The sequence below is a fragment of the Notolepis coatsorum genome (genome assembly GCF_963971535.1).
Source record: "Notolepis coatsorum genome assembly, chromosome: 2".
NCBI lineage: Eukaryota > Metazoa > Chordata > Actinopteri > Aulopiformes > Paralepididae > Notolepis > Notolepis coatsorum.
This window is the reverse complement of record NC_140166.1, coordinates 145,852,958-145,925,046: the sequence shown is the minus strand read 5'-3', so window position 1 is coordinate 145,925,046 and position 72,089 is coordinate 145,852,958.

The window sequence follows — 72,089 nt, the reverse complement described above, 5'->3', positions numbered from 1 at the left end:
AAACATGTCTGTTCAGGCGGGTCTGAACAGTGGTACCGCGGGTCCACCACCAGAACAGGTCTTTTCAGGCGGGTGAGAACAGTGGTACCACGGGTCCACCACCAGGATGGGTCTGTGCAGGCGTGTCGTGTTGAGCCCTGATCTGTTTTCACAGCTGCCGTGGCCTGAAAGACTAGGGCTAGATCCACAAAGAATGGATTGCACGGAGCAAGTTGCACCCTTACTTACAATTCATGATGAATTGAAAATGGGGGACCCTGATGTAAACAAGACGAAAGTCTTTCTCTGGTCTGCATGGTACTAATACAGTTTTTCACGATTGCTAAAACATCACAAAACTCTAAACACAAAACACTTTTCTCAAGCTATATACACAAAACCTAACATTCGCATTTCAAAACCAAACTATCACACCAAAACAGTTGCCCATATGCTCAAAAGCAAACTTTGACACCAAAATCCCTCTCAAGGCCTGCAAAAATGTAAACAATACTAAGCATCATTACACAAAACAACAAATAATTTAAAACACAATGGGTCTCATTCCCGAAAATTTTTCAAAGATATATTCTGGAAGACTTATCTTGGAACCACTGAGACATAATCAATGACAAGTTCACTCTGAGTCCTGAACGTGCTGGTAATATGTCTTAAGTGGCTGAAAAGGTAGCACAAATTATATGATCTGATATCTGCTTGGAGAATGGCATTCTGTCTTAAACTCGAAAGCGCGTTCCCGTTCAGGTCATTTGCATACAAAACAACGCCTCCAGAGCTCCTTATAAGGCAACTAGTGACGCAGCTGTGTGCAAATGGAATGGCGAAAGTGCTTTGCGAGTCTTGCGAGCCGCGTGATTACGAAACCTAGCGTCAGTCAGTGCCAATCAGAGAGCGTCTCCGAGAAATGCGGCTAGGTTTCGTAATCACGCTTGCGCGCCATCAAAACTAGATTAGATTAATGTATTGGCATCATATACAGCTCGCAGTACACCTGCCGCAGCGCGCACGCACACACACACACACGCACGCGCGCAGTACTGTATATGAATGAATGAATGAAATATAATATATATAGCCTACGGCGGGCGTAATGAATGAACGCAGTATGGTTTATTATTCCATAATTAAGTCTATAGGCTACTGTTCATTCGTAGGCGCACACAAGACTTGTTATGGAATATTAATGCAGTCTATTTCCACCGATTAGCTTTAGTTCTTATTTATTTATCCACTGTCATTTCAGTGTTGGTGTATATGGCTATATAGTGTATTTCAATATAAGTTTAATTGATTGATGATATATTCGAAGGAATGCAGGTTTATAGCTATATCAACCCCCTCCAATGTACAGTAAATGACCAAGTATGGTTTTGTCAATATTCCAATGTACAGTTTTGCTTGTACAGTGTAAAGGCCTCTGCATGCTACAGAAACTTCAAAGCAACTGCAACACAACATCGACAAAGCAACAGTGTTTTAGACACTCTGCCTTTATGCTTCTGCAACATCGACGCGCAAAGTTAGTTTAACTAAAGTTAGTTTAGGTTCGTGTTAACATTAGATAATGTACAAAATAAACGTATTTCCGGTGATTTTAGACGTCGCTCTTTTATTTTGAAAACCCCCGACCGGAAGTGTTATAGTGTCTGTTGCTAGCAGCTTAACTTTCTGTGCTTTTCGAGCTAACGTTACCGTAACATCATTAGTTTCCAATGGAGAGGACCTCGGCTCACATGCAGCTCAAACTACCTATTGGAATAAATTAATTGATTGATGTTTAACTTGTCCCTGTGTGTGTCCAGTCATTTCGACTAGCAAACGTTGTATTTAACGTTACCTCAGGACGGATACCATTGTATTTACTTGGTTAGCTATGTAGCTAATGTGGATAGCATTTTGAATAGACCCAATGCTAGCTGGCTGGCTACAGCTTTATTTACTAAATTATGGAGGCTTTTTAATCGTCAAGGTAAGAGAGGATTTGTCATGATCAACTGAAGGCGTATGCTATGGAACAATATGTGCTTGGGTTTTCAGAAAAAGGCGAGCTATGTGACGCTAATTATTTAGCGTTTACGCTGGAAACAACAATGGAGGACATTATTCTCTGCAGGACTAATATTATTCTATGACAGCACCGCCCCCATTCGCTAACCAACCAATCACTGCTACGCAATATCAACGCAACGGTTGTTTAGGTTAGATTTGAGGGACATGTACGCAACGTCCAAGCAACACAGTCTACAAGACCCTCTAAAACAACCGCGCTGAAATCGCGCCGATGTTGTGTTGCAGTTGCTCTGAAGTTTCTGTAGCATGCAGAGGCCATAAGTCTATCCCCCACCCACCCCTCCTACCCAACCTCCTCCAACAGTTTCTACGTCAAATGTACTCTCTTTTCTGGACTCTTTTTGTATCACGAACAGTACTGTATTTGCAAATCTGGTATGTCATAAATGTATAGATGTAGCAGTACTGTCTATCTGTGTCGTGTGTGTCATATATGTTATGATGAATTGAAAATGGGGGACCCTGATGTAAACAAGACAAAATTCTTTCTCTGGTCTGCATCCCCTTATGTAATTGAGCTGTACTGTACTGTACCCATTCTGCAATCTGTTAATAAAGTTTTCAATCAATCAATCAATCAATCAATCAATCAATCAATCAATCAATCAAACAAAGGTCTGTCCCATTGTATACCAATCAATGGGATACATTGCATGTTGACCTGCATTCTTTCAAATGTATATAATTAATCATTAAAACAGATGTGTAACAAATAAGAAATACAAATTCCACAGAAGGCATTAAATAATTATTATTTTCAATCATTTCACAATAATTGCATAATTGTGTTTGAATATCTGAGTAATTAAAGTAATTATACATTTGTCCAAAATAGCTGGTTCAGATATGGTTAAGCAGCTGCCCTGTGATCAGATGAATCCATATTATTTATTTTTCCGACATCAAATGCGTAATTTCTTATTGTACAAATATTGTCATATTTATTTTAATTATGATTAAGTAATTAATTCCAAGGAGGCCTGTAGCGTTGACGTGAAGGAATCACTGAGAACACAGTCTGTCAAGTTATAATGAAATTTTAAATTAGTCAATCAATCATGAGATTTGATCGTGGCTGAGAGCAGATTTAAGAGTGCTCCTCAGCACTCTTAAATCTGCTCTCAGCCACGATCAAATCTGATCTCAGGAAAATTTGGGGACTCCCACTCCCAGCCCTAATATGTCTTAAATGGGCCGAAATCTGGCTAAGATGACATTTTTTGTCGTAACTTCGTTCGGGAATGAGACCCACTGTTCAGAGTGTGAGAATGTTCTTTTTACAGTTTCCCAACTGCCAGGACACATTTTCAGAAACCTTCTTATCTGTTCTCAAAATATATGTATTGGGCATTTATAGATTTGTGTGTTTCATAGGAATAGTATGTAAATTAAGAAAATTACAGTTTTTCACGATTGCTAAACCACAACACAATTCCCCAAACCAAATTACCAGTTCCCTAAGCACATTCAATAAAACTAGCCCCCATTTGGCAAAACCATAAACACATTTAACCTGTAGACACAATCACACACAACTCAATCCCCTTTTCTCACAAGTCTAAACACATTTTGTCTTGCTAAAACACATGTTGCAAAAATCTCTGTTCAAATGTGCACATTGAAGCTCATGTGATCCAAAATGATAGCCACAGTCAGCTAAAGTTGAACACAATCAATGAACACACCTGGTGTCATTGATTAAACACAATCAATCAACATGCCAACATGGAGAATCACATGTTACTACAGTAGTGTGCAGGGGCGTAGCTGGGGGGGGGGGGGGTAGCTTAGGATGATTCCAAGGGCCCAGCACTGGGGGGGGCCCCCAATTTTCTTTTTTTTTTTTTTTTTTACTAGACATCACTCAGGTGTATTATTGATGCTCTCATTGATACTATGTTTGTTTCTGAAGTGTGTGTGTGTGTGTGTGTGTGAGATATATAGAGAGAGAGGGGGGGCTTTGGTAGACTATTGCATTGGTCCATTCATTGAAGATGAACGCAATGCGACATCCTTTACTAGGCTCACCCACCAACAGTGCAGGTGCTGAACTGCTGATCCGAATGTATAGGTAAAAACCATATGATGCGTTTTCACCAATAAAAAAATTGCCAAATTCTTTTTCGCTTGCGCGCTTACGCGTGCTCGCATTCACTGGGGGCCTACAAATACATTCTTTCATGGGGCCCAGAATCTGGAGCTACACCCCTGGTAGTGTGCATACCACTGTAAGCTCAGCAAATATCAGACAAACATCCTGTATCCAGTACAGGTTACAATTACAGTGGTTACAATCACAGAAAAGACGAGCGGACATTGCGCTCGTCACTAACGCAAGAGACACCGGTATCGAATCCGGCTGTCAGGGTTGCCTCCGGCTTGGGCCGGTCGTCATTCTGACTCAATTGGCAGCGGGAGGGGAGTCGATGGGTGGTAGTCTGGTCATTGTAAACAGCGACTCCTACAGGTCGGTCAGGGCGCCTGCACAGCAAAGACAGGAGAGGGCGGGGCAGTGTGAGCCTCCCACACGTTACACCTCGCCAATGAGAGTCCGCGCTGGCAGGTGAAAAGAAGTGGCTGGCTGCCTCCACATGTATCGGAGGGGACATGTGATGGGCTTCTATCCTCCCTACGACCGGCCAGTGGGGGGCACATGCGAGCAACGATCAGGACAGGGGAGGGAGAATTGGCACGAGAGGAAAAATTGGGATGGGAGAAAATCACAGAAAAAGGAGGAGAAAAAGTAGGTAAAAAAAATAAAAATTTAATAGAGTACAGAAAATACTAGACATTATCTGTTTGCCTAGCTGGGTCTGGCCAGAGAATTTATGGGAAACTGGGACATGTTTTGTTGTGATTCTCCATGTTGACTGATTTGGGTATATGCAGAGAAATTAGATTTTTTCATCAGTCTGCATCATTGGTCTTGCGTCCAGTGTATTGTATATGTGCGTGCGTGCATGCGTGTGTGTATGTGTATGTGTGTGTGTGTGTGTGTGTGTGTGTGTGTGTGTGTGTGTGTGTCTGTGTGCGTCTGCCAGCCCCCACACTAGTCACCCTGTAAGATACCTATGATATATATGATATATAATCTGAGAACTCAAATAAAGTCGGCTATATTTAAAATGTATTTCAAAAGTACACTACAATACAATACAATACAATACAATACAGTACACTACAATGCAATACAGTACAATACAATACAGTACAATACAATACAGCACAGTACAATACAGTACAGTACAATACAATACAATACAGTACAGTACAGTACAATACAATACAGTACAGTACAATACAATACAATACAATACAGTACAATACAATACAATACAGCACAGTACAATACAATACAATACAATACAGTACAGTACAGTACAATACAATACAATACAATACAGTACCATACAGTACAATACAATACAGTACAATACAATACAATACAATACAATACAATGGTTCTTGTATATTAAACAGATGGATATAGCAAGCTAGCATAAGGACACATAGTATAACTGTAGATTGTATAGTATAACATTGTATAGTAATGTACATAAGACCCAGTGCCTCATCCGTATAGCTAACAGTGTATGCACTATCGCAGGACCTTAGCATGTCTTACCATGCTCTTGTAAACTTTATGTACATTATACCTGTTATGTCTTATTCTTATTACTTGTATTATTGCACAAATGTCTTATTCTCATCCTATTCTTATTACTTGTATTATTGCACAATCGCTGCGGGCATGACCCCCCACATTTCACTGTATGCTTGTATGCCGTGACAAATAAAACTCTTGACTTGACTTACAGTACAATACAGTACAATACAATACAATACAATACAGTACAATGCAATACAGTACAATACAGTACAATACAGTACAATACAGTACAATACAATACAGTACAATACAGTACAATACAATACAGAACAATACAATACAGTACAATACAATACAGTACAATACAGTACAATACAATACAGTACAATACAGTACAACACAATACAATACAGTACAATACAGTACAATACAATACAATACAATACAGTACAATACAATACAGTACAATATAATACAGTCCAATACAATACAATACAATACAATACAGTACAATACAGCACATCAGGGGAGGGGCCTGACTGTGAGTGACAGTTCCTCAGGGAAGAGGGGCCTGACTGTGAGTGACAGTCCTCAGGGAGGAGGGGCCAGCCGGCACTGAGGCTGAAATGCACAAATCAGAGCATCGGTGGGCAAATTGGAGGGTTGGTCTCCGTCTGATGAATGGAGATGTCACTGTCTCCACTGACAGGTCTGTATGGAGACAGAGAGACAGCAGGGCCTCTGGGAGAGAGCGGAGAGCTGCCTGATAAACACAGTCCTCATATCCCTCCTGGTTATATGGTGGGAACCGTATATGTAATAGTTTTCAAGTTTCAATCTTGTGTTAATTAATTGTCATAGTAAAATACAGAATACTTTATCATGAAATGTTTTTTTTCTGTATGAGCCCCTGGGAGTGTGCTAGATAAAAATAGATAAAAAGTATAAAATAGAAAAAGTCAAAAGTATGTCAAATAAAGTGTTCAGTCAATATACATAAATGTTAAATGGCTGCATTTATATAATAATAATAATAACTTTATTTGTATAGCACTTTTCATACAGAGGTTGCAGTTCAAAGTGCTTCACAACAGTAAAAAATACAGGCATAAGCGAGCATAAAAAGATAGACAGGTAGAATCACAGTGTTTCACATTAGGATCTAGCATCCCAATAGGCTCTCCGCTTATAGTTTTCAGTAACACAAATAGTAAAAATAGTTTAAAATGATTCAGTTTAAAAATAGTAAAATAAAAATAAAATAAAATAAAATAAAAATTATAAAATAGAACGGACATAAAAAATACAGGCATGAGCGAGCATAGCAAGATATGGCAAGTGACAACAATGCATAAAGTTTACAGACAATCCATGCTGATTGATCTGCCATAAGCAAGTGAAAGTTTACAGACAATCCATGCTGATTGATCTGCCATAAGCAAGTGAAGATTACAGTCTGTTCTAACAAACCAAACTGCCATGTATTAAAGTTTACAGACAATCCATGCTGATTGATCTGCCATAAGCATAAGATTACAGTCTGTTCTAACAAACCAAACTGCTACAGCCAGGACACAGTTAACCTGGTTCTACTAACAGCCAGGACACAGTTAACCTGGTTCTACTACAGCCAGGACACAGTTAACCTGGTTCTACAACAGCCAGGACACAGTTAACCTGGTTCTACTACAGCCAGGACACAGTTAACCTGGTTCTACAATGCTACAGCCAGGACACAGTTAACCTGGTTCTACAATGCTACAGCCAGGACAGAGTTAACCTGGTTCTACTACTACAGCCAGGACACAGTTAACCTGGTTCTACAACAGCCAGGACACAGTTAACCTGGTTCTACTACAGCCAGGACACAGTTAACCTGGTTCTACAATGCTACAGCCAGGACACAGTTAACCTGGTTCTACTACTACAGCCAGGACACAGTTAACCTGGTTCTACTAACAGCTACTACAGCCAGGACACAGTTAACCTGGTTCAATGCTACAGCCAGGACACAGTTAACCTGGTTGTACAATGCTACTACAGCCAGGACACAGTTAACCTGGTTTAATGCTACAGCCAGGACACAGTTAACCTGGTTGTACAATGCTACTACAGCCAGGACACAGTTAACCTGGTTTAATGCTACAGCCAGGACACAGTTAACCTGGTTGTACAATGCTACTACAGCATAGTGTTTCACATTAGGATCTAGCATCCTAATAGGCTCTCTATTCAGTAATTAAAAAGTGCACTAACCGACGGACATAAAAAAAAAAGAAAAAAAAATACAGGCATGAGCGAGCATAGCGAATAATAAGAATAGTTTAAAATGATTCAGTTTAAAAATAGTCATCAGTAAGAAGTAAAAAGTGCAATAACCGACACATGAATTTGATAGGCAGTGTAAAAGAGTAGGCAGGGTAAGAATAAATACAAGTTGTGTCAGGATATCCCTGATGTTTCCTCTTGCCACTAGGTGGTAGCAGATATCTATCAGTGAAATGCCTGAGCAAAGAGATAGGTTTTAAGCTGTCTTTTAAAGATGTCTAGCGAGTTGGCTTCCCTGATGTTTTGGGGTAGTTTGTTCCATAGTTTTGGGGCATAGTTGATAAAGGCTGCATTACCGATCCTCTTTTGACTGCTTCTGGGAGCCTCTAGTAGTCCAGCAGCTGATGATCGCAGTGTTCTTGCTGGTGTGTAATTTATTAGAGTGTTGGCGATGGTATATAGCAGCTTTTATCCAAAGCGCTTTACAATTTGTTCCTCACATTTGTCCCATTCACTCACCGACGGCGGAGGCGACCATGCAAGGTGCCAACCTGCTCATCGGGAGCAGTTAGGGGTTAAGTGTCTTGCTCAAGGACACATCGACATGCTGCTCGGGAGAAGCGGGAATCAAACCGGGAACCTCCGGGTTACCAGACGGGTGCCCTACCTGCCGAGCTACTGTTGCCCCTATGTATTGTATACATTATACAATATACAATACAGAGTAAAAAGAGTAACAGTGAGGTACAATGCAGAAATGGGATGAGGTACAAACTTAGGGTAAGGTGCAATGAGGTATGAATTGTAGTGCAAATCTCTTTACTAATAAATATAAAGTGTTGTTAAAGTGTCTAAAGTGAGTGGTAAGGTGAGTGTTTGTTTAAAGTGAGTGTGTACGTGTGGATGTGTGTGCAGTGAGTGTAGATGATGGGTTGTTACATAGTGTCATTGTCATTGAGCCATTGATACCAGCCATCCTTCTATATACACTTTTAATTTATTTATTTATCTAAGTCCCCTTCCAGATACCAGTACTGAAGCAGTGTTCCTGTCTGGATCACAGAGATGTAACCTGATAGACCAGTCGGCCAGTAGCTGTATTCAGACTCTCTAGATCTCAGAGTAGAGCTGTATTCAGACTCTCTAGAGCTCAGAGAGAGAGAGCTGTATTCAGGCTCTCTAGAGCTCAGAGTAGAGCTGTATTCAGGCTCTCTGGAGCTCAGAGTAGAGCTGTATTCAGACTCTCTAGAGCTCAGAGAGAGAGAGCTGTATTCAGGCTATCTAGAGCTCAGAGTAGAGCTGTATTCAGGCTCTCTAGAGCTCAGAGAGAGTAGAGCTGTATTCAGGCTATCTAGAGCTCAGAGTAGAGCTGTATTCAGGCTCTCTAGAGCTCAGAGTAGAGCTATATTCAGGCTCTCTAGAGCTCAGAGTAGAGCTGTATTCAGGCTCTCTAGAGCTCAGAGTAGAGCTGTATGCAGGCTCTCTAGAGCTCAGAGTAGAGCTGTATTCAGACTCTCTAGAGCTCAGAATAGAGCTGTATTCAGACTCTAGAGCTCAGAATAGAGCTGTATTCAGGCTCTCTAGTGCTCAGAGTAGAGCTGTATTCAGGCTCTCTAGAGCTCAGAATAGAGCTGTATTCAGACTCTAGAGCTCAGAGTAGAGCTGTATTCAGACTCTAGAGCTCAGAATAGAGCTGTATTCAGACTCTAGAGCTGAGAGTAGAGCTGTATTCAGACTCTCTAGAGCTCAGAGTAGAGCTGTATTCACACTCTCTAGAGCTCAGAGTAGAGCTGTATTCAGGCTCTCTAGAGCTCAGAGTAGAGCTGTATTCAGACTCTCTAGAGCTCAGAGTAGAGCTGTATTCAGACTCTAGAGCTCAGAGTAGAGCTGTATTCAGACTCTCTAGAGCTCAGAGTAGAGCTGTATTCAGGCTCTCTAGAGCTCAGAGTAGAGCTGTATTCAGGCTCTCTAGAGCTCAGAGAGAGTAGAGCTGTATTCAGGCTCTCTAGAGCTCAGAGTAGAGCTGTATTCAGACTCTCTAGAGCTCAGAATAGAGCTGTATTCAGGCTCTCTAGAGCTCAGAGTAGAGCTGTATTCAGGCTCTCTAGAGCTCAGAGAGAGTAGAGCTGTATTCAGGCTCTCTAGAGCTCAGAGTAGAGCTGTATTCAGACTCTCTAGAGCTCAGAGTAGAGCTGTATTCAGACTCTCTAGAGCTCAGAGAGAGTAGAGCTGTATTCAGGCTCTCTAGAGCTCAGAGAGAGTAGAGCTGTATTCAGGCTCTCTAGAGCTCAGAGTAGAGCTGTATTCAGGCTCTCTAGAGCTCAGAGAGAGTAGAGCTGTATTCAGGCTCTCTAGAGCTCAGAGTAGAGCTGTATTCAGACTATCTAGAGCTCAGAGTAGAGCTGTATTCAGGCTCTCTAGAGCTCAGAGAGAGTAGAGCTGTATTCAGGCTCTCTAGAGCTCAGAGTAGAGCTGTATTCAGGCTCTCTAGAGCTCAGAGAGAGTAGAGCTGTATTCAGGCTCTCTAGAGCTCAGAGTAGAGCTGTATTCAGGCTCTCTAGAGCTCAGAGAGAGTAGAGCTGTATTCAGGCTCTCTAGAGCTCAGAGTAGAGCTATATTCAGGCTCTCTAGAGCTCAGAGAGAGTAGAGATGTATTCAGGCTCTCTAGAGCTCAGAGTAGAGCTATATTCAGGCTCTCTAGAGCTCAGAGTAGAGCTGTATTCAGACTCTCTAGAGCTCAGAGAGAGTAGAGCTGTATTCAGACTCTCTAGAGCTCAGAGTAGAGCTGTATTCAGGCTCTCTAGAGCTCAGAGAGAGTAGAGCTGTATTCAGGCTCTCTAGAGCTCAGAGAGAGTAGAGCTGTATTCAGACTCTCTAGAGCTCAGAGAGAGTAGAGCTGTATTCAGGCTCTCTAGAGCTCAGAGTAGAGCTGTATTCAGGCTCTCTAGAGCTCAGAGTAGAGCTGTATTCAGGCTCTCTAGAGCTCAGAGTAGAGCTGTATTCAGGCTCTCTAGAGCTCAGAGTAGAGCTGTATTCAGGCTCTCTAGAGCTCAGAGAGAGTAGAGCTGTATTCAGGCTCTCTAGAGCTCAGAGTAGAGCTGTATTCAGACTCTAGAGCTCAGAGTAGAGCTGTATTCAGGCTCTCTAGAGCTCAGAGTAGAGCTGTATTCAGACTCTCTAGAGCTCAGAGTAGAGCTGTATTCAGGCTCTCTAGAGCTCAGAGTAGAGCTGTATTCAGGCTCTCTAGAGCTCAGAGTAGAGCTGTATTCAGGCTCTCTAGAGCTCAGAGTAGAGCTGTATTCAGGCTCTCTAGAGCTCAGAGTAGAGCTGTATTCAGGCTCTCTAGAGCTCAGAGAGAGTAGAGCTGTATTCAGGCTCTCTAGAGCTCAGAGTAGAGCTGTATTCAGACTCTAGAGCTCAGAGTAGAGCTGTATTCAGACTCTAGAGCTCAGAATAGAGCTGTATTCAGACTCTAGAGCTCAGAGCTGTATTCAGACTCTAGAGCTCAGAGTAGAGCTGTATTCAGACTCTCTAGAGCTCAGAGAGAGTAGAGCTGTATTCAGGCTCTCTAGAGCTCAGAGTAGAGCTGTATTCAGACTCTCTAGAGCTCAGAGTAGAGCTGTATTCAGGCTCTCTAGAGCTCAGAGTAGAGCTGTATTCAGGCTCTCTAGAGCTCAGAGTAGAGCTGTATTCAGGCTCTCTAGAGCTCAGAGTAGAGCTGTATTCAGGCTCTCTAGTGCTCAGAGTAGAGCTGTATTCAGGCTCTCTAGAGCTCAGAGTAGAGCTGTATTCAGGCTCTCTAGAGCTCAGAGTAGAGCTGTATTCAGACTCTCTAGAGCTCAGAGAGAGTAGAGCTGTATTCAGGCTCTCTAGAGCTCAGAGTAGAGCTGTATTCAGGCTCTCTAGAGCTCAGAGTAGAGCTGTATTCAGACTCTCTAGAGCTCAGAGTAGAGCTGTATTCAGGCTCTCTAGAGCTCAGAGTAGAGCTGTATTCAGACTCTCTAGAGCTCAGAGTAGAGCTGTATTCAGACTCTCTAGAGCTCAGAGTAGAGCTGTATTCAGGCTCTCTAGAGCTCAGAGAGAGTAGAGCTGTATTCAGGCTCTCTAGAGCTCAGAGAGAGTAGAGCTGTATTCAGACTCTCTAGAGCTCAGAGTAGAGCTGTATTCAGGCTCTCTAGAGCTCAGAATAGAGCTGTATTCAGACTCTCTAGAGCTCAGAGTAGAGCTGTATTCAGGCTCTCTAGAGCTCAGAGAGAGAGAGAGAGCCTTGGGGAGAGGAGAAATAATTAAAAACAACCCACTACGTCTCTGTTCTCTCCTGCATCCAGCCGCCTGGTTAGTGGGCTGTTTGTTTTTACATGTTTTTCGTCAGTGTTTCGGGCCAGAGGTGTTCAGTTGATACAACGTTCAAACGGCAGTAAACCCCTCCCTGGAGACCAACAGTGATCATATAGGGAGGTGTAGTCTGACGTCACTTTGGACCGCCCACGAGGGCCACCCGTATAGGGATTTAACCACTACACCTCCCTATTGCCTCTCGGGCTGGAGGCAGCTTCTCTGGAGATCCACCCTGGTGATCCACCCTGGAGAGCCGCCCTGGAGATCCGCCCTGGAGATCCGCCCTGGAGATCCACCCTGGAGATCCATCCTGGAGATCCACCCTGGAGATCCGCCCTGGAGATCCACCCTGGAGATCCACCCTGGAGATCCACCCTGTGTCCTACCTGGTCTCTGATAGGTGGAGACTCTGAACGAGTGGCTTCTGTGTGTCGTCTGTGTGAGTAAGTAGTAACTAAATTTTATTTGTATAGCACTTTTCACAGAGAGAACTCACAAAGTGCTTTACATACAACAGAAATAAAATATAAAAATAAAAAAGCAAGAACCATTCAAGTGATAAGAAACAGAACAAAAAACACAATGCATCTCAGAGAAAAAAAACAGCAGACATATTTTATACCTGGAGGAGAAGCTCAAGCATTACCCAAAAGCCTGTTTAAACAGTAATGTTTTTAGCTGATTTTAAAAGATTTCAACAGACGCTGCAGGTACAACTTAGGGTAAGGTGCAATGAGGCATGAGTTGTAGTGCAAATATCTTTACCAATCAATATAAAGTGTGTTTAGGTGTTCTAAAGTGGGTAAAGTGGGTGTTACAGTGAGTTGTTTATTTAAAGTGAGTGTGTGCGTGTGGATGTGTGTGCTGTGAGTGTATTTGATGGTTTGTTACATAGTGTTATTGTCGTTGTGTGGGTGTGTCTGTGTGTCTGTGTGTTTGCATGTGTGTGTCTGTGTGTGTGTATGTGTGTGAGTCTGTGTGTCTATGTGTGTGTCTGTGTATGTGTCTGTGTGCGTCTGTGTCTGAGTCTGTGTGTGTGTCAGTGTGCGCGTCTGTGTGTGTGTCTGTGTGTGTGTCTGTGTGTGTCTGTGTGTGTCTGTGTCTGTGTGCATCTGTGTGTGAGTCTGTGTGTGTCTGTGTGCATGTCTGTGTTGTGTGTGTGTGTCTGTGTGTGTGTCTGTGTGTGTGTGTCTGTGTCTGTGTGTGTCTGTGTCTGTGTGCATCTGTGTGTGAGTCTGTGTGTGTCTGTGTGCATGTCTGTGTTGTGTGTGTGTCTGTGTGTGTCTGTGTGTGTGTGCATCTGTGTGTGAGTCTGTGTGTGTGTCTGTGTGCGCGTCTGTGTGTGTGTGTGTCTGTGTGTGTTTGTGTGTGTGTGTCTGTGTGTGTGTGTGTTTGTGTGTGTCTGTGTATCTGTGTGTGTGTCTGTGTGTGTCTGTGTGTGTGTGTGTCTGTGTGTGTCTGTGTCTGTGTGTGTCTGTGTGTGTGTGTCTCTGTGTCTGTGTGTGTGTGTGTCTGTGTGTGTGTGTGTGTGTGTGTGTGTGTGTGTGTGTGTGTGTGTGTGTGTGTGTGTGTGTCTGTGTGTGTGTGTGTGTGTGTGTATGTCTGTGTTACAACATCTCACTCACAGAGCAGAGATCAGGTACAGTTACACAACAATAACCTTTAAGTCTCTAAGGCCTGAAAACCATTTATATGCTAATAGGTCTGACGGCGGTAATGACTTGCAATAAAAATACATCTGCTGCTTGATCTGATATCACAGCACTATTACCTGATACCTGATACTCTGGTCTCTGGTCTCTGGTCTCTAGTCCTCAGGTCCTCTGGTCTCTGGTCTCTGGTCTCTGGTCCTCTGGTCTCTGGTCCTCTGGTCTCTGGTCTCTGGTCTCTGGTCTCTGGTCCTCTGGTCTCTGGTCTCTGGTCTCTGGTCTCTGGTCCTCTGGTCTCTGGTCCTCTGGTCTCTGGTCTCTGGTCTCTGGTCTCTGGTCCTCTGGTCTCTGGTCTCTGGTCCTCTGGTCCTCTGGTCCTCTGGTCTCTGGTCTCTGGTCCTCTGGTCTCTGGTCCTCTGGTCTCTGGTCCTCTGGTCTCTGGTCTCTGGTCCTCTGGTCTCTGGTCTCTGGTCTCTGGTCTCTGGTCTCTGGTCTCTGGTCTCTGGTCTCTAGTCTCTGGTCTCTGGTCTCTGGTCCTCTGGTCTCTGGTCCTCTGGTCTCTGGTCTCTGGTCTCTGGTCTCTGGTCTCTGGTCTCTGGTCTCTGGTCTCTGGTCTCTGGTCTCTGGTCTCTGGTCCTCTGGTCTCTGGTCCTCTGGTCCTCTAGTCCTCTAGTCCTCTGGTCTCTGGTCTCTGGTCTCTGGTCCTCTGGTCTCTGGTTCTCTGGTCTCTGGTCTCTAGTCTCTGGTCTCTAGTCTCTGGTCTCTGGTCCTCTGGTCTCTGGTCCTCTGGTCTCTGGTTCTCTGGTCTCTGGTCTCTGGTCTCTAGTCTCTGGTCTCTAGTCTCTGGTCTCTGGTCCTCTGGTCCTCTAGTCCTCTGGTCTCTGGTCTCTGGTCTCTGGTCCTCTGGTCTCTGGTTCTCTGGTCTCTAGTCCTCTGGTCTCTGGTCTCTAGTCTCTGGTCTCTGGTCTCTGGTCTCTGGTCTCTAGTCCTCTGGTCTCTAGTCTCTGGTCTCTGGTCCTCTGGTCTCTAGTCCTCTGGTCTCTAGTCTTTGGTCTTTGGTCTCTGGTCCTCTAGTCCTCTAGTCCTCTGGTATCTGGTCCTCTGGTCTCTAGTCTCTAGTCTCTAGTCTTTGGTCTTTGGTCCTCTAGTCCTCTGGTCCTCTGGTATCTGGTCCTCTAGTCCTCTGGTCTCTGGTCCTCTAGTCCTCTGGTCTCTAGTCTCTGGTCTCTAGTCTCTGGTCTCTGGTCTCTGGTCTCTGGTCTCTGGTCTCTAGTCTCTAGTCTCTGGTCCCTGGTCTCTGGTCTCTAGTCTCTAGTCTCTGGTCTCTGGTCTCTAGTCTCTGGTCTCTGGTCTCTGGTCTCTGGTCTCTAGTCTCTAGTCTCTGGTCTCTAGTCTCTGGTCTCTGGTCTCTGGTCTCTGGTCTCTGGTCTCTGGTCTCTGGTCTCTAGTCTCTAGTCTCTGGTCTCTGGTCTCTAGTCTCTGGTCTCTGGTCTCTGGTCTCTGGTCTCTGGTCCTCTGGTCCTCTGGTCCTCTGGTCTCTGGTCCTCTGGTCCTCTGGGCTCTGGTCTCTAGTCTCTAGTCTCTGGTCCCTGGTCTCTGGTCTCTAGTCTCTGGTCTCTGGTCTCTGGTCTCTGGTCTCTGGTCTCTGGTCTCTGGTCTCTTGTTTCATTGCAGAAATATACCACAGACGCCTTGCTAGAAGAGAGGAGTAAGCAATACAGTTCAATTGTGCTTTTGGTAGATACGACTACTCAGAGAGAACACCAAAAAGTCCCAGGAAATGACATGGTTCAAGTCCTCAACCTGCAAGCTCTGAGTAGAGCTCAAATATGGAGGACCAGAAAGCTGCCAGGCTAGGACATGACCAACATGTGTGATACATGTGCTTGTTTGCATCTGTTACAAGTAGCACTAACCTCAGGGAAAATTCTAGACAGCTTGAGTTTGGACATAATAATAGCCGATGTACAATCTTGAATTTAATAAGCCTGTGTCTCGCACAGATTGATGAGGAGTGAAGTATTCTGAGAGAGGTGCAAAACATAGTAAAAGTAACAAAAAATGCATTATTGTTTACTACAGTGACATTTTGTGTTAACAAATAACACCCCACGTTATAAAACATAGAACACGAGTCCGACACTGACATGGGAAGAATATAAAAAAGTAGGCACATTATTCTCTGGCCTGTATAATATTCAAGTCCAACAATGAGAGTGTGGGTCCATCTGCTGGACGCTTGAACGTGGTACAAGTAAACAGCAGGAGCCCCGGGCGCCCGAGTGGCGCACCGCATACTGCCTCGCAGACCTACACGCGACCTGGGTTCGCCTCCCGCTCCCGGACGGATTTGCCGCATGTCCTCCCCCACATCTTCTCCCGTTCTCCCTCTCCTCTGTTGGTCATGTCTGACCAATAAAGCTGGAAAAACGCAAAAATAAAAATTAAAAAAAATAAACAGCAGGAGCCTTGAAACAACAGGCTATAATCAGTAGTGTAAAGTTAACATAGTAACCTCTCGGGTTTGGAGAGTTCAAAACAAAATTGTGATTTACTCAGCCATTACCTGACCATAATCATGGTGATGGTAGAATCTTCTCCTTTTCATAAGACATGGCCACATCAGGGTCCTCAAAGGATTTCTCCACTCCGTTGAATTGATTGATTGATTGAAAACTTTATTAACAGATTGCAGAATGGGTACAATACAGTACAGCTCAATACACACAATTGTTAAGGGGATGCAGACCAGAGAAAGACTTTCGTCTTGTTTCCACCAGGGTCCCCCATTTTCAATTCATCAGGACATATATGACATACATGACATACAGATAGTCAGTACTGCTACATCTATACATTTATGACATACCAGATTTGCAAATACAGTACTGTTTGTGATACAGAAGGAGTCAAGAAAAGGGAGTATATACATTTGACGTAGAAACTGTACATTGGAGGAGGTTGGGTGGGGGGGGTTGGGTACACTGGGATATTGACAACCATACCGGGTAATTTACATTGGAGGTGGTTGGGGGGGGGGGGGGGGGGGCACACTGTATAAGCAAGCAAAACTGTACATTGAGGGGGGGGAGACTCTGTACAAACAAACAAAATTGTACATTGGACTATTGACAAAACCATACTAGGTAAATGTGATCCGGACCTCTGAGTTTCCTTGAGCAGATCAATAAAGGAATATCTTATCTCATCTTAGATCAGCACCACGGGTCAGATCCTAACGAGAGGAAAATGTGAGAGAAAATAATAATAGTGCAGGGGGAGGGGGGGGGGGGGGGGGGGTGACTCAGACAGTCCTGCCCACCTACTGTACTGAACCCCCTGGCCAGCCTGAGCAGACAGAGGAGAGGAGAGGAGAGGAGAGGAGAGGAGAGGAGAGGAGAGGAGAGGAGAGGAGAGGAGAGGAGAGAGGAGAGGAGAGGAGAGGAGAGGAGAGGAGAGGAGAGGAGAGGAGAGGAGAGAGGAGAGGAGAGAGGAGAGGAGAGGAGAGAGGAGAGGAGAGGAGAGGAGAGGAGAGGAGAGGAGAGGAGAGGAGAGGAGAGGAGAGGAGAGGAGAGGAGAGGAGAGAGGAGAGAGGAGAGAGGAGAGGAGAGAGGAGAGAGGAGAGGAGAGGAGAGGAGAGGAGAGGAGAGGAGAGGAGAGGAGAGGAGAGGAGAGAAGAGAGGAGAGGAGAGAGGAGAGAGGAGAGGAGAGAGGAGAGGAGAGGAGAGGAGAGGAGAGGAGAGGAGAGGAGAGGAGAGGAGAGAGGAGAGGAGAGGAGAGAGGAGAGGAGAGGAGAGAGGAGAGAGGAGAGGAGAGGAGAGGAGAGGAGAGGAGAGAGGAGAGGAGAGGAGAGAGGAGAGGAGAGGAGAGGAGAGAGGAGAGAGGAGAGGAGAGGAGAGGAGAGAGGAGAGAGGAGAGGAGAGGATAGAGGAAGAGAGAGAGGAGAGGAGAGAGGAGAGAGGAGAGAGGAGAGAGGAGAGGAGAGAGGAGAGAGGAGAGAGGAGAGAGGAGAGGAGAGAGGAGAGGAAAGAGGAGAGAGGTGAGGAGAGGAGAGGAGAGGAGAGAGGAGAGAAGAGAGGAGAGGAGAGAGGAGAGGAGAGAGGAGAGAGGAGAGGAGAGAGGAGAGGAGAGAGGAAGAGAGAGAGGAGAGGAGAGGAGAGAGGAGAGAGGAGAGAGGAGAGGAGAGAGGAGAGGAGAGGAGAGGAGAGGAGAGAGGTGAGGAGAGGAGAGGAGAGGAGAGAGGTGAGGAGAGAGGAGAGGTGAGGAGAGAGGAGAGGTGAGGAGAGAGGAGAGAGGAGAGGAGAGGAGAGAGGAGAGGAGAGGAGAGGAGAGAGGTGAGGAGAGGAGAGGAGAGGAGAGAGGTGAGGAGAGGAGAGAGGAGCAGACGAGAGGAGAGGAGCAGACGAGAGGAGAGAGGAAGAGAGAGAGGAGAGGAGAGGGGAGAGGAGACAGGAGAGGAGAGAGGTGAGGCGAGGAGAGGAGAGGAGAGAGGAGAGAGGAGAGGAGAGAGAGGAGAGGAGAGGAGAGGAGAGAGGAGAGAGGAGAGGAGAGGAGAGAGGTTAGAGGAGAGAGGAGAGAGGAGAGGAGAGGAGAGGAGAGGAGAGAGGATAGAGGAGAGAGGAGAGGAGAGGAGAGGAGAGGAGAGGAGAGAGGATAGAGGAGAGGAGAGAGGAGAGAGAGAGAGAGGAGAGGAGAGAGAGAGGAGAGGAGAGGAGAGAGGAGAGGAGAGAGGAGAGGAGAGGAGAGGAGAGGAGAGGAGAGGAGAGGAGAGGAGAGGAGAGGAGAGGAAAGGAGAGGAGAGGAGAGAGGAGAGGAGAGGAGAGGAGAAAGGAGAGGAGAGAGGAAGAGAGAGAGGAGAGGAGAGGAGAGGAGAGGAGAGGAGAGGAGAGGAGAGGAGAGGAGAGGAGAGGAGAGAGGAGGTCTGTTTAACAGTGTTGTTTTATGATGTGTTTAGTTTTAATTTCATGAATGTACCCATATATGTATGTCGTTATGTTATGGATGTCAATATAAATGTTATGTTGTATGTCCATAAATGTTGAAGTAAAAAAAAAAAAAAATCCCTATAAAACAAGGATGGGGGACAAAGACCCTTTGTGAGGCTCCATAGATTGCAGACGAAGGAGCTAATCGTCCGAGCGTCCCACTCCAGAAGGGGAGATCTACGTTTTGGAGAACACAAGGTTGCCATTTTTGAGGATTACACCCCTGAAGTGTTTGCGCAGAGAGGGGAATATCGAGACACCATGTCCAGGCTATGGAAGCTAGGTTGTCGTCAAATGTTGCTTTTCCCTGCCAGACTGTCCGTGAAGCTGAAAGATGATGAACAACGGATGTAACTGAGGGGTACAATTCCCTGACTGTATTACTAGATATGATACTTACTACCACTACCTTTGTACTTAATATTCGGCCACCCAGTACTCGGCATAAATATATTATGATGAACACTGTCACGTAGATGAAACGGATCCAACACAAATGTACGAATTAGAAATAGGTCTTTATTTCTACACAGCGATGGTGTGTAGAGCAAGCACTTAATCAAATCAATCACATTTATGAATGGGAATTAGTATGCACTTTTATGGCAAGAGTATTCGTCGGTATATCAATAGAGAATGTCCAATCTCTGAAGGCGCAGGTGGTACATATACGACCTGGAATAGTTAAGGAATAACAGCAATGATACTTTAATGATTATAGACTGGATACACTAGGGGGGGTTAATCCGGTCGCTTGTAAGCCGACAGGAGTAGGAAGGGGGGGGGAGTAGAGTCCGGCCGCCTCATCGGGCCAAGGGTATCCCAGGTGAACCCACTGTAGTGCCGTTCAATGCGCCGGCGATCCTTGGACCACAGATGAAAGCAGGTAGACTCTCTGTGAGCCGGCTCTCTCCGGTCCACGGGGGAGAGACGTGAAGCGACCTCGTCTTGCAGAGCGTCTCCTCACCTTGCGTCCTCTCCAGGGGGGGGGGTTCCAACACACGGCAGTGTCGGGGGTCTTTATCCATGGAATAATCAACGTATACAAAGCATAATCCGTGCCTGGGAAGGCGGGCTGTCGTCGGTAGAATAATCCGGTATACAGGTCCACTCGCTCGTCGGCTCTGGGGCTCCTCGGGTGCAATCTCACATGGGGTCGATCATACTGGATAAGCAGCCAGTTCTCTGCCCGAAACGATGGGGTGCTGACTACGGTAGTATTCTCACCGCACGAAGCACTATATATTAACAGACTATTATTAGCTTAATAGACTACGTCCAACTCGACGATATAGTGCCAAATATGACTATTCAAATATTAATATACACGATGTCTCAATACCGATGGTAGGCCGAACTTGGCCTTACTCCCACACGTGGCGTCGCGGGGAGGCTTTACGTCTGTGACTCTATTGGAGGGTAAGAAACTGGACTGAAAAGGAAGTCCTACTTTAGTAGCGCAGTATATATACGCACTATGAACAAATAGTCCCATTAGTGGTGCGGTAGCCAGATTCCTACGCGGAACTAGGACTTGTTCGTACATGTTGAGCGGTACGTTTTAACTGGGTCTGGAGGGTATGGCAGCCTGGCACCAAGGTCTCGACCAATAGTAGAATGGAGACTATTATGGGATGTTCAGTAGGCTAGAATGGATATTCAATGCATATTGTACAAGGAATATACAAGGGATATCAAGGAATATTAGAGAATATACAAATACAATTAAATATATATATATAAATAAATATATATATTCGGTTTAATCTGGCCCTTCACAACAGCCACCCCCTGATTGGTCCCAGACCTAATCAGTTAAGCAGAGACAGATTAATCGCGTTGTCTATTTACACATAAGGGTTTGCTGTAGGGGTCAGTCAACTTCACAAAGTCATAGGGTTATAGGGTCATGGTCATCATCGATTGTGTCTGGGAGTCGGGGCAGTTCTATGAGCCTCGCCACGGGACGGGTGTAAGTGCGACCCTGGACAAGCACTTCAGCTGCTCGGACCTTGCCGTCGGCACCGGTGATCACTTTGCTTACGCGGCCGGCCGGCCACATAGCTCTGGGCAGTGATCAATAATCATGACGACTGTTCCTTCTGTCAAATTGTCTCTCTCCTTTACCCACTTCTGGCGGGTCTGTAGAGACGGTAGGTAGTGCAGTAGGAAACCGCTCCAAAACCTGTCGGCTAATACCTGGCTGTACCTCCACATTCGTCGGCCGTTCGCTTCTTCAGGCCGGCACATTGTCTGGGGTAACGCGGGATCTAGCCGCCCCATCAGGAGTGTGTTGGGGTCTGCGGAGATAACAGTGCTCAATCCACAGAACACAGGCTTCTTATTCTCAGCCTCCTCCTGACTGGCTTCCCTCGGGATAGGCGTGGGCCACTGTCCTTCCGGGAGTCTTAGGAATGCGGGGCCGTCACTGTAGACATTGCGACGGGTGAGGTCATCCAGGGGCATCCCCCGGGTGATGACGTCAGCTGGGTTCTGTTTTGTATCAACGTAGCGCCACTCTGTTTCTCCGGTTAACTCTTCGGTTAAGTCTTGAATCTCGGTGACTCGGACTCCCACGAAGACTTTGTACTTGCATGAGTCCGATTTGATCCAGGCGAGTACTGTCGTGGAATCTGACCACAGGATTGTTCTAGACACCGGTATGGTGAGCTCACGTTGGATGAGCGTGGCTAGGTGCGCTCCGGCTAGGGCTGCGCAGAGCTCTAGACGTGGGATAGATTGTTGCTTGCGTGGGGCTATTCTCGAGCGGGCGAGGACAAATGCTGTGTAGATCTCTCCCCCCTTTTCTTGGGCCCGCAAGTAGGCTACTGATCCGTATGCGACCTCTGAGGCGTCACTGAAGACGTGTAAGTCCATTTTACATGTCTCTGGCCTCACCGTGGGTGGGAAGTAGCTTCGGCGCATATTAACGCCTGGGAGTGAGTGGAGCTCCATCTCCCACTCTCTCCAGGTGGATGTAAGGTGTGCGGGAATGGGGTCGTCCCAGCCCTGGTCCTTGTCCCACAATGCTCGTACAATCATTTTTGCCCTGGTGGTGTACGGTAGAATACATCCTAGCGGGTCATATTGTCGGGCGAGTGTTGTGTACACACTCCGTCTGGTGGTCGGCGCCGCCGCCGGCCTTCCCTGCTCCGTAGTCAGGGGCTTGTGTCTGTAGTGAAGCGAATCTGTTTTGAATCGCCACACCAATCCCAGGGTCATCTCCTGGGCTTCTCCCGGGATTGTAGCCATCCAGGTCTCGCTGCTGGCTGCCTTGTCCTCGGAGGAGAGGCTGCGCAGTACTTGCGGATCGCTGCTGGCCCACTGCCTGAGATCAAAGCCGCCTTTGATCAATGAGGCGCGGAGTTTAATCAGGAGAGCCTCGGCTTCTTCCTGGGTTGAAAGGCTTTGTAGACAGTTGTCTACGTAGAAGCTGTTCTTTACGCTGTGTCGGACCTCTTCGTCCGCTGCTGGGTCCTCTGCTACATGTTTCTGTAGTGCAAATGTAGCACAGCAGGGGCTGCACGTCGTTCCGAAGGGGAGGACTTCCCATTGGTAGATGGCTGGGTGCTCATCTCCTGGCTTCTCTCTCCATAGGAACCGCAACAGGGGCTTGTCCTCCTCTACTAATCTCACCTGCAGGAACATTCCTTTAATGTCCCCGCTGATGGCCACCCTTTCCTGGCGGAAGCGGAGTAGAACGCCGAGTAGGGAGGGGCCGAGTGTGGGACCGGGCAGTAACTCTTTATTCAGATTTTGGGATCCGATCTGGTAGCTGCAGTTAAATACTATGCGGTCTTTACCGTTGTGATGGACCTTGTGGTGAGGCACGTACCACGATTCAGTGGTCTGGTCAGCCTCTTGAATGTCCATCTTTGTGACGTGTCCCGCTGTGATGAGCTTCTCAATCTCAGCGCGGTATACACTCTCTTGGGCGGGGTTCTTGGCTAAGCGCCGCTCCGTGTTCAGCAGGTACCGTTCTGTGGCGTCTGTCTTGGCGTGGAAAGTAGGCATTCCTTCTCGCCGCAGGAGTGGCGTGGCGTATCTCAACACGCCGTTGACCGGGACTCTCTTGGTCCCTGTCTCGAGGAGGTGAATGGCGTAAATGTCATCTTTAGAGCGAATGTCTTTCTTTCCGTTCTTAAAGGGCATTTGTTCCAAGGTCCATAACCGCTCTACGTGTTGCAGGAGTGCGGTTTCTCCCTCTGTGACTCGGGAGTGGAGACATCTAGTGGCTGTACTTCGGTTGAGAGATTTGGCGAGCGGGCCTTGGAGAGTCCATCCCAAACGGGTCTCGACTGCTGCAGGACAGCCTCGGGGTCCGGTATGAACCCGGTCTATCGGGACAATGAGGTCTGCATGGTCGGAGCCTATCAACAGGGTCGGCATAGCATTGTCTATGAGCGGGATCGGTAACTTGCGCAGATGTGCATATTTCTCCATCAGCTTGGCGACGGGGTATGTGTACCGCGACAGTCCTATTTCTTGGCTGGTGAAAGCGTCTGTAATCTGGTACCATCGCTCAGGCTGGCCGCTTGCTGCGATAGAGAATGAGACATTCTCGCCCTTTATCGTCTTCAAATCTCGTCTTATTGTCCGAATTGTCATTTGGGTTTCGCTTCCCCGCAGCCCTAGCTGGGCCGCAGCGGAGGCGAGCAGAAGGGTCTTCTCTGACCCGTCATCGAGGACGGCGTAAGTGTCCAGGACTTTATTCTGGTAGCTTAGTGTCACACGCACTACTTTTAGGAGTACTCGGGCTCCACTGCTGCTGGCGGGATCGATGTACATGACGCTCGCTTTGCTGCTGGATGGTGCGGGTGAAGGGCGCCGTCTGTTACTGTCGTGAAGTATGTCCAGATGGGCTCCATCGCACTTGGTGCACCTTTTCTTTAAGCGGCATTCGGCTGCCATGTGTGAGCGCGCACAGCGAAAACAGCGCTTGTTGGACTTTATCCATTGACTTGCTTCCTCCGCGTTCAGCTTGGGGAAGGAGTCACATTGCGCTAGCCAGTGTTCTTTCTCACAGTAGGGGCACACTATCTTCCACTTCTCCGTTCTGGAGGGGGTACTGGGGCTCCTGCTGCTCGGTACTGACTCCGATTGGTGCATCACAGTCACCGATCTTCTTCCATCATTTAGTCGTCTGGTTCCTTCTCTGGAGCCAGGGGTGCTCCGTCCGAATGTATCTAGCCGTAGGCTGCTGACTTCTCTCGCCAGGAAGTCTGCTAGATCGAGGAGGTTCGGTTCGGGGCCATTCGGGTCTCGGTGGTCTCTCTGCCGCCTAAAACGCTCCTGTCGAGCGGGCGGCAGCTTCTCCAAGATCCTTTCCACATTTGAGTTGGCGTAAAGTTCATGCCTCCCCTTCTCTCTCTGCGCTCCCAACATCCCTACCAGGGACTGCACTCTGATGGACAGGTCGTCCAGTGCTCGATTGTCTATTGCTGGGGGTAAGCGGTCGATGTGTCGGATCTCCTGGATCACGTAATCCCATATGCGCCCATACCTCTGGTCCAATGCTACCAGCGCTGCTGTGTATGGGGTGGTGGAAGTCGCGTAGGCGAGCGCTATATTATGTGCGCGGGGTACCTTTAAGTGCTTCAGTAGGATGGCGTATTTGTGGCGTTCATCCAATACATCCACCAACATGGTCTCCAGACACATGCGGAGTTCTGTATACTGGGCCCGGTTCTCTTGGGTGAAGTCGGGTACCATAGGCGTGCCAATGTATGACGCTGACTGTGGATACATCGGCGAGCGTTGGGGGAGAGGCCTCCTAGGCGAGTCTCCTCCCGCTCCTTGGTATGGGCTGGTACCGGCAGTGTACCATGGCCCGCTTGTCCAGGTGCTGTTCCTCGGTGCGGGTCGTGCGTCGTGCTCACCCGGGTATAGAGTCGGGGGTCTGTAGCGCAGCTCCGCGGGAGTATAGCCTGGGCTGTACCGGACCTCCTGGTCCGGTAGAGTACTGTGCTGTCGTCGGGCGTGGTTCTCCTCCTCTTCCTCTTCGTCTTCAGTTAGGTCATCCAGTGCTTGTAGTCTCTGGTTTAGCCTCTCCACAGGATATGCTGCTCCTTCCCGGTTGCTAGGTCTCGCTTGGACCGGTGGGGGGAGGTGGTCTGTGGGGGGTATAGACCTCGTCTGTTGGGCAAGTTCAGGGTTGTTTACTCGGCTAGGGGATGCCGCCCTGGAGGTGTGTCTAGACGAGTTCCTGGAGCCTCTGGCGGAGGGAGAGGGTGTTGTCCGTCTGATCAGCTGTTCTATTAGTTGCGCTTGCTGTCTGTCGCGCTCTGCGTCCCGTAGAGCACCAGCAGCTGCTCGCTGGCTGTCTGCTCGGTCTCGGGCCACATTCTCTTCCCTCTGAATGCGTCTTATTTCTAGACGTATATGCTCTTCTTTGCTCCGCTGCTGGATCTGCAGTCGGTCGCGTTCAGCAGCGGCGTTCAGGCTGATGAGGAAGGCCTGCTGTAGGGTCCTCTCTGCCTCGCTGGGAGAAGGCGGTTGTATAGGGGAGCCTTCCCTCGGGGTACTCCTTGCGGAGCCTTGGAGCTCTATCTCCACGGTGCTCTCCCCGTCTTCTTCCGTGCCGAGTTCTCTCTCGGTAGCGTTGTATTCCTCCCGGGACTCATCGGGGACTACTTCTTCAGTACTGGCGGGGTGTGAAGTCATGTCTGGTTCCCACTGGTCCCCACCGTGAACTTGGTCAGTTACATTAGAACCCGTAGGGGGCTCTATGGTCGGGGTAGTCTGGGCGTTGGGGTTAGACATACTTTTACTTTCTAGTTTTACCGCGTTTACTGTTAGTAGAAGACTAGGTTGTTGACTGACAGCGTAGGCCTCTAAGTACTGAGGGAGCCGTCGTTCGCGCTGCGGGCGTTGGTTAGGAGGATCGTTTCGTGGAGTGTTCATCATAGGCCATTTCAATATCAATAACACTATATTAATATTACACTAATTACCCTCCGGCTCGAAGGACCAATTGTAACTGAGGGGTACAATTCCCTGACTGTATTACTAGATATGATACTTACTACCACTACCTTTGTACTTAATATTCGGCCACCCAGTACTCGGCATAAATATATTATGATGAACACTGTCACGTAGATGAAACGGATCCAACACAAATGTACGAATTAGAAATAGGTCTTTATTTCTACACAGCGATGGTGTGTAGAGCAAGCACTTAATCAAATCAATCACATTTATGAATGGGAATTAGTATGCACTTTTATGGCAAGAGTATTCGTCGGTATATCAATAGAGAATGTCCAATCTCTGAAGGCGCAGGTGGTACATATACGACCTGGAATAGTTAAGGAATAACAGCAATGATACTTTAATGATTATAGACTGGATACACTAGGGGGGGTTAATCCGGTCGCTTGTAAGCCGACAGGAGTAGGAAGGGGGGGGCGGTAGAGTCCGGCCGCCTCATCCGGCCAAGGGTATCCCAGGTGAACCCACTGTAGTGCCGTTCAATGCGCCGGCGATCCTTGGACCACAGATGAAAGCAGGTGGACTCTCTGTGAGCCGGCTCTCTCCGGTCCACGGGGGAGAGACGTGAAGCGACCTCGTCTTGCAGAGCGTCTCCTCACCTTGCGTCCTCTCCAGGGGGGGGGGTTCCAACACACGGCAGTGTCGGGGGTCTTTATCCATGGAATAATCAACGTATACAAAGCATAATCCGTGCCTGGGAAGGCGGGCTGTCGTCGGTAGAATAATCCGGTATACAGGTCCACTCGCTCGTCGGCTCTGGGGCTCCTCGGGTGCAATCTCACATGGGGTCGATCATACTGGATAAGCAGCCAGTTCTCTGCCCGAAACGATGGGGTGCTGACTACGGTAGTATTCTCACCGCACGAAGCACTATATATTAACAGACTATTATTAGCTTAATAGACTACGTCCAACTCGACGATATAGTGCCAAATATGACTATTCAAATATTAATATACACGATGTCTCAATACCGATGGTAGGCCGAACTTGGCCTTACTCCCACACGTGGCGTCGCGGGGAGGCTTTACGTCTGTGACTCTATTGGAGGGTAAGAAACTGGACTGAAAAGGAAGTCCTACTTTAGTAGCGCAGTATATATACGCACTATGAACAAATAGTCCCATTAGTGGTGCGGTAGCCAGATTCCTACGCGGAACTAGGACTTGTTCGTACATGTTGAGCGGTACGTTTGAACTGGGTCTGGGGGGTATGGCAGCCTGGCACCAAGGTCTCGACCAATAGTAGAATGGAGACTATTATGGGATGTTCAGTAGGCTAGAATGGATATTCAATGCATATTGTACAAGGAATATACAAGGGATATCAAGGAATATTAGAGAATATACAAATACAATTAAATATATATATATAAATAAATATATATATTCGGTTTAATCTGGCCCTTCACAACAACGGACGTTTTGGTCGCTTGCCAAGGCTGAAAAATATCTGAAGAAAGAGAGGGTTGAACTGGAGAATGGCCAAGAGTGATTGCTAACGGCGCGGGTATGGAACTGGCTATGGCCGTGCTGAGCGGAGCTAGGTTGGCTAACAACCTTGAACTTCTGTCATGCTAGGCTAAGCTAGGCTTGGTTTACATAGCTAATTGGCCATCATACAAGCTAACCTTGGCCTTACTCCTAGAACCCACCTCACCCCTGCCCATTTTGACAACCTAGGATGGCTTAGAGTAGACGACAGAGTATAGCAACTTGCAATGAGCCTGGTCTACAAGATACACTACACCACTAAGGTACCCATGTACCTGTCGAAATACTTCCCAAAGGTCAGTGAATTCCACGACCACAACACCAGAGGGAGCTCCACAAATCATGTTCAACCCAGATTTGGCTCAAACTAGTATGCCACAATAATGTGTAACGCCCTATCCACAGCCACAGTAAAGGAATGTGAATCCCTACCCTCCTTCAAAACCACTCTCAAAGAGCACCTACGGGTGGCTGCAATTAGAAACTGGCCCCGGTAAATGTCCAAATCACCCATCCCTCAACCATCCACCCACCCACCCAACCCCTTCCAATGTACAGTTTCTTCCCCTTCGGATGTATATATTTTTCTTATGAACTTTTTTTTTCTTACACAGTATTGTATGTCTAGTATGTCATAAATGTCCTGATGAATAAAAAATGGAGGACCCTGATGTAAACGAGACGAAAGTATTTTTCTGGTCTGCATCCTCTTAGCAGTTGTTTGTATTGAGCCGTACTGTATTGTACCTATTCTGCAATCTGTTAATACAGTTTTCAATCAATCAATCAAGCCTAGAACCGCGCCCTGAGAAAGGGAACTGCGCCCTGAGAGGGAGGTTTGCCCCGAGTGGGAGGTTCGAAGGGTCAAATTGGGTATCAAACAGGAGGGAAGACTGTCAAGTTTTAAACTGTGGATACCAAACAGAGAAGGTACAGATGACTTTGAACTGTTAAACAGTCATTTAGAACAATTTGTATTGCACTGTAAACAATATATATTTTATATGTCTGCACTTTATGTGCACTATTTTACTCTGTCTATTCTATCTTACTCTTTTTTGTCAGGATGGAGGTAGGTGAGTTCCAATTGTTGTAGGCAATCACAGAGACGGAGATGGTATACTCTTGAACAGGTTCGACTTTAATAGTAAAGAACACAAAGAGTAATACTAGGATACTATGCCGAGGGGCAAAGGTAAGAGGGAATAAGATAATGGAGCTTAGTGGTGGTCCAGAGCTGGAACCGCCCGCGTTAACTCTGAACGCCTATAGTGAAGACCTGATGAATAACAAGCAGAAGGAAGGAATGTTAAATAGACACCAAATACCAACATTCCACACACACACCCGTGACAGCCAATCAGAAGCCAACCCCTAAGTGACAGCACTAAATGACAAGTGACAGTAGTCAGGTGAGATGACAAGATGACAGAAATGGTGGGTGGTTCCCGACCGTAGTCAGTAACCAGAACGTAACAGTACCCTCCCCCGACGAACGGCACCAGACGTTCACCTGGGGGCCTCGGGATTCAGCCGCCGGAAATCAACGATCAGGCTGGGATCTAAAATGTCCCTTTGAGGCACCCAAGAACGCTCTTCTATCCCGTACCCCTCCCAATCCACCAAGAACTGAAACCCCCTACCCCTCCGCCTACAACCCAGTATCCTCCGCACCGTGTAAATGGGCTGACCACCAATAAACCGAGGCGGAGGAACCGTAGGCAGTGGCGGGGCCAAGGGCGATGAGAGGAATGGCTTCAACAGGGACACATGAAACGTCGGATGAACCCTCATAGAGCTCGGAAGCCGTAGCCTGTAAGCCACAGGATTCACCCGACACACCACTTTAAAGGGCCCTATAAGGGCGGCTACGTGGCGTAGTGGGCAAGGCGCTCGCCACGAATGCGGAGACGCTGGGCTCGCCTGTTCGAGCCCAGCGCTCCACATTGCTTTCAGTTTAGCTGGTCGTTCATACTAATACACATTGGCCGTATTAGGGGGTGGGAAACTGATGGGTGGGGATCGGGCGTTGTGGACAGCGACTCCTACAGGTCGGTTGGTGCGCCTGCGCAGTAGAATCAGGAAGTGTCGGGGGCAGCGTGAGCCTCCCACGCGTTACTCCTTGCCACTGAGAGATCGAGCTGCGCAGGTGAAAAGATGCGACTGCTGTTACCTCAAGTACCGGAGGGGACTTGTGCTATGTATGACTTAGTCCACATTGCAGCCGGCTTGTGGGAGGCAAAAAACAGCGTTCGTGACAGGGGAGGGTTGAATTGGATGATACGAAATTGGGATGGGAGAAAATATATAGAAAATGGGAGAAAAAGTGGATAAAAAAAGGGCCCTATAAAGCGAGGAGCCAGCTTCCTGGATTCCACCCGGAGAGGGAGATCCCGGGTGGAAAGCCAAACCCGCTGCCCAGGACGGTAAACCGGAGCCGGACGACGCTTGCGGTTAGCCTGCCGCTGGTTACTAACCGAAACCTTCTGCAGCGCCGCCCGGACCCGCTTCCACGTCCTGCGTGTGCCTGGGCCGAGGGCACCATCGCCTCCTGCTCCTGCTCGGGAAACAGAGGAGGTTGAAAACCATACTGACACTGAAAGAGAGACATACCGGTAGAGGAGGAGAGGAGGGTATTATGCGCATACTCAGCCCAGGCCAACCTCCTACTCCACGTTGCCGGGCAGGTCCTGGTTGACACGCTCTGTCTGCCCGTTCGACTGCGGATGAAACCCAGATGAAAGGCTGACGGAGGCGCCGAGACCGGCGGCAAACGCCTTCCAGAACCTGGAGGCGAACTGAGGACCCCGGTCCGACACAATATACACCGGAAGCCCGTGGACCCGAAAGACATGCTGTAGTCTCTCAGGCCGATGGAAGCTTGGGGAGAGGAACAAAGTGAGCCGCCATAGAGAACCGGTCCACCACCACCAAAATGCTGGTGAACCCGTCCGAAAGGGGGAGGCCAGAAATAAAGTCCAGGGATATGTGTGACCAGGGCCGTTTAGGAATAGGAAGTGGCCGGAGGAGACCTTCTGGTGCACGGCGAGAGGTCTTACTGCGCGTGCACACCGGGCAGGCCGCCACAAAGGAACGCGTATCCCCCTCCACTGTCGGCCACCAGAACCTCCTACGGATAAATTCCAGGGTCCTGGTGGCCCCAGGGTGGCTGGTGAGGGATGAGGCATGTGCCCACTGCAGCAAACGTGAGCGTGCCGCCTTGGGTACATACGACTGCCCCGGAGGGCCCCCACCAGGATCGGGCTCCCGCGTCAGCGCCGACCTTACCACCTTATCTATGCCCCAAGACACGGGTGCCAAAATCAAGGCCGGTGGAATAATGGGATGGGGCTGCTCCTCCCGACCGGGAAGATCAAACTGGCGCGATAACGCGTCGGGTTTGATATTCTTGGAACCGGGCCTATAGGAGATGGTAAATCGAAATCTTGTGAAGAATAACGCCCACCTGGCCTGGCGAGCATTAAGGCGTTTAGCCCCTTGGATGTAAGCCAAGTTCTTTTTATTTTTTTTTTAACTTTGGCCATTCCGCTGGCTCTTTTTGCGTTTTATCGCTCTTTTCTCTGGTCAAGTGTGACCGACAGAAACAGGTTGAATGGGGGTACAGATGGGGGGAAGACACTCTGAGAAAGTTACGGCTTTGTCCGGGAATCGAACTTGCTACCCCAGATCCGTGACGAGCACGGTTGTCCCCGGCGCCGAAATAGCGTTCGAGGTACGCAGTGAGCTACTGGAGCTCCCCGTAAGCCAAGTTCTTATGATCGGTCCAAACAATGAAAGGATGTGCCGCACCCTCCAACCAATGTCTCCATTCCTCCAGTGCCAACTTGATAGCCAATAACTCCCGATTACCCACGTCGTAGTTACGCTCGGCTGGTGACAGACGGCGAGAAAAAAAAGCACACAGGTGCACTTTCCCATCCTTTAAGCATCTCTGAGAGAGCACCCCCCCCACCGCGATGTCAGAGGCATCCACCTCCACAATGAACGGAACCTCCGCATCGTGGCGAATCAATACAGGAGCGGAGGTAAACCGCTCTGCCCTAGGCGACCATTCAAAGCCAGGGAGAGAGGATTTAGTGAGAGCTGTTAACGGATTGGCTAAGGCGCTAAAGTTGCGAATAAAGCGCCTGTAAAAATTTGCAAAGCCCAAAAAGCGTTGTAACACCTTGAGCGACGAAGGCCGTGGCCAGTCCAAGACTGCACTCACCATGGCCGAATCCATGCGCAGATCACCCTTCGTCAACACAAAGCCCAGGAAGGAAACGGTATCAGTGTGAACACACACTTCTCAGCCTTAACGAATAGTTGATGCTTGAGGAGACGGTCTAGCACCTCTCGAACGTGCAGTTGGTGTTGCACCATATCGCGATAAAAAATATCATATCAATATCAAATATCATCTAGGTAAACAAACACCGACACCCCAATCAAATCTTGCAGCACGTCGTTAACCAGGGCTTGGAAGACTGCCGGAGCATTAGCCAAACCAAAGGGCATGACCAAATACTCATAGTGACCATTAGGCGTATTAAATGCAGTCTTCCACTCATCTCCTTCTCTAATCCTGACTAGATTGTATGCATTACGTAAGTCAAGTTTAGAAAAGACCTGCACCCCCTGTAAGCACTCAAAGGCAGTGTCCATGAGAGGTAAAGGATATCGGTTCTTGATGGAAACGTCATTCAATCCCCTATAATCAATGCACGGACGCTGATCCCCATCTTTCTTATCAACAAAGAAGAAGCCAGCGCCGGCAGGGGATGTGGAAGGACGTATGTGCCCCGCAAGCAATGCCTCCTCAATGTAGGTGTTCATGGCCAAGGTCTCGGGGCGTGAGAGAGAGAACATTCGCCCGCGAGGTGGGGAGGTACCGGGTAGGAGATTAATGGGACAGTCGTATGATCTATGAGGCGGTAGTGCTTTAGCACGCATCTTGCTAAAAACGTCCGCTAGATCCCAATAGATCTCAGGAACCCCTATCAAATCGGGATTAGAGGGTAGAACAGAATCTGCGACGCTCCCCACCATCCTGGAGAGAAAAGAAGGAGAGAAAAGAGAAGAGGGGGGGAAGGACAAGGGAATGGACAAACTCTCGCCGACGACGACTTCACGTCGACCTCCGTTGAGAGCTTGCCCGTGCTCCAATTAATATGACGTATACATGAAGACAACCAGGAATGACCCAACACCATAACAGAATAGGGGGAGACAATGACAAATAATTGAACCCACTCCCACCCCCCACCCGCCACCCGGATGTGTATAGGAACAGTGCGCTGAGTGACGCTCCCACTGCCCAGGGGCTGACCGTCCAGGGCGTAGATAGGAATAGGAACCCCCAACTCCTCTACCGGGATTCCCCATTCCCTCACCAACCCCAAGTGAATGAAATTGCCCGCCGCCCCTGATTCAATGAGAGCCTTAGTTCCCCTAACGTCACCTCCACAGTTAACCGCCACCTCCAGAAATGTACGTGTGTCTGATGGTAGTGCTGGGATGAGCCCACCTGCTGGCGCCCCCTCGAGGCCCGGCGGAGCACCTCCTCTTCCCGACTGGCGCCGAGTTGAGCCAGCCTGGTCCCGACAGCTGCCGAAACGATGACCGTTGTCTGAGAGCGACAGCGCCCCAAGCTGCATGGATTCATCACCCAGTGGCCCACTCGTGTAATGCAGGAAAGTATCAACACCGGGAGGAGAAGGGACACGTACCTGGGTAGTATTTCCATGCTTCCTCTCTCTCCCGATGTCGGTTGTCCATCCGTATGGCGGTGTTGATGAGCACTTCCAGCTGCTCAGGGATCTCACGCACGGCGAGCTCGTCCCTCATCCGTGCGGAGAGTCCCTTGACGAACAAGACCACACAGGGAATTTCCGGCCAAGCTGCCTCCCGAGCCACGATCCGAAATTCGATGGCGTAATCTGAGACCGTGCGGAGGCCCTGCCGGCAGGCGAGAAGCCGCCTACCGGCCTCGAAGATCGAGAGTACTCGGGAAGTATCGAATACTCTTCTCAACTCCCCGGTAAAGGCGTCCACACTGCTCCAACGCCCCGCTCTCCAATTCGGCCGTAGCCCAGGAGAGTGCTCGACTGGTGAGGAGGGTGATAATATATGTGACCTGTGATCTGGAAGAGGGAAATGAACGTGGCTGCAGCTGGAAAACAAGTGAGCACTGGGTGATGAACTCTCTGCATCCCTCCGGTGCTCCCGCGTAGCGGCCTGGTGGGGGTAGCCATGGCTCCTGGGTCCGTTCCTGGTGCCCAAAAGCTCCCCGACTTTCCTCTGTGTTGAACGCCGCCTCTCCTGCTGCCGTCTCTCCCACCGTCGTCCTTACCCCAGCCACCTCGACTTGTGCCTGCTGGGCTGTGAGTAGCGCCGAATGTGCCGTCTCCTGCGACGCGCTGACGATCCCGCCCAGCCGAACCAACTCGGCGCTGACCAGATGCTGGTGTCCCTCCATGCGCTCCTGTGCACTCTTCTGTGCCTGGAGCATCTCCATGATCGCCTCCATGGAACTCTGATGGTCAGGTCTTCTGTCAGGATGGAGGTAGGTGAGTTCCAATTGTTGTAGGCAATCACAGAGACGGAGATGGTATACTCTTGAACAGGTTCGACTTTACTGTTTACTGTACTTAACCCTCGAGTCAACCTTTAAATAAATCACACCCTTTGCCGAAAACTGCGATCTCAGTAAAACATATCTTTTTCATGTATTGTTCCAATCTTTTTTCATGAATATCATTATTAACTTCAGTCCTCACCATACATATAGAATATTTATTCATTTTCAGGATTTTAACAATTTTTTAAGTTAGGGTTAGGGTTAAAGGGGAGATGAAGCATTGAACAATGTGATCCTAGTTTGTTTGTTGTGTACCTTGTGTAAGACAGGGTCCTATAATCAAATGTGAAATCCTGCTTATTTGTCTGAAAAACCAAATATCATTTCCCTCTTTTCCCCATGGGCGCCGCCATTTTGTTGCTGACGTCACGGTGTTGGTTTGGTCTGGCTCCTGCTGGGTAGCTGCCTAGTAAACATGGAGTGTCAGTAAATGCAACGTTGCCTACCAAACAACGGGACCGCAGTGGTTCTTTTTGTATTGCTCCTGGCTGTTCAAACTAATTTTACCGTGTGAAAGAGAGGAAGGTTGGTTCATTTCCACAAACTACCAGTGAAAAAAACAGTGTTGTTCAACCACCGTCGCGGGGCATTTAGCTACCTGGCAACCTAGCTCCAGTTCAACCACCGTCGCGGGGCATTTAGCTACCTGGCTACCTAGCTCAAGTTCAACCACCGTCGCGGGGCATTTACCTACCTGGTTACCTAGCTCCAGTTCAACCACCGTCGCGGGGCATTTAGCTACCTGGCTACCTAGCCGCAGCCAGGATACAAAGCCAACTAGCCGGCTAACCCAGCTCGCTAAATGCTGCATGTAGCTAGTTAGCTGAACTGGAGCTAGGATTATATCCATCGCTGTTTGATCTCTGCCAGCACTGTAAGTCTATGGAGATGTTCACCTTCTTTGCAGGGCTATAACTTTTTAAATTGTATTGCTAAATTGACATTACTATGGCCCATTCAACATCGATTATCTATCGTTCAGGATGTAGGAACGTTTTACTTTTTCATTCACACATTCATACGAAAATACAGTCTAGAGCAGGGGTCAGCAACCTTTTTGACATGGAGTGCCTGTTTGAAATATAGTTGTAACTAGTGTGCCTCAACAATATTCCATGCATTGTAATTTTTTTTCTCATAATCAGGTCTTTTTAATGATAATCTTTACATTATTACATCATTATTGTTATTGTTATTATTAACAATATTATTATGATGGTTGTATCAACCCTAAATCTGAGTTGGGGGGGGGGAATGCAATGCAGACAAACAGCTGCATACAGTGCGACCATTTCACTCACATTTGCCCATTCATTTTTGGACACATCACACACCATCGGTGTGTGTACTGTACGTGTGCTGTCATAGCTCCACCTACAGGCCTAATGGATAACACCAGGAGAACACCAGGATGTGAATGGAGGGTGAATGTGAGGTATATCGTGTAAATAAGTTTTGATTGATCGCAAGACCCCTTTTTGACATTATTATCATATATTAGTATTTTTATGAGTGATGCAATAAATTAACGTTTTTAAAATCAAACGTTTTCAAGTATTATTATCACTACTATGTCACAAATACATGTAGAATGTAAAACGTTAGGTTGGCAATAGTTTAGCAATAGGTTAAAAGTGAGTTTATATCATTTTAAGTTTTTATTTTTCACTCGCGTTTTTGACGCTGAAGCGTAAATGGAAATGTTGAACCATGGGAATTGTAGTTTTTTTGCGGCCATTTTGAAGAGCGCCTCGCCAGCTATCTGCCAGCGTCGGAATTTCTCAAAACTACACTTCCTGTGGTCCGCTATGGTCGTTCAAAGTTCGGCGTTCTGAATGAATCATATCAATAATTGTTATGATTCGCGATAATAAGCTACAAAAGGTAACGTTTTTGACAAATATTGAAACGCAGTCAGTTTCTCCACACTATTGTAATCATGTAGGAATAATTAGATCTGAAATTAGTTACAAAATGATTACACTGTGGGAGAAATAAAAAAGTACAGTCGATTACATTAAATATCTGTATATGTTATTATGCATGCCTGGTGATACTATATCCAAATTGAACTCGGCCATTTGAAAGATACTATATGTATATATATATAAATGTGCGAATTGGCTATAATAAGGTAATGTATAAGCATATATTCTATATTCTATAATAATATTTCAAATTGCATTGGTCCGGATGGGAGAATTCAGTACTGTATATACAAAACCTTCAATTTTATCATCTTCCCTTTATTAATTTCCTTAGATCTTTTGTACACATGATCTCAAGAGGGTACTGAATTAGCTCAGTGGCAGTTTTTTAAGTTTGGTCATTATTATCATGGTTTTATTCACTGTCAAAGATGAAAAGAAAAATCATAATTCATATTTTCCTTTGTTTCATCAGAATTTAAGCAAGCCTAGTAATAGACACAATATTTCTGACACTGAGAATACATTCATTGAGGTCCATAGATGTTCCTAGATACCAAGAATATGCAAATAGCCCTTGTAGAAGTGGAGCAATATTCCATTTACCATAGGTATACATTTTATGCAGATTTCACCTGGGGTGGAACAGGTTAAGGTTTTCAGTTTTCAATCCATAATAAGTTAACAGAAAAATAAGTACACAACCACATTATTTCAACCTAATAAAACTATGTTTATTGTCATTGTTTTAAGAACACAAGTTGACTTGGTAATACTCACATTTTGAGTAAAAAAAATTGCTTTTAACATGTGCAATGTTCAATGAAATAGAAAAATAAATAATACAATTTGTTGATTAATCCCACTGGTCACAATGGTGACCATAATAATGTTTTTGTTATAAGGCTCCGGCAAATGTTACTGAATGATGTAGCAATGTATTTCCAGCTAAATTGAAATAATAAACAAATAAAGGGTCTCAATTAAATATGTGGTAGTAAAAATAACCTGTGGGAGGATTTCAACAACATAAATGCGACAACAGTGCAACATATTTCACTATAATATTTCAAAGCAAATTTTTAAAATTTTTAATTTAAATAAATGTTCTTTTAATGCTACCCCCTGTGCCTATGAAAATGCCCCCGCGTGCCTAGGGTTGCCTACCCCTGGTCTAGAGTATAAATATGTTTTTATCATTTTCTGCAGTATTTCCCAGAACGTGAGATATAGGCACAAATGCATATATTAGATCATCAAATGCAGTTTGATACCGATCAACGCTATATTAAAAATGTCAACTGTACATGGTCCTAAACGTTATGACTGATCATGCGCGGGTGAACGGAGGGGGGGGGGGGTCGTTTATAATTCCGTGATAGTCGTTAGATGCTTCATGTAGTATGGGTGATATATTGATCAGAGCAGTTTGTATTGAAAATGATAAACAAAAACGCTGAGCGATGAGAGTGGAGCAAACAGATCCCAGTTATGTGGTGGGGATCGAGGCGATACATTTCCGGTTTGTATATTACTAATACACGCCCAAATCATGTAGATTATTGAGTTATGGCAAAGATCCATATCCACGGTGTGTGTATTGAGTCCCGCGACGATAAACGAGTGGCCGGACAGAATAGGGAGACGCACCGGGATCACAAGAGATCCACTTCCGGTTGCAACTCGCCGATCAGCCACCAGGTGGCAGTATTGAAGCGTTGCAGAGTTGTGCTGGCTCACACAGCATCCGACAAGGCTCCGTGAGTGAAATATGAATACCATGGCGAAAATAGGAAATTATGATCAGAATCACGTTGTACGCCGTTATTGGTAGAATTCGCATGAACTTGAAACCCGTTGTACGACGTTATTGGCGGGGAAAGGGTTAATAGTGATTTTTGAAGAAAAAAATATCGGCGCTCATAGGAACCCTCAGTGCAGCTACAGTGTGAGTCTTCTGGTTAAGTGTCTTCAATGACTCATCCACTCGGTAGAGAGACTAAGAGCCTCTCGTAGGCCCGTACTGTACCTGAGGCTAAGTGGGAAGCGGTGAAGAGATTCTATTCCTGTCGACAATCGCTCTCACTTTACTCTGTTTATTATCCCTACCTTTCGCCGCATATGATGTGTGAAACACTCTGTCTGAATAACTTTAATTGTATGTATATCAAAATAACCAAAGGATAATAATGACTGCTACAAAGTCTTTACAAAATAAGTATTTATTATTTATGTATCTGTATACTTTGAATGTTTTCTGGCAAACAGAAACAAATACAGTTATAAGTAGGGATGTCCGATATTATCGGCCTACCGATATTGGCATTAAAATGTGATATCGGAAAATATCGGTATTGGTTTAAAAAAAAATATATATATATATATATTTAAATTTTATAAAAAAAATTACATTTCTATAACCTTTATTTACCCAGGCAAGCAAGTAAGAACAAATTCTGATTTTATTTATTGTCAAAAGTATACATAATGTTGTGTTAATTCCACAACATGTAATGTTGTGCACGGATACTAACTAGAACTAGAAAATTTTATCACATCACACCAGTTTTGTCCGCCCTACACTGGCTTCCTATTCAAGCCCGATCTGACTTTAAAGTGCTACTCCTCACCTACAAAATTTTAAATGGGCTTGCACCGCTCTATCTATCCGGTCTCATCTCCCGATACTCGCCCGCTCATGCTCTGCGCTCACAAAATGCGGGGCTTCTATCGATTCCTAGGGTTAAAAAGAAATCCGCCGGCCACAGAGCCTTTGTCTACCGCACTCCCTACCTGCGGAACAAATGACCTGCCATCGTCAGGGGTGCCTGCTCTGTCGAAGCTTTTAAATCCCTGCTTAAGACCCATCTTTTCTCTCTCTCCTTCAACCTACCCTGATCTCACCTGGTGGGGGACTGACCTTTAGATTAATCTGTCTAGTTTAGTTAGGATGTCTATTTTCTCCCATGTCTGCTTTTCTGCAGCACTACAAACATGGGAACTCTCTAACCCCTGTCCCAACCCCCCCCCCCCCCCCCTCTCTCTGAGTGCCTGTCTCGTAGTGCTGACCAAGGTGATGGATGCCTCTGGGTCTTGGCCAAGATTGCAGCGACTGCTCTACATGCACCACGAGGCCATGGATCAGCTCCTCACCGTCTTCTGTCCGTGGTCTGTCAACATGGTTTGTGGTCTGTCAACGTGGTTTCATTGCTGGGTTAAGTACTTCTATTCTATTCACATAATATGCTTACTTCATATATCTATTCTATTCACATATATGCTTGCCACTTGTATCTATTGCTATGTCCGCCCACTACAATCACGCAAGCTGTCTAACGCCTGTCCCGTCTCCCTGTAAGTTGCTGTCCCGGAGTGTTGACCGGAGTGTCGGACGTCCCGTGATGAAGACCGGGAGGATGCGACCCTCTCTGCGTGCCCTCCTGTCTCCCTGTCTCCGGCGGTCTCGTAGTGGTGACCGGAGTGCTGGACGTCCCGCGATGATGTCGGGGAGGTTGCGACCCTCTCTGCACCGCCCCCTATCTCCCTGTCTCGGAGCGATGACCGGAGTGTTGAACGTCCCGTGATTAAGACGGGAGGACGCGACCCTCTTTGCGCCGCCCCTGTGCCTCAAATAGATTCGCTATCAGCTCTATCTTTAATCTTTCAAAATGTTCAGTTGCTATCGCTATCAGCTCTATCATAAATTTTTCAAAATGTTCAGTTGCTATTGCATGCACTCATCTGTGTTTCAATCACTACACACATGAGTGCATGCTTACCAACTGTCAGTCTGCAACACTACTATCACCGACATCTAAGAAGGGAGATCCCCCCTTGAATGGCCCTTCTAAGGTTTCTCTCCTCCACACTGCCTGTAACGGCAACATGCCGGTGCCGCTTCCTGGTGTAGACGGGGAGTGAATCCATACGCGCTCAACGTTCAGAGAAATAGTCTTCCACACATTAAGCTCCGTTATCAGACACCGATGTGGTGATCCGATTTAATTAGAATAAGTAGGTTACATGGGAGGGTTGATCACAGCGATCCTAAGCGTCATATAACCTGGTCTAATTGCTTAAAGTGTTTCCTAAATAAGACTAATCTAAAAACGTTCCCGAAGCGTCCTGAAGCGCTGAAGCGTTCTAAGCGTTCTAAAGCGTTAAGCTTCCTAAGCGATCTAAAGCGGTAAGAAAATCATATGCTTTCCCCGTGGTTACCAACCCACCAGCTGATTCCTATCACCTATTTAATGATCTCCGCCGCGCTGTGGCTGATCACCTGACAGGTGCAGGTGATCCACCCACAGCGCAACAGAGTCCACCCAACAGGTTACACAGAATCATAACATTCCCATAAATCATTACATTCCCATAAATATGTAACCTTCTATTGATAATAATAATGATAATAATAATACTAATAATAATAATAATAATAATAATCAATAACAAAAAACACACATTCGGCCTTTACACCGGCCCCTAATTGTGTTTACACAATTACAAAATAAATAACATGGCCAGGTGAGTGTTCATTTACGGCTGGCAATCCTCCTTTTGGCTCCAGTAGTAGGCACTGGTTGAACCTTCGTCATTTGGAAAGGCTTCCTGGATCCGTCCGAGCGGCCAGGGTTCCTGGGCGCTGTGTAGTCCACTATAATGGCTAAGGCACAGTCCTTACCGGCCCCATTATCTTCACCAAGCCTCACCTTTGGCTCTTTAACCGGTGTGGCTGATGCTCCTGCTCGTGTTTGCCATCCATAATGGATATGATAATGTTCATTCCGAGTCCATATTCTGGTCTTCTGGACATTCCATGTTACAAAATAATAAATCTTCATAGCGATGATTAATTCATAACTTAAAAGAGTCCATAATAAACTTAAATGTCTTAATGATGCATATTCCTTAATTGTTTCAAGTTTCAAGTTTCTTTAATAGTTGTCATACAGAAGTACAGAATACTTTTATACAAAATGCTTCTTACTGTTGCGTTCCAGAGACTGTGCAAGACAAGATAAGTATGAAATAAAATAACATAGTAAAATTAGAAGTAAAAAATGAGGTCACAGTGTTCAGTTTAGACATATGTACAATGTTCGATGCAGAATAGACGTAGTTACCATACGATATACAATACTGTGCAGTGTACTAATATACAATACTATATAGTGCAAGGCAGAAATGGAGAAATGGGACGAGGTGCAATTTAGGTACAATTCACAGTAGGTGTACGAGTTGTAGTGCAAATCCTTTATCAATAAATATAAAGTGTAAGTGTGTTTGTGTGATCTAAAGTGTGGAGAGTGGGTGCTGCAGTGTGTTGTTTGTTTGAGTGAGTGTGTGCGTGTGGGTGTGTGTGCTGTGTGCATTTGATGGTTGTTGCATAGTGATTATTGTTCGTTTAGCGATTATTGTTCGTTTAGCAGCCTGATGGCCTGGGGATAGAAGCTTCTTCTGAGTCTTTCTGTGCTCGCCTTAAGACTCCGGTATCGCTTGCCTGACTGCAGCAGTTCAAAGAGGCAGTTGTTCGGGTGGCTCGAGTCCTTAATAATTCTCTTAGCCTTCCCCTTGCACCGCTTGTTGTAAATGTTCTGGAGGGTGGGAAGCCCCCCTCCAATTGTGCGTTCGGCTGAACGTGTCACTCTTTGTAGTCTGCTACGGTCTTGTGCAGTGCTATTCCCAAACCAGGAGGTGATGTTGCCGGTCAGGATGCTCTCTATTGTACATGAGTAGAAGTTCCTAAGGATCTTCTGACTGACTTGGAACTTCCTTAGGCGCCTGAGGAAGTAGAGGCGTTGTCGTGCCTTCTTCACAACACTGTCAATGTGTGTGGTCCATGTCAAGTCCTCGGATATGTGGGCTCCGAGGTACTTGAAACTGTTCACTCTCTCAACCGGTGCCCCGTCGATGCTGAGGGGGCTGTAGTCTTTGACCCCCGACCTCCTGAAGTCCACAATCATCTCTTTTGTTTTGCTGACGTTCAGGGAGAGGCAGTTCTCCTGACACCACTGTGACAGGTTCTCTACCTCTTCCAGGTAGGCCCTTTCGTCGTTGGCAGAGATCAGGCACACCACTACTGTGTCATCAGCAAATTTGATGATGGTGTTGTTGTTCCGCTGTGCTACGCAGTCATGTGTGTACAGGGAGTAGAGGAGGGGGCTCAGAACACAGCCCTGGGGGGCCCCTATGTTGAGCGTGATGGATGAGGAGGTGCAGTTGCCGGCTCTTACCACCTGGGGTCTGCCCGTCAGGAAGTCCAAGACCCACTGGCAGAGGTCATAGTTCAAGCCCAGGTCCCTGAGCTTGGCTATGAGTTTGGAGGGGACTATGGTATTGAATGCTGAGCTGTAGTCGATGAACAGCATTCTCACATAGTTCCCCTGCCTCTTGTCCAGGTGTGATGCTGCTGTGTGCAGCACATGGGCTATGGCGTCCTCCGTGGACCTGTTGGGGCGATATGCAAATTGCAGAGGGTCCAGGTTGATGGGGAGGGAGGAACAGATGTAGCCCTTCACTAGCTTCTCAAAGCACTTCATGGCTATGGAGGTGAGGGCTACAGGGCGGTAGTCGTTGAGGCAAGCGGGCGTAGATTTTTTGGGTACAGGGATGATGGTGGACTTCTTCAGACAGGTGGGGATGACAGCCTGTTCCAAGGACAGGTTGAAGATGTCAGTGAATACCGGGGCCAGTTGGTCGGCACAGACTTTTAGGACGCGGCCGGGGATGCCGTCCGGTCCTGCTGCCTTCCTGATATTCACTTTTTTAAAGATCCGTCTCACCTCATGCTCTGTTACCCTGAACACTGAGTCTCCATCAGCAGACCCCCCCCCCCCCATTGCCGTGGTTTGTAGGCTGGTGTTGTTATTCACAGCCTCAAACCTCGCATAGAAGGAATTGAGATCATTTGCTAAGGAGATGTCACTGTTCAGTTTGAGGGGGGTGCCTTTGTAGTCTGTCATTGTTCTGAGGCCCTGCCACATGCCTCTAGAGTCAGCCTGTTCAAACTGAAGTTCAACTTTATCCCTGTAACGCCGTTTTGCCTCTATTACTGCTCTCCTGACGTTGTATCTTGCCATCTTGTGTTCTTCCATGTTGCCTGTCACCAGCCCGGTGTTGTATGCTGATGTGCGCACTTTCAGAGCCTCACGGACGGATTTGTCTACCCAGGGCTTTTGATTTGGGTAGATTTTAATTTTGGTGGAGGGGATTGTTTCTTCTACCATAGTACAGACATAGTCAATCACCGTTTCGGTGTATTCGTTAATGTTGGCTGTGTTATCACGGAATACACTCCAGTCTGTGCATTCCAGTGCAGCTTGGAGTGACTCCTCTGACGTCACGGCCCAACGCTTAACCTCTCGCGAGACCACCGGCGTTCGCTTGAGACTTTGTTTGTACTTTGGCAAAAGAAATATGGCGGCGTGATCGCTTTTACCGAATGGACTAAGAGCCTGTGACTTGTACCCATTCTTAAATTGCGAGTATACATGGTCTAATATGTTCTCGCCTTCTATGCAAGGTTTGATGCTGGTAATAACAACACCAGCTCACAAGCCTCGGCAATGGGGGGGGGGGGGGGTCGGCTGCTGATGGAGGCGCAGTGTTCAGGGTAACAGAGCATGAGGTGAGGCGGACCTTTAAAAAAGTGAATATCAGGAAGGCAGCGGGTCCAGACGGCATCCCCGGCCGCGTCCTAAAAGTCTGTGCCGACCAACTGGCCCCAGTATTCACTGACATATTTAACCTGTCCTTAGAACAGGCTGTCATCCCCACCTGCCTGAAGAAGTCCACTATTATCCCTGTACCCAAAAAATCCAAGCCTGCTTGCCTCAACGACTACCGCCCTGTAGCTCTCACCTCCATAGCCATGAAGTGCTTTGAGAAGCTAGTAAAGGGCTACATCTGCTCCTCCCTCCCCATCAACATGGACCCCCTGCAATTTGCATACCGCCCCAACAGGTCCACGGAGGACGCCATATCCCATGTGCTGCACACAGCAGCATCACACCTGGACAAGAGGCAGGGGAACTATGTGAGAATGCTATTCATCGACTACAGCTCGGCATTCAATACCATAGTCCCCTCCATACTCATAGCCAAGCTCAGGGACCTGGGCTTGGGCTATGACCTCTGCCAGTGGGTCTTGGACTTCCTGACTGGCAGACCCCAGGTGGTGAGAGCAGGCAACTGCACCTCCTCATCCATCACCCTCAACATAGGGGCCCCCCAGGGCTGTGTTCTGAGTCCCCTCCTCTACTCCCTGTACACACACGACTGTGTGGCTCAGCGGAGTAGCAATACAATCGTCAAATTTGCTGACGACACAGTGGTGGTGGGCCTGATCTCTGCCAACGACGAGAGGGCCTACCTGGAAGAGGTCAAGGTCCTGGCGGGATGGTGCCAGGAAAACAGCCTCTCCCTGAACGTCAGCAAAACAAAGGAGATGATTGTGGACTTCAGGAGGTCGGGGGTCAAGGACTACAGCCCCCTCAGCATCGACGGGGCACCGGTTGAGAGAGTCAACAGCTTTAAGTACCTCGGAGCCTACATATCCGAGGACTTGACATGGACCACACACATTAACAGTGTTGTGAAGAAGGCACGACAACGCCTCTACTTCCTCAGGCGCCTAAGGAAGTTCCAAGTCAGCCAGAAGATCCTTAAGAACTTCTACTCATGTACAATAGAGAGCATCTTGACCGGCAACATCACCTCCTGGTTTGGGAATAGCACTGCACAAGACCAAAGCAGACTACAAAGAGTGACACGTTCAGCCGAACGCACAATTGGAGGGGGGCTCCCCACCCTCCAGAACATTTACTACAAGCGTTGCAAGGGCAAGGCTAAGAGAATCATTAAAGACTCCAGTCACCCGAACAACTGCCTCTTTGAACTGCTGCGGTCAGGCAAGCGATACAGGAGTCTCAAGGCGAGCACAGAAAGACTCAGAAGAAGCTTCTATCCCCAGGCCATCAGGCTGCTAAACGAACAATGAATGAACACTACACAACAACAACCACCAAACGCACATAGCACACACATCCACACGCACACACTCACTTTAAACAAACACACTGTAGCACCCACTCCACACACTTATAGCACACACCCACTTTAAACAAACACACTGTAGCACCCACTCCCCACACTTTATATTTATGGATGAAGGATTGCACTACAACTCGTACACCTTACTGTAAATTGTACCTAAAATTGTACCTCATGCCATTTCTGCTTTGCACTAGATAGTACTGTACATTAGTACACTGCATAGTATTGTGTATTGTATATTATATGGTAACTCAGAACATTGTACATATGTCTATACCGAACACTGTGACCTCATTTTCTTCTTCTAAATTCATGCTATATTATGTTATTATGTTATTTGATACTATCTTGTCTAGCACAGTCTCTGGAGCGTAACAGTAAGAAGCATTTTGTATGAAAGTATTCTGTACTTCTGTATGACAACTATTAAAGAACTTGAACTCTGGTGGGACAGGTCACATGCTGATAGAAATTCGGCAACACCTTTTTAAGGCGCGCGCTGTTGAAATCACCCAGAACCAAAATGGCAGCGTCAACATTAGCTGTCTGGAGTTTGTTTACCTCGTCGTGAAGTTTTGAAAGTGCGACCCCAGTGTTCGCGTGTGGTGGAATGTACACTCCGATGAGGATGATGGACGTTAACTCTCTTGGGAGGAAGAAGGGTCGACATTTTATCGTGATAAACTCCAGGTCTGGGGAGCAGTGGTTAGACAGTTCCTTTGTGTTGCCTAAATCGCACCACTCCTTGTTTATCATGAAGGCAATGCCGCCTCCTTTCTTCTTTAGTGACTCTTCTGCCGTCCGGTCCTTGCGGAGAACGAAGAAGTGGTCTGCCGGTTCTATTGCGTGATTCGGGACATCTGGACTCAGCCAAGTTTCTGTGAAACAGAGGACGTTACAATCCCGAATGTCCCTCTGGAATTGGATCCGTGCCCTGATGTCGTCCAGTTTATTTCCTATCGATTGCACATTGGCCAACAATATTCTGGGCAATGTGGTTCTGTGTCGTTTGGACCTCAGTCTGTTTCGGACCCCGGCTCTCTTTCCACGTCTTCGCGGCGGCTTCTCCTGGTCTTGGCCCTGGCCATAACAAAGGATCTCGGCGGGCCATTTCTGCTGTTCAGCGATCCGATCCAGAGAGCAATCCAAACGGTAAGTTTTCCTTAATCCAATGTCAATGATTGACTGACAGTCATACACAATTGGGTATTATTGTCGTGTGATCAATACACCAATGCATCATGTTCACATTCTTGTGTTTGTGTTTCCTTTTCTCAAGGTCAAGGCCTTGTCAGGACCTTGGTCAGCCTCCCCTTTACCCTACCAAAGTGGGCTGAAAGGGGGGGGGGGCTTGAGAGTCCACAATCCACCTCACTCCAGAGTTTGCCATGGTGGTGCCTTGGAATGATGATGTGAATCAAGCACCACTCATGTCGTCTTCTCTTTCTTCTTTTATGATACACCTTGTACCAGACATGGCTATCTTCTTTGTTTAGCTCTTGAAGAGGTACATTCTCTGTGCTGTTAGATATGCCAGTCTTCTCTTTGCACTTAGATCTTTTAGAGTTGTCTCTGCTCTGAGATCTTCCAGACTTGTTTTTTCTCTTAGATCCTCCAGAGTTGTCTCTGCTCTGAGATCTTCCAGACTTGTCTTTTCTCTCCACCACTACTCCTCTCTTGTTCTTAGTCTTCTTGGGCTTGATGTCCTCTTCTTCATCCCGTTTACTTTTCTTGACCTTGTTTTTAGTCTTGATGTTCTTAGGTTTGAAGTCGATTCCTGTCACGTCATCTCGCTCCCTCTTCAGAGACTTCTGGTGTTTAGGAGAGTGGTAGGGGTCCTCTTCATGCTCAGACTTCATATTCTTACGTGAACTGTTCTCTTCCAATACAGAACTGTTCTCTTCCTTCTTAATCTGGCTGTCTGGTGACTTCACTTTCTCCTTCTCTCTCTTGTTCTTGTACTTGTCCTTGTCCTTCCGTTTATCCGTGCCGTCATCTTTGCGCTCTGCATCCTTCATGAGCTTATTTTGCAGGTGCGTGGAAACCTGAGCCACCTGTGGCTTGGTGGCGGCTGTCTGCTGCCGTTTCAGCTGTTGTCTTTGTTTGCCGTCAAGGAACTTCACTTTCTCCTCTGGCTTCTTCTTCAGCTGAGCCTGGCTGGCTGCAGACTTCGGGGTTGGTGCCATCTGGACTTGGTTCTGTTGCTGGTTCTGCTGAGCCTGGAGAACCAGGCTCTGGGCTAGCTTCTGTTGTTGTTGCTGTTGGTGTTGTTGCTGCTGCTGTTGCTGCTGTTGTTGCTGCTGTTGCTGCTCTTGCTGCTGTTGTTGCTGCTGTTGCTGCTCTTGCTGCTGTTGTTGCTGTTGTTGCTGTTGTTGCTGCTGTTGCTGCTCTTGCTGCTGTTGCTGCCGTTGTTGCTGCTCTTGCTGCTGTTGCTGCTGTTGCTGCTGTTGTTGCTGCTCTTGCTGCTGTTGTTGCTGCTGTTGTTGCTGCTGTTGCTGCTGTTGTTGCTGCTCTTGCTGCTGTTGCTGCCGTTGTTGCTGCTCTTGCTGCTGTTGCTGCCGTTGTTGCTGCTCTTGCTGTTGTTGCTGCTCTTGCTGCTGTTGCTGCCGTTGTTGCTGCTCTTGCTGCTCTTGCTGCTGTTGCTGCCGTTGCTCTTGTTGTTGCTGCTGTTGCTGCTCTTGCTGCTGTTGTTGCTGCTGTTGTTGCTGTTGTTGCTGTTGTTGCTCTTGTTGCTGTTGTTGCTCTTGTTGCTGTTGTTGCTTTTGTTGCTGTTGTTGCTCTTGTTGCTGTTGTTGCTGTTGTTGCTGTTGTTGCTCTTGTGGCTGTTGTTGCTGTTGTTGTTGCTGTAGTTGCTGCTGTTGTTGCTGTTGTTGCTGTTGTTGCTCTTGTGGCTGTTGTTGCTGTTGTTGTTGCTGTAGTTGCTGTTGTTGTTGCTGTAGAGACACGAGGTAGGCCCTCTCCTGTTGAAGCTGTCTCTGCAGCCGCAGAAGTTGTCGCTGATCCTCAATCCGTCTACGCTTGTACTTCCGCTCTCTCTCCTCTCTTCTCAGCTGCTCTTTGCAGGCAGGCATGTCACTTGGGTTGACAGAGTCAGAGTAAAACTGTTTCTTGTCAGCCGGTCTGGCCTCCTGTTGCTGTTGCTGGTGGCTAATTAGCTGGAGCTGCTCCTGCTCCTGCAGCCTTAATTTAACCTTTAATTCAGCCTTTAAATTAGCCTCCTGCAGCCTTAATCTATCCTCTAATTCAAAATGTTCCATTACTTTGATTTTGGCTTTTGATACAGAGATGTCGGTATCAATTTCCAATATCTCCCTCTCTGCCTTTAATGCAGCTCTGGCGGAAAGTGCAGTGGCCTCTAATGCAGCCTCTAATGCAGCCTCTAATGCAGCTCTGTTATGGCTTAATTCAGCCTCTAATGCAGCCTCTAATGCAGCTCTGTTATGGCTTAATTCAGCCTCTAATGCAGCTGCATCAGCCTCTAATGCAGCCCTCTTTAGACTAAATTCAGCCTCCATTTCCGCTTGTGTCAAATCCATGTTCTCTGTTTCAATATCTGCCGCTTGTGTCAAATCCATGTTCTCTGTTTCAATATCTGACATCTTGTGTCAAATCCATGTTCTCTGTTTCAATATCTGACATCTTGTGTCAAATCCATGTTCTCTGTTTCAATATCTGACATCTTGACATCTTGTCTATATTTATCCACCAGTTCTTAAGACAGCTTTATAATTTGGCTTATATTCCACAGCGCCGTTTGCGCGCGCCACGTACGCAGTAGTGTCTATGTCTATTCCATTCATACACTCTACTCACGCACGTTCCGTTTGTTGTCCTCGAGCCGGGAGGGAGGATCCTCCCCTCTTGGTGGTGATGCTTTCGTTGATCGATCTGTCCTGCTGATCACAGGCAGCGATGTCCTCGGGCTGTGATCATTCACTGTTTGGTGGTGTGGATCGATTCCTTCCTGCTGATCGATGATCGGTGATTGTCTCTCTCAACAATACTGGATCCTTGTCAGTCCTCTTGCGAGTCCTCCTCTGGTGTTGTCCTTATTGACGCGCGCCTCTGCCTTGGGTCGCGTCAATATCTGCGCGAGTCCTCTTTCACTTTATTGAAGCTGGTTGGGGTTCAATAAACGCGATTTTCTTACTTAATGTAACGGCAACATGCCGGTGCCGCTTCCTGGTGTAGACGGGGAGTGAATCCATACGCGCTCAACGTTCAGAGAAATAGTCTTCCACACATTAAGCTCCGTTATCAGACACCGATGTGGTGATCCAATTTAATTAGAATAAGTAGGTTACATGGGAGGGTTGATCACAGCGATCCTAAGCGTCATATAACCTGGTCTAATTGCTTAAAGTGTTTCCTAAATAAGACTAATCTAAAAACGTTCCCGAAGCGTCCTGAAGCGCTGAAGCGTTCTAAGCGTTCTAAAGCGTTAAGCTTCCTAAGCGATCTAAAGCGGTAAGAAAATCATATGCTTTCCCCGTGGTTACCAACCCACCAGCTGATTCCTATCACCTATTTAATGATCTCCGCCACGCTGTGGCTGATCACCTGACAGGTGCAGGTGATCCACCCACAGCGCAACAGAGTCCACCCAACAGGTTACACAGAATCATAACATTCCCATAAATCATTACATTCCCATAAATATGTAACCTTCTATTGATAATAATAATGATAATAATGATAATAATAATACTAATAATAATAATAATAATAATAATAATCAATAACAAAAAACACTCATTCGGCCTTTACACTGCCTGTGGTGCATTTTTCCCTATTGTTAGGTTTTAGTGAGTTTTTCCTTACCTTCGCGTGGGGTATGTCTGGGAGTGTTTGCATTCATTCATTTATTTGCATTTATTTTAAATTTGTTGGACCTTATGGTGTTCTTGTTTTGTTCTTGATTTATTGTTATGTTTCTTCTTGACTTGTTTAAAGAAGACGTGTCTGGCCCATGGGGACATTAACGTGTGTTGTCGGGCCTTACAAATAAATTTGATTTGATTTGATTTGTTAATTACCTGAAATTATTCAGTTTTGTGTGGTGGGGGGGGGGGGGGGGGGGGGGGAAACCCTGCATATATCGGTATCGGTTGAAATCGGTATAGGAAATTAAGAGTTGAACAATATCGGTATATCGGTATCGGTAAAAAAGCCAATATCGAGCATCCCTAGTTATAAGTCATATACAGTAAACCTGGAGAGTGAGGTATCACTATGATTTATAGACCTGGGGAGTGAGGTTATACTGTGTTCTATAGACCTGGGGAGTGAGGTTCCACTGTGATCTATAGACCTGGGGAGTGAGGTTCCACTGTGATCTATAGACCTGGAGAGTGAGGTTCCACCGTTATCTATAGACCTGGAGAGTGAGGTTCCACTGTGATCTATAGACCTGGGGAGTGAGGTTCCACTGTGATCTATAGACCTGGGGAGTGAGGTTCCACTGTTATCTATAGACCTGGGGAGTGATGTTCTACTGTGATCTATAGACCTGCGGAGTGAGGTTCACTGTTATCTATAGACCTGGGGAGTGACGTTCCACTGTGATCTATATACCTGGGGAGTGACGTTCCACTGTGATCTATAGACCTGGGGAGTGATGTTCTACTGTGATCTATAGACCTGAAGAGTGAGGTTCCACTGTTATCTATAGACCTTGGGAGTGAGGTTCCACTGTGATCTATAGACCTGGGCCATCATTTATCAACAATTCTTAGAAAGTGTTCTATTTTCGTTCTTAAGCACAGAATTTAGAATGTGTGTACGCACAGAAAAATCGGGATTTATCACACATGCGTACACGGATCGTACGCACACTCCGTGTTGATAAATACCATTTGTTCTACGCTCCGCGCTCGTGCATGATTTTAAGTATTTGCATATAGAACCGCCCGTAATTAACCATATACGGTAATGAAACACCCCCATGAAATGTGGAAAAGTGGACTAAGCCAAGCGAACGCCTGGGAGAAATACGCGACAGGCTGACAGACATCTATTAACTTCCTAAAGACCATTGCTGCCTCAGGGCAGCGCAAACACTAATAAAGACCCTTAACCACTGTTTGCCATTGGTGTCATTAACTGTTTGAGTGCCAGCAGTGCGTTTTGTCGTTAGTTCATGCCGCCCTTTATATAGCGTTTGTTTGTCGTATTTATTTTTTATTGGCGATTTGAATTCATATTTCATCAATCGAGCCTCGGGTTAGTGCTGCAGAGTCTCTCTGAGCTCAATTGGGAAGATACCGACCCCTATCGTCTCTCCCTGTGTAACTGCACCCCATGAGTTTAGACTGATGGGGAGGGGGGGGGGGGTTGGGCCAATTTCCTCATTTTACTTTTCCCTCAAGCCAACCGAAGAGATCCATTGTGATCGCCGGCCCGGAAAACGCGTGGATTATGTATTTACAGTACCCAACACTGAATCAATAAACGCGATCGATATTTGGAATGGCGATCGGGAATTGGAATAATCTTTTTGGATAACATCTGATCTGAGGTAAGGAATTCATTTGACCAGTTTTAGGATAATCAGAGCTTTTTTCACAGAGATATCAACGTTTGCCCTATGCGTGTGTGTGTGCGCGCTGATCAGGAAATGAGATAATAGATATTTCAGCCCGCTTCTATAGCGTGCATAAGTACACATATACTATCGATAATCTAGCGTTTATTTGAAAACGATAAAAAAATAGGCCGAAAAATGACAACGTTTTTGTGTATGCCAGAATATTCCAGTAAATGCCGATTATCACGGAATCTTTATATTTTCCTTGAAAACTAGGGCTTTTCAAAATGCTATAAAACGAAAATGAAGCGATTAAAAAACAATCCGTTTCGACAATGTTGACTGCAAACAAGTCATTGATAAGCGACGGGCAGATTAGACACATAGCCATAATTTAAGACAGAGATTTTGTGTTCACAACGCTATCATTGAAGTGGCTGGTGGCATTCAGACACGTTTTACCATGTTAACAGTGCCACTGTCTGGAAGTGTTAATAACCATGCTGGAATATGACTGCTTTTTCTTCGTTTCGTTCGATTAATACCCAGGGATTAAAGTTCTCCGTCAATTTCATTCCAAATCGCGACGGATTTTCCGTAGATTTTCTACCTGCATATGATTTGTAGAGGCATACAATCTATTTTGATGTTGGTATTAGGTCGCCTATATAAACAATAATACGAGAGCATATACAAGAACCTTTCTATTCTCATAACTGCATTTGTGATGGAGCTTTGACAGCTACATGGGTGGTACATAACAGTCTATTGCTCGATCCATCTCCAATATCACGATGGACCGTGCCATGTAGCCTATGTATAGTCTGCCTATGTGATCAATAAAAACGCGAACTTGAATCCCATCATCATATTTATATGTTGTGTCTGTCTGTTGTGTCTGTTTGTTACTTTGTTATTTTTTCCCCCTATGTAAAGCGACATTGGGTCTCTTGAAAGGCGCTATATAAAATGAAGCTATTATTATTATTATTATTATTATTATTATTATTATTATTATTATTATTATTATTATTATTATTATTATTATTATTATTATTATTATTATTATTATTATTATTATTATTATTATTATTATTATTATTATTATTATTATTATTATTATTATTATTATTATTATTATTATTATTATCACGTCTGTGCGGGAGCTCACAAATAGACTGTCTTTTAGTCTCAGTGAAGTTTCAACGGAGGTCATCTATTCTATTCTAACCAACAAATTGAAGTAGAAAGCATTTCGTAGTGACCAATCTTATTTGGAAACATGACACACAAAATAATACTATTTCGCTTTTTATTTTAAACAATATTTAATCGCATTTGGAGGTGGGTGTTCTGCGTCTGCCCCCCTGTGCCAAACAAGCAGGCCAACCTCTTGTTCGAGCGTGAGCCCGTTATAATTACACTACTGTCGCTATTTTACAATTAACTATAATGAATTACGGTTCATACAGAACACGCGCCAGTGTTGGAAGTAATGCACAAAAGCTTATTTCCGCGTATGCAGTCTCCATATTCTACCGCTGGGCGCCAGGTACGCACGGTCAGAGCTGTGCGTATATATACGCACAAAGTCAAGCACATTGATAAGTCCCACAGTTTGCTTAGAAATGATCACACATACGCACATACAGTATCTGTGCGTACGCAACATTGATAAATGAGGGCCCAGGTCTCCAATGATCCCTGACGATACATACACATAGTCGGCTTTATATGCAAAATACTTCCCTTCAATAACAGGCACCCAAACACACTCTAAACATAACCACAGCATATACACAACCAATTCAGCAATGTTCTTCTTTTGATTTAAAAGCCTCGCGCGGTATAGACAACAAGGGTACACAGGCACGCCATCATCATTCCGCCTGTCATTACCTACTTAGTTGAACCACTCTGGGTCTCTTTGCTCCTTTCTCTGTCCCATTAGCATTGTTAAGTAATGTTATCGTATGCTAATAGTGCTGCTGCTAAGCTTATGTAACCAAAACACAGGCAGAGGAGTGGGCTCCTTCTAATGGCCTGGCCGCGTGAATACTTTACCCAAGGCAGTCGTCCTTCCGCGTTCGGTTTGCGCGCCCTGATTGGCCTCTCAGCGCCCAATCGCGTTAGCCCTACTATCGCCGCACGGAGGAATACTATCCTCGAGTTAACCTAATTTATACAAATGGAAGTATTGATTTCGCCGTAACGAATCATTAAAAAATATATACCGTTAACTGGAATATGCTGTTTCTTTTTTTTTGATCCACTTTTTCTCCCATTTTTCTATATTTTCTCCCATCCCAATTTCGTATCATCCAATTCAACCCTCCCCTGTCACGAACGCTGTTTCTTGCCTCCCACAAGCCGGCTGCAATGTGGACTAAGTCATACATAGCACAAGTCCCCTCCGGTACTTGAGGTAACAGCAGTCTCATCTTTTCACCTGCGCAGCTCGATCTCTCAGTGGCGAGGAGTAACGCGTGGGAGGCTCACGCTGCCCCTGACACTTCCTGATTCTACTGCGCAGGCGCACCAACCGACCTGTAGGAGTCGCTGTCCACAACGCCCGATCCCCACCCATCAGTTTCCCACCCCCTAATACGGCCAATGTGTATTAGTACGGACGACCAGCTAAACTGAAAGCAAATGTGGAGCGCTGGGCTCGAACAGGCGAGCCCAGCGTCTCCAGATTTTGTGGCGAGCGCCTTGCCCACTACGCCACGTAGCCGCCCGCTGGAATATGCTGTTTCTTTACACATATGTTGAATTATGTAATTGTTTGTCATGACAAACCAATAAAAAATCGCGAATTAACCGGTGGTTATCCTATTATATTAACATAGCTACAACAACACACAGTAACGTTAATATAATTACATGCATCATTGTTTACAATGAACGGTGGGGCTAATCGAAAGGACTGGACACGGACAAGTTAGGTGGCCAGGTGGCGCTCTTTCTGAACTGTACCGTTACACCCCTAATAGATAGAGTTGTTATTATTTATTATTCGTATATTATTAAAAAAAAAAGTATGCATTGAAATGTCTCGACGCCATTGAAAATGAGGGTGACCTCAATTGTCCTTTTCGAGAATAAATAAAGGTTTGAAATTTATAGCGACGACAAACTTACAAAACAAGACACAGTTATCAGCAATTTCATACATATATAGACACAATAAATAAGAATAAACAATAACAAATCAGCTAAGACAGTTACAAGTCGACATACGGTGGTCGGAGATCATACTGTTAAATGCAGCAAGAGAAGGAAGAACCTTCAGCCTCAGAGTCAGTCGGAGGACGTTCCAGGTGTTGGAAGAACCTTCAGCTTCAGAGTCAGTCGGAGGGCATTCCAGGTGTTGGAAGAACCTTCAGCTTCAGAGTCAGTCGGAGGGCGTTCCAGGTGTTGGAAGAACCTTCAGCTTCAGAGTCAGTCGGAGGGCGTTCCAGGTGTTGGAAGCATCAAAGGAAAAAGCAATTCTTCCTAGTTCAGAGCAAACTGGAGGAACCCTAAGAACGTGTGGACCGGTAGTTTAATAAGAAATTAGAAATTGGAACAATTATGCTGCCTCCACTGGGGTATTGAATTGCAGATCTGGTGAGGGCAACGCTCTTTTCACAGTCAATTGTGACAGTTCATGGTGGAATGGAAAATCAATTCTCCATAGAGAGGGCATAGTTAGCCTATGCCAATAATAGCTTTGGATTCACGTCAATGTATAATGTATGGGGTTGGAGCCTATAGCACTATAACTATAAGCATAAACATATTGTTTAACACAGTACATTTCAACAAATGTGAGCTCATTTCATCAGAAAATGCATTATCTTCATTACCACTATGATAAAAAGAAAATAAACCCTCTCTCTCTCTCTGTTTATTAGTAATTGACTTGAAGGGAAAACAGTCTTTCCAATGTTTGTGTTATTAGAGATCAGTCTAGTTGTACGTACGAAGGAAGCTTCTGTGGAGAATCGTTTGCTTTGTCAGGACAAGATCGTTTTTGAAAAGGTTTTGGTGCAGTTGATTGTGAGGAGTCTTCATCTAGCCCAGTGTTTCTCAAAGTGTGGGGCGCGCAGAGGCATGACAGGGGGGGGCCTTGAGATAAAAAATGTTTTTTCTTTTTTTTACAATTCTTTTTGGATTACAGAAAATTATCACTAAAGTGCTTTCCGTTGCAGCTGCACTGTTCTCCATGAAAATACCATATTTGGATAAGTTTGACCATTTCTCAAAATCTGAAATTATTATTTAATAAAACACAGAAAAGGATCACCAAGTTACTCTGGATAAAAAAAAACTATACAGACAACATTGAGACAAAGCTTCCTGACACATCTCCATCCAAACACTTGGAAGAGTGTGGTGCTGAGTACCAAGTATCTCATGATGCAGCAGTTAAGGTGTTGATACCATTCAGCACCACATATCTGTGTGAAGCTGGCTTTTCATCCATGACAGCTCTGAAAACAAAATATAGGGCCAAGTTGAGCCTTGAGGATGACATGCGTGTTGCCTTGTCAAAGACTGACAGCAATAAAGACTGTTTGCTTATTTCCTATGTTCGCTTTGTAAATTCCCAGTCACTGAGTGAAGATCTGCTGTTTTGCAATATGTCAAAAACAGAGCGACAGCTGATGAGCTCTTCAAAATGATTGACAGTTACCTGACAGAACATGGACTGAAATGGGAGAACTGTGTGGGCTTTTGCTCTGACGGTGCGCAGGCCATGGCAGGGAAAAGGAGGGGGCTACAGGCGCTCATCAAGGGAGTCTCGCCAAACGCGCAATGGACGCACTGTAAATTCACAGAGAGGCGCTAGCGTCAAGATAGCTTAGCCCTGAGCTGAATGAGGTTTTGACAGAAGTTATAAACGTGGTAAATTTCATCAAAACCCGACCCCTAAAAGCGCGCCTGTTCTCTGCGCTGTGTGAGGAGATGGGAGCTGACCATTCTGCAGTGCTGTTTCACAGCGAGGCAAGGTGGCTCTTGCGAGGGAAGGTGTTGTCGCGAGTCTTTGAACTACGAGAGCAAATTCTGGTGTTCTTGGAGGAGGAGAGCATGCAAGAAGCTGCAAGCAAGTTCAATGATGAACAATTTCTGATAAAGTATCTCTCTATCTACTCGTGGTGTTATATATATACAAAAATTAAGTTTTCACTATAAGTGCCCCCCCCTCCCCCCTTAGGGGCCCTAGGTAAACGCCTGTATGGCCTGTAAGACGGGCCGGCCCTGCTCTTACTACTCAGATATTGTATTGCCTTATTATCTATTGTAACATATACTATAATTCAGGGGTGGGCAATTATTTTTCCCAGGGGGCCGAATGAGTAACTGAAAATATGTTGGAGGGCCGGGCCAAAATCCCAAACTCAATTATGCATAATATACATTTTATTTCTATATAAAAAGCAGTAAATGGCATTGTTTTGACCCCTGGCAAGAGTGTATGTTATTATTTGGCAAGTAAAAGGTGAGGTTCGCTTTAAAAAATATCATTTATTCAAATAGCATTTATTTCCAAAATGATGAACAAAATGTGAAACATTAATAACAAAGGGCATTTTGAGTTTCATATACTATTGAAACAAGGATTTTCTTAGCTTTCTAAAGACATCACATCATCTTATAGCAAAAATAAACAAGACATGTCACTGAACTGTGTAAAGAAAAGTGTCCCAGTTTTGTAGCCTTTTTTACTTTACATGCCTATATTAAACATTTAATGTTTTCAGAATTGTGCAAAAAAAAATATTCTGCCTTCCAAACTGCTGACATGGAAAGCAAAATGCAGAGTTCCTGGCTACTGAGTACTCCAGCCATTTAAATTGCTCGAACCAGCTCTTATTAAATGCTCTCTTCTGCAAACCGAAGAGGCTGAAGGGGTACTGGGGGAGGCACACCTGCTTAGGGCCATGTTCTTGTGTGCCTAAATCAGCAAACAATCCTGCTGCCCCTTGCTGCTCTTCCCTACATGTAGCTGACTCATCTGTGTGAACATAAACATTTATTTATATATCTCAAATTCACAACAAAGGTTATCTCATGACACTTTTCATATAGAGCTGGTCTAGAACCATATTCTCAAATATAAAAGAAAATTACACCTGTAGATTCACAAACCTAAAACATCTTTTGTTGGTGGACAGGCGGATGCAGCTGTATTGGTTAGCAGCAGCTGACCTGTATTACAAAATACAGTAAACACACACACACACACATCATTCACCATAATTTATATTTGTATAAAACGACATAATTGATGGGCTGAGGCTAGTCATGTTGTGTGATATATATATCAGGGCAGACTGTGCTCACCATTTAGCCTATATCACCATTTAACTTACAGTAACTTAGTTAACATTACATCTTAGTTAGGAGATGTAATGTATGTGTATGTTACATACATACATACATACATACATACATACATACATACATACATACATACATACATACATACATACATACATACATACATACATACATACATACATACATACATACATACATACATACATACATACATACTTACTTACTTAGTGTGGTTACTTAGAATCAAATACAAGCTATCACTCTTTTTCAAACACCATCAGCCTGTTATTCACTTTACAATAGTTATTTACACATAAAAACAAGAATATATAATACAATATAATCCACAAAGAAATGTGAAGGAGAATTTCCTAAACACCCTCTTGCATGTGGCATTCTCCAAGAAGCAAAATTATAGAAACATTATACAGTATCAATATAACCCCCCCCCCCCATAAATTAATGACATTGACATTGACAGCTATGCCCATAATACATACAAGCAGCTCTACTCATATGTCTGGCTTGTTTGGATTCTTATCGTGTAAGGTAACATTACATTGTAATCTTTCGTTTTTATTGTAACATAATGTTATGGATAGCATAGCTAAGTTAAGCTACCATTAGCAGCAGCAATCAGCAGTCAACTTCCTTTCAGTTTCAAATATAAGATTCACAAACCTGAAACATCATCCGTTTCATCATTGGTGATGATGTTATTGTTGTTGTCTGCAGCAGTTTGTGGTGCCTGCTTTGATGCAAAAAACGTTCTAATATCCATCACGTTAGGTAGGTTTTCCAAATCGAATTGAATAATTCAGGGCAGGGCAGGCTATGCAGTATGCAGGCTGCTTTCCAGCCGCTGCTGCCTCTCTGTTAGACTTCGGTACTGCACGTTACTCACAACACGTAATTCTTTCTTTTCTTTTTTAAGGTCCTCGCTATGATTCCCCTAGAGTTGGAGGCGGAGAGGCTTGGTTATTCGCGAGAGCAACCTCCCGTTTAGACCTTGAGCATCGCGGGGAATTGGCAAGGCATCAGTGACAATGCGGAAGGGGGACACTACCCCAGCGTCAATGAGGTTTTCGTCGGCGCCTGAATCGACCAGCGCGGACAGAGGGAGCGATTGACCGTTGTGACAAAGCGTGGCACTGAATTGCATATTTGGACCAGAGCTGGGAGCATAATTAAGGCTCGTACATACGGCCAGCGTCACTGTCGAGCCCCGTCGTTTGGGCGAATCGAGCAAGAAGCGATGGAGTGGCCGAGTTGCCCGCAGTACAAACATGCCCCCGTCTTGAGTCTGTGACGGCGTTCGCTGAGAGGGAGGTGAGAGCGGTCAAGCTCCATAGGCTCCGAGTCTTCGGCTCTGCGGCTCTGCAGCTGCACACTATTGACAGCGCGCCCCGAGGGAGGGGAGCGAGTCGAGCTGGGCAATGAAGGGCGGGCGGCGCTAGCCTTTTCACGGCGGCGTTTGCGAAGGCGCATGTCCAATTCTCTGGCTAAATTAATTAACTCGTCAAGGGAAGACGGCTTCGGAACCTGCCGCTAGGATACGGAATTCAATTGCATATTCGCTCACGCTGCGATTACCTTGGCGGATTGTAAACAAGGCGTACTACAGTTCGGTCAGGGTGCCTGCTCAGCGAGGGTAGGATCTGGAGAGAGGTAGTGCGACCTCCCACACGTTACACTCTCCCAGTGAGAATCTGAGCTGCCAGGCTGGCTGCCGGCTGGCTGCATATGCGTCGGAGGAAAGCATGTGACAGTCTCCGGCCTCTCGGACCAACAGTAGGGGGGAGTGCGTGACAACCAGGAAGGGGGTTGGGAATTGGCATAACGACTAACAGTGGGATGGGAGAAAAATCGGAAAAAGAAGGAGAAAAAAAAAAAAAAAAAAACTCATTCAGAACGCAGCGGCCCGCCTGATCTCAAACCTACCGAAGTCGGCCCATGTCACCCTACTTCTTAGGGACCTGCACTGGCTCCCCATTGCTGCAGGAATCTGCTTCAAGGCCCTCGACCTCGCATACCGTGCGCAAAGGGAATTGCTCCCGCCTACCTCCGGTCAATGGTCTCTAACTACACACTGTTAGATTCTGATCAATCAGCCAGTATCACGTCTTCGTCTGTTTGGCTTGTGTTATCATCTCTCCATCCACTGACTCTGCGTTGTGTTTGTTTGTTTGTTTCTTGGACGTCTCCTCATACTAGCTGTATAATCTTCGTCATTCCCCTCTAATGCAATCCCGTAACCATAATAATTCACCACCTTCGTAAGAATTCGACCCTTGACAGTGGAATACCTTTCTTGAAAAAGCGTTGTTTATTACATAAACAAAAAGCCTCAGCTCAGATGTTATCAGATTGTATTGTCCTTGCTATCGCCTCTTCTGCTGTTCAGTCCAATAGTGGCTCAGGCCTTGTCGTTAGCCAGAACCCTTCTCCCGTTAGCCGAAGCTAATGATGATGTGGCATTCCAACCCCCCCCCCCCCCCCCCCCCCCCACCGGCGAGGGTGAGAGGAATGAGAGTCTCTGATGGTTTCTTCTCTCCTGTGGGATTAGTTTCTTTGGTCTGCCCTTACCCGGAACCACTGTCAGATTTATATGATCTTCGTCATAGCAACGACGGGCCCGCCCCTCTTCTGGTTGCCATGTGACATGGCCATCTTTGACCACAGCTATTTCACCCAGATCACTATAGCAACGGCAAAGTTGATATTATTCCCCCTCTGTGGTTACACTGCGCTGCTGTAGACACTGACCTTGTGATGATGTGGCTATCAGCTGTTGATTTTAAACAACACAGCCTCCTGTGGGAGGGGGGGGGGGGGGGACCCTGATGGAAACAAGACAAACGTCTTTCTCAGGTCTGCATCCCCTTAACAATTGTGTGTATTGAGCGGTACTGTATTGTACCCATTCTGCAATCTGTTAAATAAAGTTTTCATTCATTCATTCATTCATTCATTCATTCATTCATTCATTCATTCATTCATTCATTCATTCATTCATTCATTCATTCATTCATTCATTCCTCTGCAACACACTCTCTGACTGCCAGTGCTATTAAGATCTATAGATCTGTCTCAGTAGACACTCATCTCTATATATCAGTTATAAACCAAATGTACATTGAAAAACACTGATTTCTTTCAACACCCTCAAGACCCCTACGCTCTGCTTCTTCTGGCCGCCTCAGACCTACTCCTATCCAAGCTCCATCAAAGAGAAGTCGCCTATTCTCAGTTCTTGCCCCACAATGGTGGAATGAACTACCCACCCCAGTTAGGACAGCCGACACCCGTCCAATCTTTCGCCGTCGACTAAAGACACTTCTTCAACCATTATCTGAAATTTAAAAAATCTAACCCTAACTAACCTTACTGTAACTGAGGGGTACAATTCCCTGACTGTATTGATAAGTATGGTATCATTAAACCACTACCGCTTGATGTACTTTAACTTCTGGCCATCCAGTACACGATATCTAAGTATGATGAACACTTTCCCACATATGAAATCAGGTCCACACAAATATAACAGGCGAAGGTTTAATATAGCAAAAGGTATATACAACATTCACTTAATTACATTTATGATTTGAATGCACTTGTAAGGCAAATGAGTATTCGTAGGCAAATCAACACTGAATGTCCAATCTCTGGTTACGCAGGAAGCAAGTATACAACCTGGTTCTTTAGGGAAACTATAGCGATGGTACTTAAGGATTATAGCGGGATACTAAAGGGGTCCTGCTGGTTGTAAGTCAGTAGGGGGGGGGGGGTTTGGAGAGCCGTCAGCTGCATCCCATCTGGCCAACGATTCCTGGGGAGAATTCAGGTACAGAAAACAGTGCCCGCAGGATCTTGATCCACAGATGAATACACTTGGGCCCTCTTGTAGACGGTAGCTGTAGGTCCACAACGAAGGAGAAGCGAAGCGGCCTCGGTCTGGGTTGAGCACCGTCTCACCTGGGCTCCTCTCGGGGGTAATTCCAACACTCACTGGCGTTGGCTGTTATCCGCTCCACAAATCAAAGCACCCAAAGCAAATAGATATTCCATGCCGTATAGGCTCAGCAGTCGTCCGGGTAGGTAATCCAATGTGCAGGTCCACTCGTCCTCGCCCAGAACTCCTCGGATGAAAGCACCACGCGTGGTCTGCCCAGCCTGGTTAAGACTCTAGATAACGCGAGGAACGATGGGGGTGCTGCTCACTTTAGAACTTTAACCGAACGATGCACCATACATAATAGACTATTATTACTTAATAGAAATACGTCCCACTCGACGGTACAGTGCCAAACTATGACAATTCAGCTATGAATTTACACGAGGTCTCAATGCCTATTCTGGGGCCAAAATAGGCCATACTGCACCACACGTGGGTCGTGGGTGAGGCTTCACGTCTGTTACTAGGTTGGAGGGTAAAGGACTAATGGACTAAAAAGAAAGTTCTACTTTACTTGCGCCCTATTTATATGCACGGTGAACAAATAGTACCATTCGTATTTCGGTAGCCGTATTCCTACGCGGAACCGGGGCTAGTTGGGACATGTTCGTCGGCACTATTGAACTTGACTCAAGGGGCCTGTCTGCTGGCGCCAGGTTCTTGTCCAATGAGAGAATGAACTATTATGGGCTGTAGTAGACTAAAGGGATATTCAGTGTATATGTACAAAGAACATACAAGGGATATCAAACGATATACAAATACTATTAAATATATATCCATAAATAAATATATATATTCGGTTTAATCTGATCCTTCACAACAGCCGCCCCCTAATTAGTCCCACCTAATTAGCTAAGCAGAGACAGATTAACCGCACTGTCTACCACTCAAGGTCCGCTGTAAGGGTCAGTCAACTCACAAAGTCATGGGGTCATGGTCGTCATCGATAGTGTCTGGGAGTCTTGGCAGTTCTATTAGCCTTGCCACGGGTCGTGTGTAAGTTCGCCCTTGGACGAGCACTTCAGCTGCTCGGACCTTGCCATCGGCACCGGTGATCACTTTGCTTACGCGGCCAGCCTGCCACATAGCTCTGGGTAGTGACTGGTCGATAATCATGACGACTGTTCCTTCTGTCAAATTGTCTCTCTCTTTTACCCACTTCTGGCGGGTCTGTAGAGACGGTAGATAGTGGAGTAGGAAGCTATTCCAAAACTTGTCAGCCAGTACTTGACTGTACCTCCACATTCTTCGGCCGTTCGCTTCTTCAGGCCTGTACCTTGTCTGGGGTAGCGCGGGGTCCAGCCGCCCCATCAAGAGTGTGTTGGGGGTGACTGGGTCGACATCTGCTACATCACTTGAGACGTAACCGAGGGGCTTGGAGTTCAATACTCCCTCGATCTCCGTGAGGACTGTCATTAGGACTTCTTCCGCCACAGTCTGGGCCCCAAGCACGGCGTACAGGGCTGTCTTTATAGAACGTACTTCTCGTTCCCAGGTTCCACCGAAGTGGGGTGCGTTCGGGGGGTTAAACTGGAAGTCAATCTGGGATGGAGCGAGGTGGGTCTTAAGTTCTGGGCCCATAGCTTGGAAGCTCTCTCTCAGCTCTCTTTCTCCGCCTTTGAAGTTGATCAGACAACAATGTAGACGGTTTTCCTTTCCGCGATGTGAATCTTCGGAAGGCCATAAGGAATGAGTCTGTGCTCATGGTTGGAAGGAGTTCGATATGTATCGCTCTGGTGGTCATGCATTTGAATACAATACCCCACCGCTTCTCGGTTCCTCTTCCTTTCTTTATATACAACGGGCCAAAACAGTCCATGCCTGTGGAGTGAAAGGGCTTGTCGCCGAGTCGGAGGCGACAGGGAGGTAGGTCAGCCATCCGGGGTATGCTGGGCTGCGCGCGCCACTTTCGGCAGTCTAGTCAGGTTCGCTGGAAGCGTCGCACTGCTTCTTTCCCTTGAAGTATCCAATAGCGACGTCTGATCTCCGCGAAGACTCTCTCTGCTCCTGCGTGGTGCACATCCTCGTCGTATTTCTTTATGATCAGCTCTGTGACCTTTTGTCGGCTGTTCAAGACTATCGGGTACTTAACGTCATCCGGTAGGTCGGGGGCTCTCCGCAGACGACCACCCACTCTGATGAGATTATGGGCGTCACTCTCGGGTGCCAGGTGGAGCAGTCTGCTGTCTGATGGGACGGGCTTTCCTCCCTGTAGACAGTCTAGCTCATCGGGGAACGAGTCTCTCTGGGCTCGTTGTAGTAGAAGAAGTTCTGCTTCTTCGTAGTCAGCTGCTGAAATGTCAGTGGTGGGCTGAATCTCTGGGTGGTGCCACAGGAATGTCTTTAGCTGCGCACTCTGTAGGGTGAGGCAATCATCTATGTTGGGGTCTGTGGAGGCAACTGTGCTCAATCCACAGAACATAGGTTTCTTGTTTTCAGCCTCCTCTTTACTCGCCTCCCGTGGGGTGGGCGTAGGCCACTCTTCTTCCGGGAGCTTGAGGAATTCTGGTCCGTCACTGTAGATGTTGTGACGGGTGAGGTCATCTAGGGACATTCCCCGGGTGATGACGTCAGCTGGGTTGTGTTTGGTGTCCACATACCGCCAGCTCGCTGCTTCTGTTAACTCTTGAATCTCTGTGACTCTGACTCCCACGAAGACCTTGTATCTGCATGAATCAGACTTGATCCATGTGAGTACTGTCGTAGAGTCTGACCACAAGATTGTTCTTTGCACCGGGATGGTGAGTTCACGTTGGATTAACGTGGCTAGATGCGCTCCTGCTAGGGCTGCGCAGAGCTCTAGACGCGGGATAGATTGTTGCTTTCGTGGGGCTATTCTTGAGCGAGCCAGGATGAAAGCGGTGTGTATCTCTCCTCCCTTCTCTTGGGCACGCAAGTAGGCCACAGATCCATAGGCTACTTCGGAGGCGTCGCTGAAGACGTGTAGATCCATCTTGCATGTCTCTGGCCTCACTGTGGGTGGGAAGTAGCTGCGGCGTATGTTGACGCCTGGGAGTGAGCGGAGTTCCGTCTCCCACTCTCTCCATGTGGAGGCAAGGTGTGCGGGTATTGGGTCGTCCCAGCCCTGGTCCTTGTCCCATAGTGCTCTTACAATCATCTTTGCCCTGGTGGTGTAAGGTAGAATACATCCCAACGGGTCATATTGTCTGGCGAGTGTTCTGTACACACTCCGTCTGGTGGTCAGTATCGCCGTCGACCTTTCCTGCTCCGTGGTCAGGGGTTTGTGTCTATAGTGGAGCGAGTCTGTTTTGAAGCGCCAGACTAGTCCTAGTGTCATTTCTTGGGCTTCTCCTGGGATGGTCGCCATCCAGGTCTCGCTACTGGCTGCCTTGTCCGCGGGGGAGAGGCTGCGCAATACTTGCGGGTCGCTGCTGGCCCACTGCCTGAGATCAAAGCCGCCTTTGATCAGGGAGGCGCGTAGCTTGAGTAGGAGAGCCTCGGCTTCTTCTTGGGTCGAAACGCTTTGTAAACAGTTGTCCACGTAGAAACTGTTCTTCACACTGTGTCGGACCTCTTCATCTGCTGCTGGGTCCTCTGCGACGTGTTTCTGCAGTGCAAATGTAGCACAGCACGGGCTGCATGTGGTTCCGAAGGGGAGGACTTCCCATTGGTAGATGGCTGGGTGCTCATCTCCGATCCTCTCTCTCCATAGGAACCGCAGTAGGGGCTTATCCTCCTCCACTAGTCTCACCTGCAGGAACATCCCTTTGATATCCCCGCTGATAGCCACCTTGTCCTGGCGGAAGCGTAGTAGCACGCCTAGTAGAGAGGGGCCGAGTGTGGGGCCGGGCAAGAGCTCTTTATTCAGATTCTGGGATCCGATCTGGTAGCTGCAGTTAAACACAATGCGATCCTTGCCGTTGTGGTGGACCTTGTGGTGCGGCACGTACCATGATTCGGTTGTCTGATCGGCCTCTTTAATGTCAATCTTCATTACGTGTCTCGCTGTGATTAGCTTCTCAATCTCAGCGCGGTACACACTCTCTTGAGCGGGGTCTTTGGCTAGGCGCCGCTCTGTGTTCAATAGATACCGCTCTGTAGCTTCTTTCGTGGCGTGAAAGGTGGGCATTCCCTCTCGCCTCAGGAGTGGAGTTGCGTATCTCATCACTCCGCCGACTGTGACTCTCTTTGTCCCTTGCTCGAGGAGGTTTATGGCGTAAATGTCTTCTTTAGAACGAATGTCTTTCTTTTCGTTCTTAAAGGGCATTGTCTCTAGTGTCCATAGCCTCTCGACATGCTGCAGGAGAGTGGTGTCTTCTTCTGTCACTCTGGAGTGGAGGCAGCTAGTGGCTGCTGTTCGGTTGAGAGATTTAGCGAGGGGGCCTTGTAGTGTCCATCCTAGGCGGGTCTCGACTGCTGCAGGACAGCCTCTGGGTCCTGTATGGACCCGGTCTATCGGGACTATGAGGTCTGCATGGTCGGAGCCTATCAGCAGGGTCGGGGTGGCGCCGTCTATGAGCGGGATAGGTAGTTGACGCAGGTGCACATATTTATCCATCAGCTTGGCGATGGGGTAGGTGTACTGTGATAGTCCTATTTCTTGGCTGGTGAAAGCATTTGTAATCCTATACCGTCTCTCTGGCTGCCCGCTTGCTGCGATGGTGAAGGAGACATTCTCGCCTTTTATCGTCTTTAAATCTCTTCTTATTGTCCGAATCGTCATCTGGTTCTCGCTCCCCCGCAGTCCCAGCTGGGCCGCAGCGGATGCGAGGAGAAGGGTCTTCTCTGACCCGTCATCAAGGACGGCGTAAGTGTCCATGACTTTATCTTGGTGGCTCAATGTTACACGGACTACCTTTAAGAGCACCTGGGCGCCGCTGCTGCTGGCGGGGTCAATGTACATGACACTTGCCTTTGTGCTGCTCGATGGTGCATGTGCAGGCTTTCTTCTGTTACTGTCGTGTAGGACATCTAGGTGGGCTCCGTCACACCGACTGCACCTCTTCTTTAGGCGGCACTCGGCTGCCATGTGACTGCGCGCACATCGGTAACAGCGCCTGTTGGACTTTATCCATTGACTCACTTCTTCTGCATTCATCTTCTTGAACAGGTCACATTGTGACAGCCAGTGTTCCTTCTCGCAGTACGGGCACACCAACTTCCACTTCTCTTTTCTCGAGGGGGTACTGTGGTTCTTACTGCTCTGTACTGATTCTGATTGGTGCATGACAGTCACTGATCTTCTTCCATCGTTTACTCTCCTAGGTCCCTCTCTGGAGCTTGGTGTGCTCCGCACGAATGTATCCAAGCGTAGGCTGCTGACTTCTCTCGTCAGGAAGTCGGCTAAATCGAGGAGGGATGGTTCGGGACCGTTAGGATCACGGTGGTCTCTTTGCCGCCTAAATCGCTCTTGTCTGGCGGGCGGCAGCTTCTCTAAAATCCTCTCGACGTTAGAGTTGGCGTATAGCTCGTGCATACCCTTTTCTCGTTGCGCTCCCAGCATCCCTACCAGGGACTGCACTTTTATAGACAGGTCGTCTAGTGAGCGATTGTCTGTTGCTGGGGGTAGGCGGTCAATATGCCTTATCTCTTGGATTACGTAATCCCATATACGTCCATATCTCTGGTCCAGCGCTGCTAGAGCCGCGGTGTATGGGGTCGTAGAGGTGGCATAGGCTAGCGCTATATTGTGCGCTCGGGGTACTTTCAGGTGCTTCAGTAATATTGCATACTTGTGGCGTTCGTCAACGACATCCACCATCATTGTCTCTAAGCACATCCGGAGCTCCGTGTACTGTGCTCGATTCTCATGGGTGAAGTCTGGAAACGTCGGTGTGCCAATGTATGACGCCGTGGATGGCTGGCACATCGGTGAGCGTTGGGAGAGAGGCCTCCTAGGCGAGTCTCCTCTTGCGCCTCTTTGTGGGCTGGTACCGGCAGGGTACCATGGCCCGCTGGTCCAGGTGCTGTTCCTCGGGGCTGGTCGTGCGTCATGCTCACCCGTGAATAGAGTCGGGGGTCTGTAGCGCAGCGCCGCGGGGGTATAGCCTGGGCTGTACTGGACCTCCTGGTCCGGTGGAGTACTGTGCTGTCGTCGGGCTTGGTTCTCCTCCTCTCCCTCTTCTTCTTCTGTCAGGTCCTCTAGATCCTGTAGTCGTTTATTTAGCCTCTCCGCAGTGTATGCTGCTCCTTCCAGTCTGCGGGGGGTATAGGCTCTCTCTGGTGGTCAAGTTCAGGGTCGCTTGGTCGGTTAGGGGATGCTGCCCTTGACTGTTGTCTCGACGAGGCCCTTGAACCCCTGGCGGAGGGAGAGGGTGTTGCCCTGGTGATCAGCTGCTCCATTAGCTGCGCTTGTAGTCTGTCGCGCTCGGCTTGTAGTCTGTCGCGCTCGGCTTCGCGCTGGATGAGAGCGATGTCGCGCTCTGCTTCTCTTTGGGCACCGTCAGCGGCGCGCTGGGTGTTGGACCGGTCTCTTGCCATATTCTCTTCCGTATGAAGGCGTCTCATCTCCAGGCGTATGTGCTCTTCTTCGCTCCGTTGCTGTGTTTGGAGTCGATCGCGTTCACCCTGAAGTCGATCGCGTTCACCCTGGAGTCGATCGCGTTCGGTGGAGGCTGTCAGGCTGACGAGGAACGCCTGTGACAGCATCCTCTCCGCCTCGCTGGGGGAAGACGCTTGTAGAGGTGAGCCGCTCCTGGCTGTCCTCGTTGGGGAGTCCTGGAGCTCTATCTCCTCGGCGCTCTCCTCATCTTGTTCCGTGCAGGGTTCCACCTCTGGAGGGTTGTCTTCCTCCCGGAGCTGGTCGGGGACTACTTCTTCGGTATTGGCGGGGGGTAAAGGCATGTCTGTTCCCTCCTGGTCCCCACCGTGAGCTTGGTCAGTTACATTAGAACCCACTAGGGCCTCTGTGGTCGGGGTAACCTGGTCGTTAAGGTCAGACATAATTTTACTTTCTACTTTTACCGCGTTTACCGTCTGTGGAAGGCTAGGTAGTTGACTGACAGCGTAATCCTCTAAGTACTGAGGTGTCTGTCGTCTGCGCCGCGGGCGTTCTACGTTAGGAGGACCGTTTCGTGGAGTGTTCATCATAGGCCATTTCAATATTAATAACACTATATTAATATTACACTAGTTACCCTCCGGCTCGAAGGACCAATTGTAACTGAGGGGTACAATTCCCTGACTGTATTGATAAGTATGGTATCATTAAACCACTACCGCTTGATGTACTTTAACTTCTGGCCATCCAGTACACGATATCTAAGTATGATGAACACTTTCCCACATATGAAATCAGGTCCACACAAATATAACAGGCGAAGGTTTAATATAGCAAAAGGTATATACAACATTCACTTAATTACATTTATGATTTGAATGCACTTGTAAGGCAAATGAGTATTCGTAGGCAAATCAACACTGAATGTCCAATCTCTGGTTACGCAGGAAGCAAGTATACAACCTGGTTCTTTAGGGAAACTATAGCGATGGTACTTAAGGATTATAGCGGGATACTAAAGGGGTCCTGCTGGTTGTAAGTCAGTAGGGGGGGGGGGTTTGGAGAGCCATCAGCTGCATCCCATCTGGCCAACGATTCCTGGGGAGAATTCAGGTACAGAAAACAGTGCCCGCAGGATCTTGATCCACAGATGAATACACTTGGGCCCTCTTGTAGACGGTAGCTGTAGGTCCACAACGAAGGAGAAGCGAAGCGGCCTCGGTCTGGGTTGAGCACCGTCTCACCTGGGCTCCTCTCGGGGGTAATTCCAACACTCACTGGCGTTGGCTGTTATCCGCTCCACAAATCAAAGCACCCAAAGCAAATAGATATTCCATGCCGTATAGGCTCAGCAGTCGTCCGGGTAGGTAATCCAATGTGCAGGTCCACTCGTCCTCGCCCAGAACTCCTCGGATGAAAGCACCACGCGTGGTCTGCCCAGCCTGGTTAAGACTCTAGATAACGCGAGGAACGATGGGGGTGCTGCTCACTTTAGAACTTTAACCGAACGATGCACCATACATAATAGACTATTATTACTTAATAGAAATACGTCCCACTCGACGGTACAGTGCCAAACTATGACAATTCAGCTATGAATTTACACGAGGTCTCAATGCCTATTCTGGGGCCAAAATAGGCCATACTGCACCACACGTGGGTCGTGGGTGAGGCTTCACGTCTGTTACTAGGTTGGAGGGTAAAGGACTAATGGACTAAAAAGAAAGTTCTACTTTACTTGCGCCCTATTTATATGCACGGTGAACAAATAGTACCATTCGTATTTCGGTAGCCGTATTCCTATGCGGAACCGGGGCTAGTTGGGACATGTTCGTCGGCACTATTGAACTTGACTCAAGGGGCCTGTCTGCTGGCGCCAGGTTCTTGTCCAATGAGAGAATGAACTATTATGGGCTGTAGTAGACTAAAGGGATATTCAGTGTATATGTACAAAGAATATACAAGGGATATCAAACGATATACAAATACTATTAAATATATATCCATAAATAAATATATATATTCGGTTTAATCTGATCCTTCACAACACTTACTGTCATGCACTTGTCCTAATAAACTAACCTACACTGTAGCATGCAACACTTTTATGAACATTGTTACTGATAGAGTTGTACCCTTCCTGATGACTTGTCGTACAGAACTTGTAAGTCGCTTTGGATAAAAGCGTTCAGCTAAATTACTAAATGTAAATGTAATGTAAATGTAGTGTGGTAGTGAAAGGTTAACCTTCTATAGTGTGGTAGTGAAAGGGTTAACATTCTGTGGTGTGGTAGTGAAAGGTTAACCTTCTGTAGTGTGGTAGTGAAAGGTTAACCTTCTGTAGTGTGGTAGTGAAAGGTTAACCTTCTATAGTGTGGTAGTGAAAGGGTTAACATGCTGTGGTGTGGTAGTGAAGGGTTAACCTTCTGTAGTGTGGTAGTGAAACGTTAACCTTCTGTAGTGTGGTAGTGAAAGGTTAACCTTCTGTAGTGTGGTAGTGAAAGGTTAACCTTCTGTGGTGTGGTAGTGAAAGGTTAACCTTCTGTAGTGTGGTAGTGAAAGGTTAACCTTCTGTAGTGTGGTAGTGAAAGGTTAACCTTCTGTAGTGTGGTAGTGAAAGGTTAACCTTCTGTAGTGTGGTAGTGAAATGAGGGCCATGTAGACTCAGCAACTTACAGCTATGTGGAATAAACACATCGTTATGTGGTTGTGTCCATTCGAGGTCTGCTCATAGTCACATGTTGGCCATTTTGCACCCAGGAGCGGGAACAGGGTAGCAATGAATCCCATCCTGAGCAAAATGGATGGTTTGACAGGCTGCTGAGTGGATGGATTGACAGGCTGCTGAGTGGATGGATTGACAGGGTGCTGAGTGGATGGATTGACAGGCTGCTGAGTGGATGGATTGACAGGCTGCTGAGTGGATGGATTGACAGGCTGCTGAGTGGATGGATTTGTTATGGTTTGTTAACAACCCCAACAGCACGGCACAGACAGGTAGTTCAGAGTTAGCCAAAAACCAGGGCGTATTTATTTCCAATAACAGAGAATAGCAAAAACAACAAAAGCACAAGGGGAGACATTTCTTGGGCAGAGTAGTCTGCGGCTCTGCAGCTCGTCTCAGAGCAGAGACGGCACTGTGGCGTTGCGCCTCTGACTCTGCGGCTCTGCAGCTACTTGAAGATCCACTCGGGAAGGAACAGAGAGAGAGAAAATGTCAACAAACGAGCAAACGGAATACAAGGCAGTCCAGTCCTCCTTAGCTGAGTCCAGTACAAACACAAGCGACTAATCTCAGTGTTTACCAAACACACAAAAAACAGATAGGTCCGAGTCCAGAAAAATGCGAGAAAAAACAGAGCATCAAAAAAAGTACGTTTCCAAAACTCACCAAGCGCAAAGCGGGCAACGAGGCACAGATCCAACGGATGGCAGAGAGAAGCAACAGCGGCGACTTCCATAGACGTCCTGGAAAAAACAGACGAGGTACAACACAGGAGGAAAACAAGCAGCAGCTAGTGGTAAGCCCAAAACGACCCGACACAGAACGTTAGGAACACCAGAGTATATAAGGGCTCCACCGAGCTGATTTGGAACTCACTTCAGGTGCGTGAAGGAAATTGGTACCTGGAAGCGTGCGGTAACGAACCAATCCTCACAGGATTGACAGGCTGCTGATTTCAAATCATCTCTCTCTCTCTCTCTCTCTCTGTGGCTCTTACTGTGTCGACCAGCATCGCACGCCCTTCTTCCTGAGCCGAGCAGAAACTACCATGCTGAGCGTCTTCAC